Source organism: Camellia sinensis, chromosome 10, assembly GCF_055761805.1.
Source record: "Camellia sinensis isolate YWXY chromosome 10, ASM5576180v1, whole genome shotgun sequence".
Classification (NCBI taxonomy): Eukaryota; Viridiplantae; Streptophyta; class Magnoliopsida; order Ericales; family Theaceae; genus Camellia; species Camellia sinensis.
In genome coordinates, this window is record NC_138970.1 from 22,675,889 (window position 1) to 22,733,858 (window position 57,970).

General features: G+C 32.6%; 3 protein-coding genes and 1 long non-coding RNA gene across 4 annotated transcripts; 3 read left to right on the forward strand and 1 right to left on the reverse strand.

Annotated features, from left to right (window-relative positions):
• Nucleotides 1-23,679: 23,679 nt before the first annotated feature.
• Nucleotides 23,680-26,897, reverse strand: LOC114304601 (hydroxyproline O-arabinosyltransferase PLENTY-like). Its single transcript, XM_082889866.1, has 4 exons — nt 26,620-26,897; nt 26,148-26,332; nt 24,949-25,000; nt 23,680-23,765 (listed from the first exon to the last, which is right to left on the reverse strand). The coding sequence occupies exons 1-4, from the start codon at nt 26,681-26,683 to the stop codon at nt 23,680-23,682; spliced, it is 387 nt and encodes a 128-aa protein (XP_082745992.1). The 5' UTR covers nt 26,684-26,897.
• Nucleotides 26,898-31,599: 4,702 nt separating this feature from the next.
• Nucleotides 31,600-32,154, forward strand: LOC145800212 (disease resistance protein UNI-like). Its single transcript, XM_082889867.1, has one exon. The coding sequence runs from the start codon at nt 31,600-31,602 to the stop codon at nt 32,152-32,154; it is 555 nt and encodes a 184-aa protein (XP_082745993.1).
• Nucleotides 32,155-32,172: 18 nt separating this feature from the next.
• On the forward strand, nt 32,173-33,354 carry LOC145800213 (disease resistance protein At4g27190-like). The gene has a single exon (XM_082889868.1). It carries the CDS (start codon nt 32,173-32,175, stop codon nt 33,352-33,354), a length of 1,182 nt encoding a protein of 393 aa, XP_082745994.1.
• A 20,239-nt stretch (nt 33,355-53,593) lies between these two features.
• Nucleotides 53,594-57,485, forward strand: LOC114317097 (uncharacterized). The gene is made up of 2 exons (XR_014341823.1): nt 53,594-53,702; nt 57,390-57,485. It is a non-coding gene; the product is annotated as an uncharacterized LOC114317097 (long non-coding RNA).
• The last annotated feature ends 485 nt before the right edge of the window (nt 57,486-57,970 follow it).

A 57,970-nucleotide genomic window follows, 5' to 3' on the forward strand; every position in this document is an offset into this window, starting at 1 on the left:
GGGACGACGAAGCTCCCGGATTGGCCCTCAAGGCCTGAACAGACTGTGCTGGCTGAAAGCTCTGCGTCTGCTTAGAACCAGACACGCCCGATGTGGCACCCAACTGCGGGCAGTACCTCTTCAGGTGCCCCGCCTGACCATATTGATAGAAAGACAATGGCTGACCTCTGCCCTGTCCCTAGCTTTGAGGTCGAGCCGATGATGAAGCTTCTCTCTGCTCTCCACCTCTCTGCGGGTAAGCTGGAGACTTGTGGCCCAGCTGACCACATTTGTAACAGGTGATGTCTCCCTGGTTGCCTCTCTTAGAGCCTGCACTCGGCACTGGAAAGGTCGATCTAGCAAAAGCTCCCTGGGACTGCTGAGGGTTAGAACCCCTCTGCCTTCTGCCGTCCCCCTGGCCATCCTGACTCCTCTTAGAGCCTCTCTGCCTCTCATCCTCCTCCTACATCATAATCTCCATATGGGCCGCGGCATCCACAAGGCGCCCAAAGTCTCGGGTCATAGAACCCTCAACTCTCATCTTGAGCCGTGCCTCATTTTCTTCTCAAACTTGAGACAACAGCGTTTCTCAGATGCCACAAGCTCAGGTGCAAACCTAGACAAACTGGTAAAAGCGGTCTCAAACTCGGCCACAGACAAACTCAGCTGCTTAAGCTGGCAAAACTGGTCCCTCAGCTTCTCCCTGGCAGTTGGAGATAAGAACTTCTCCTGGAAAGCATCCACAAAGGCCTCCCAAGTGCCACCAATACGACCCCTCATGAATTTCCACCACTGACCCGCATCTCCCTTAAGTTGGAAAGATGCCAAGGTCACCTTCAAAGCCCCGTCTTCGATGCCTAGCATCTCAAACGTCTTTGTCATCTGTTCCAACCGCTCATCCGCCTTAAGTGGCTCCTTCGGATCCCCAACAAACTCATCTGGATTAGACCGGAAGAACTACCTCTTCAGAAAGGAAGGCCCTGCATCAACAACCTGGGCCTGAACTGGATTCTCAGCTCTGAGAATACCCAAGGACTCCCTCAAAGCATCAGCTATCCCACAGGCTAAGGCGCCCTAGCCTGCTGACCTATTGGCTCGGCCACATTGGCCTGGCCAACAACCTCCTACTACACCAGAATATCATCTGGTAAAGGCATCTCCTGCCTACCACGTCTACCTCCGCGTCCTCTTCCTCATCCTGACATCCTAATAAAGGTAATGAAGAACATTAGCACATTCACAAATGTGCCGAAGCTATAACACTCACGTCCTAATACATGGACAACCGTAATTCAATCCACGTAAGCACATAATCACATAAGCACTTACGAATTTCATTTCAGGATAATGACAGTCTCGAGGCGTTACTAGAGTTCCGGTTAGAAACAGTATTGATCAAGTGCTTTTCCAATAAGACTCACAGAAACCCAAGGATCTAATCAACAACCTAGAAACTAAATCTCATACCCAAGTAGTCACGTAAACATGTTATCACGTAAACACATAACTTCACACACATAAGTCTCTAACCAGCGAGACGAACCCATTGTGGTACTAACCACTTCCCGCGTAGCCAAAGTATTCGAACCCGGTACGCTCTGATACCAAGTTATAACGCCCTCAAAATAAACCCATAATATCATACATTCACGATATAGAAAGGAGATGTCATATTACAATCATCAGAGTGTTCTTACAAAAGGTATTACATGTTGACAACAAAAGTAATTGCCTTATAGGCTTATAACTTTCCAAGTCAACACTTGGTTATAAAAGAGAGTGCTAACTCTATACAAGAGAAGCCCTTGGCTTGATATACAAGTAATACAACAAAACAACAAAAAGTTTAACAGCCTCAAGCCTCCCAAGCTACGTCCTTGGAGGTGGCATAACACCTGTACCTGAAAATGATGTCCCATATAGGGTGAGCCAACGCCCAGTAGAGATATGCTAAACATAATATGAGCAATAACTAAAACATTAGCATTCGATAAATGTTTGACTCATATACACCAACTTATAACACGTTTCAATTCCATGACTTAGATGTCCATGAGTTATTCCATTTTCTATTTCTCAACTAGTTTTCAATTCATGGACATGGCTCAGAACCTGGCCAACAATTTAATGAGATTATAACTCATATTAAACACTTCCACAATTCACAATAGATACACATATTTGCTGTATCAAAACCACATTATAACACTTCCACATTTCATAAATGATACACAGTTTCGCTGTATCAACAACACATTAAAACACTTCCATACTTCATAAATGATATACAGATTCGCTGTATTAACACTTCAATAGATACATAGATTTGCTGTATCAATGGAGTCCATCCCCTATCTCCTCCCAAACAAAATCCGGTTTAGGAGTCCATCCCCTATCTTCCCCTAAATCGTGGAGTACATCCCCTATCTCCTCCCACACAACACAATGCATATAAACGTTTATCATATATATGTTCAATCAATACACAAATTCGCTGTATTATTCCAAATGTCATATTCGATGACATTTTCAATTGATTAGTTTTAGTTCGCCTAATCATCATGCATTGTCTACAACAATCAAGACTATCCTCCACCGATAGCCCAAAGCAATTATTTCTAAACAGATAATAAATGCATCAATAGATAATTTATCAATATTTTCAAAAGTGAGCGATTAATAAATCCAACTCCACTATTCCATCTCATAATGAGCCAATTTCATTATATTCAACTCAATTTCACATTTCCATAATAAATGTCATTAATTACAATAATGACCCAAATATACCCAAACATGGCATTTTCCCCCTCTTTCTCAATATTGACCCCAAAGGGTCCAAATATTACCAACGACATCAATAACCTCCATTTTAGACCCAAAACACATACGTATGAGATAAATGAGCAAAACCCCTCTTTCAATGTTACACTTTTAAAACCCTAACTTCCCAAATCCAAAACCATTTATACAAAAACCTCAATATTCATGTCAAAGCTCATAAAGATGAGTAGGAATCCCTACCTCAAGAGATGAGACACAAAGTAGATGATGAAGATTTTCGAAATGCTCCAAAACCCAAGATTTTCAGTTTGATAGGAAGCCCACACCAAGCTCTACACTTTTAACAAAGGCACCATGGGAGTAGATCACTCTAGCTAAATCAATCCCTAGAAAGAAGTTGAAATATAGAGAGAGAGGCTCTCAAAATGGGTTTTTGGAAAAGTGAGAGAGAGAGAGAGAGAGAGAGAGAGAGAGAGAGAAAGTGTGAAAAGTGATTTAAAATCACCCAGCTGCCAACTGATATACATATGGCCCGCTTGAGCAGAGAACAGGACGCTCGAGCGTCAAGCACAAAAACTGGACCCGCTCGAGCGCCAAAAATGCCCGCTCGAGCGCCAAGACACAAAAACAAAATACACCCGCTTGAGTGTAGATTACCATCACCCAGTACTTTCACAGACAAAGGACACTCCGCTCGAGCGCCAATAGACCCGCTCGAGCGTGAGGAAATCCGCTCAAGCATGAAAAACGCATCTGCAGAAGTTTTGCAGAGGCACAAAATGCTAAGAGTGTATAAACTCCGCTTGAGCGTGAAATGGTCCACTCGAGCGGACAACAAAAAAATCAAAATCCGCTCGAGCGCAAAGGGACCCGCTCGAGCGTAACACCAAAAATCTAGGCAACAAGGAATGGGACTAAAGCTCAACCAACCTGTTCGAAACACGCTCAACACAACCCAAAACTCGAATATACGGAATTAAAGGACGACAACAAGACATATACAACAACCAACTCCATGGAACCTATGTCCGGAATACAATAAATAAAGAAAGGGAAAACCGGAATCGCTATAATCATCTTTTCTTTAATGAACTAAAATAAAAACCCATAAGATCATTTTAAAAGAACAAGAGACAAACCCACTTTGAAAATCGCTCAATTTCTTGAATCAACAATCAATTTTCAAAGCTACTGAAATATGATTTTGAAAATCATATAGATCTTCCAAACATAAATGTACTTTGTTAAGGATTTTCCCACTAAGCTTTATGCTCACCCTACGGGATTTTTGTGCAGAAGAAGATGTGGTGATGCTGCCTAACTAAAGGCAAGGAAATGTGTGTTGAGAGTATGAGACTCTCATTTTGCTGTGACTCCGTGTGTAAGCCAAAGGTTATATGTGTGTGGGTTTGAATAACAATTTTGTGTAACCAAGCTCAAGCCTTGGAAACTTCTAAACCCTTGGGAGTAATTATTTATTTATTTTATTATTGTTGGATTAATGTATTGTTGCATGAAAAACTATTGTATCATGTAATGTAAGTTTGGAGATTTATATTCGATTTTCCTTGAAAGAGTCATGATTGTTGTATTATCATTTGAGCTAGAAATTTGGGGCGTTGCAACTTTTTATGTCTTAATTGAAAATTTCAAACCATAATATATATTATTAAAAATAATAATTTAAATTTACATGATTCTTTTGTGAAGAATTACATGAGATGAGCATTGCAAAGAATAATAATTTTGAGTTACAACACAGATCAAATGCTGCAGTATCTCTAATATTTTAATCCCTGTTGTTGGCCTCATCTCTAATATTTTAGTGTCATGGTTATAAACTAATCAATAATCATTACCAAGCATAGATCTAGAGACTAGAAGGGGCAAGAGGGGCGATGGCCCCCTTATGTTTTAAAAAATTATTATAATAGTATTAGTTAATGATCATCTTCAAATTGTATAGACTTGCCTCTCCTATTTTGTCCAAAGTTTAACAACCTATCAATTTCTAAATTCTGCTATATTGATTTAAATTTACTTTGAACCAATGATAACTCTGAAACCCAAAATTCCCTGTTTTAGTAGATTAGCATTGGTAGGCATAGAATGGGCAGTACCCCACTAGATGCCTGTGCTTCCGACGCAGCAAATGTGGTTGCAAGGTCACAAAGTCTGGAGGTTGTTTTCATTGACTAGCATGTAGGTAGTCTAAGTTAATTCCTTATTCGATAGGATAGGACGATTTTCTTTGTTTATTGAATTACTTGGGCAATTTTTTCATTAGTTCTCTTCCCCCTGGTTAGTGATGCTGGCGAGCTCTGGCCCTTACCGGAGGCGCGGTACGAAATATTGGTCTGCAGTGCAAAACTAAGTTTTCAATTCGCTCTCCTTATGTGGGAGCCCTCTGACAAATCTATCTCTTTTCTTTTGATGAATGAAAATTCTAATTAGATGACTCACTGATGGATGAAAAGTCTATTAGACAAACTGTTTTGTGATTCATCAATTTTTATTTTCACATAGTACAATTTTCATGTTACTGTATATAGCGTTCATTCCATTGATGAGGTACATCCAAAGTAATCTGATCTTTAATGGAATACAATGGTTTATTATTCTGATTTTCAGTTTAGTGCAAGTTTTTCTTGTTCAACTCTATTTCGATTCAACTACCACAAATAATTCTCCAACCAATATGGATGTACTCAAGGATTTTCTCTTCTTGTTTTCAACATGGTATCAAAATCTCTATTATGATTCAACCCACCTAGTTTGTCACCGCTATTACCACTATCACCTCTCTACCACTAACCACCCTATAACGACCACCATCACTACCACTAACACTAACACTGTCACCACCTGCACCGCCACCATCACAATCCACATCATCGCTACGACGACTATTAGTATATCATTATTTTTAGAGTTCTAACCAAATATATAGGACAATGTTTTATGCGAAACACATTTTTTGAAAAATCTCATGGATTTTTTTTTTTTTTTTGCAAAAACAAATAGAGCATAAACCATATCTCTAACCCAGAGCTTCTCTCTCTAACCCTTTTTGCTTCTAGGGTTTTCGTTTCTGAGTGCCGTTGGGGGTGGGGGAGGGGGGCTCCGGCCATCGGCCGCATCTCTCCTCCTCTCTACCCCTTTCTTCTTCAGTTCCCTCGGCCTTTTCTGGTCAATAAGCCTTGGAAGCTTTGCTTTCCATCTTCTCCCTCCTTGTGAGGTGTTTTTTCCCCTTTCGGTGGATTTAGTCTGGTTTTCTTCACTCCTCCTTCCCTCTGCCTTACCCCAGCTGAAGCCTTCACCAGATCTGTCGTCTCCATCCTCTTAGCTTCACGCCGGCGTCGCCACCACCACATCGACACCATATCTACCTCCTCTTGCCGGATCTGCTGCCTCCACCATCTGGCCTCCTGGGTTCTCCTCCTCCAACCCGTTTGGTGTAGATTTGCTACAGATCTGCTACCGATTCGATTGGCGGTTGAGTTTATGGTTTTCTTTTTGTTATTGTTTTTATTTTAGTTTGGTTTTGTATTAGGAATCCATCTGTGCGTAGTGTTGCTTACCCACTTTGTGGATGTATTCTATGATCTATTCTCGGCATGCTCTACGGCCGTCTGTTGGCCTCTCCTTGCAGTACGAGCACAAGCACTTGTTGTGTAGCTGGGCATTTTTCATAGATTTACTCCTGTATTTTCTTTGATTTTTCATCTTACCTTTGATGATGTAAGTTGATTTTGGATGGATTCCTATCCTTGTAGGTGCTGTTGAGTTATTTTAATGGATATTGCTATTTTGATAATATATATACATATTTGAAATTAAAATAGATGGTAATTGTATATAGCCTTGTTTTTAATGAAATGAAATAAATTTTGAAATGAATTTATGCTAAATTAAAAGTATAACCTAATACGGACAAACAAATAGATGAAATTATATGTTTGTACTTTGTTCTTGTTTTAGCACTTTTATCCTTTCTGATTTTCTTAATAAATTTCTTCTTTTGATGTCAACCTTTTTTTGGCATCTCTGGATTTGTTAACTCACTCAAACAACATAAGTTGTTGGGACATCTATGTTTTCTGTCCAAAAGAAAATAAAGTAAACAAGAAAGAAACAGAGTATATGAGAACATGTGTTTAGCCCTTTTTAGCATTTTTCTCCTCTAGTTTCTTTATAAACTATTTAGATTTGGCTTTTTGCTTCACAAGTGATTTTCAAGGCATGATTTTTTCAAATTCTATGAAGATCAAGAAGTTGGAGAAACCAAGGTTACGGGGTGGTCTCATATATCTATAGAAACTATTTACTTGTTATGATTACGTATTATTGGACTATGATCTAAATTTGAATAAGCTATTAGCTCTTAGTGTGTTTTCTTCTTTGTTGGGTTGATGATGCTAGCAAAACCTTATGGGTGGGTACAACTGGACTTACATTATTATTAGCTATGTACCAAAAACAAAAGAAATATGTATATGTGGTTGATCAGTTTTTGTTTGACAGTTTGTAACTCGAAGCTTCAAAAGAGGTTTGATTTTTTCTGAAATTTTAAATTTTTTTATTGAAAATAAAAATTAGTTTGACAAAAAAAAAAATATCAAAATATATTTTTAAATTTATAAAAATTATTTGTCATTCAAAGAAATAAAACTATATAAAAGAAATAAGTGCTTTTGATTTTGATTTTTTTATTTTTTTCAACAAACTAATTTTTAATTTTTTAAATTTTTTTTCTAGAAACAGATTTTAAAATCAAACCAAACAGATATTAACACGGAAAAGTAAGCTAAAACTGCATAACTTTAAAATGTTTAAAAGGGAGGAGTTATTGTGGAGATATTTTTTTAATATTATTTTTAATTATTTTGCAATTTTAAAAAAGAGACCGAAATAAAAAAAAAATTGAAATAAAAAGATTGTAGCAATGTTAAATATATATGTATATATATATTGTAAAACTTGTCCTTTATTATTATGGTTTTAAGTCTCAAATTATCTCGATCGCCCTTTGATTGATGAAAATGTCTATGTTTAGTCTTGTTGCCCAAATCAAAACAACAATACTATAAACCTACCCTTATCAAATCAGAATTTACGTAGAAAAAAAAAAAATCAATGACTTAAATTCATTTTATATGTGGATCTCACATTTCACCAATTTAATTTTCATTATACAAACACATTCGAAATAAATTTAGGATTCATAAGAATAAGTTCTAACATTTTTCAAATTCAAATCTTAATTTAAAAATATCCATATAAATTGTCACATTATACTAAAAACACTAATTAATAAATTTTGGATAAACTACAAATAGGTCCTAATAGTTGGACTTAATTTTCATCAAGTCCTATTGAAAATAAATTTTGGTAAAATTGTCGCTAAAAATAATTTTTTATGACAATTTTTTATATATGTCGCTAAAAATTAACTATTAGTGACTTTTTTTTGTCATGATTTTTATAAATTGTCGCTAAAACTTACAATTAGTGACTTTTTTTATAGCAATTTTTTCCCTATAAAATCTATTAGACAATAAATTCACTTATTAAGACCTACACGTAACTATCCCATAAATTTTCACCCAAAACAAAGTGGGTCACTCACACCTCATAATGGAGTTTACCAATGGCCCATGTGATGAATATAAAATAATAATTCTATTTGCAGCTAAATAATAATTCATTAGTTTAATTAAAATTTTAAAATTTAAATTCTTATTATATTTTAATGTAAATTTATTAATAAGGATAATACATATCAAATTTTAAAATAAAATATATATTTTTTTCTTATAGAACACCCATATTTTTCATATTCAACTCTCTTAATCTTTTTCTTTAAGTTTTATTTATTTATTTTTTTTTTCATCTTCTTTCTCACTCCAAAACTCTAATTCACTCTACCAAAATTCACCATCTAAGATCAATTGAGTGGTTTTCCTGAACTTGCGCAGTGAAAAAGCTTTGAGGCCAATTAAAATAACCTTTAAAAGCCAAAGACAGTCTGAGGAATGCAATTACATGGTGATAAAAACTTGAAGACTCAGGAGTTGTTTGGGATAACCTAAATAAGTGTATTTTTTATCTTTTTACAAAAAGATGTGTAGAAAAGTAGAGAGGTGATGCGATGAAAAAAAGATAAAAAGATAAAAAGATGAATTATTTCCAACTTTCCAAACTTGGCCTGAGTATTGTTTACTATTTGATCATTTTTTTTTTTTGTGCCTCTGTTTCTCTTTTTTTATTTTTGCATATTCCTCGGAAGTCCTTTTCTATATTTCATTTTTTCCTCTAAGCTCAAGAAATCCCTAACACCAAAGTAAGTTGAAACACCAATGGCTACAAGTCAGAACGCAAATGAAAATGGAATAAATTACCTCCCCCAGATAATTGAAAATGATCAATTGAAAAAAGCATCAAAAGGATTTTTGAAAAGATTTTTTAAAGTGGTATAATTTAAAATTTTTGATTTATTTATTATCTGAGTGTATCTTGAAGGGTAATTCGAGAAAAAACATAAGGTGTATTGAAAATAAATTATAATCTAAATAATTTAATAAAATATACTGAAAAATTTAATGTACTTAATAATTTTTTGGATACAAATAGAATCTCCCAAACAAAATGGGCTGCTCACATTGATTGGTTTCGACAAAATGTGCTTGAAAATATTATATAAATTAATATTTAAAAAAATTTACTATATAATATACAACAATAAAACTTTGAATTATTGAACAAGATATACATTAACTATAGATTAACAGTATGACAAGGATTGCATAATAAAACATATTTATAAGATTAATTAATGTAATGGGTCACTCACACGTCATCGAGTTTAATAATTGATCAATGTACATATTGCAAAGCGGTCTATTCACATGGGTTGGGATCAGCAAACATCATGTTGGAAAAATGGTTTATATAGACTTATTTTGAGCCGTTTTTTAGTCCAAAATTGAGTGGGCCTCAAACGCCTTTTGGGGTGGATCCGAAGAGGTGACGTGTTCCTTGCCGCATGGTAAGCTACACGGTGAAGACGGTTCGTCAAAACTATTTATGAGTGAATGAGAACTTGATGTCATTTTCGAGTTCATGGAATAGATGGTTAAACAAGTAAATGTGGGTTTCTTTAAAATAGGTTGTCCCACATTGAAACTTTAAGAGAGCTTTTATGTGTATATAAGCTCTAGCCTACAACATTTGAGTTGGACCCCAAGGGGCACCCCATGTTAGGATCAAACACACCCAGAAAATAATCTCACACACACAGAGCACACAATATTTACGTGGTTCGGCCCAATGCCTACATCCACGGACAGAAATGAGAATTTTCACTAAAATGGAACAAAATACAAAACAGAGGAGGAGGAGTATCTCACTCTCTCTACTCAACTCAGAGCTCTCATACACTTCTCACAACTCTCTCTCTTTTCTGATACAAAACACTCTCTCCTTACCGTCTCTATTTATACACAAAGAGAGTGAGGGAGAGAAGACAAACTCACCACCATTTTCCACCTTCTTTAATGGTGAGAGTCAACAATGGCTACAACGGGAAGAGAAGAAGAAGTGCCCAGCTTAAACCTTCACTTCACCTATGGTAGAAGTCCTTGCACGCCATCCTTCCTTAACTCTCTCCTTTGCTTGTATGGAGTTGGAACAATAATTGGCCTGCAGCATGAGGATCACCCCTTTCATATGGGGTGACCTCCAACAATCACCCCCTCAGCCCATATAAGGTGATCCGCAACAAAATCTGCTGCCAAGGTATCCGGCACCCCCTAATTAGATGCCCTGCATTGCCGTACAACTCCTTGCATAATGAACACGGGAGCAACTAGAAAACTTCAGAGTTTAACACATCAACATCCTTAATTTTCCTTGCTCAGAGCTTATTTCTGAACAACCAGCCTTTTCTTTCTGCACTTCAAAACAACTTCCCAGCGATCTCATACGCCCATTGTCTGTGCTGCAATCCCTGATGTTCAGTTCTCTCTCACTTGTACGTCCGTACTGATGTTTGACAATTAGCCCTTCTGCCAAGACAGCTTCCATCGAGCTGTACAAGCTACCACTATGAAACTTCGTGCATAGTACTCGCACCCCCTTATTGGGGTGTCGTGCAAAGCTCACTTTGCGACTCGAGATTGCATCCCTCCCTTCCATGCATCTTTTGAGAGATTGCAAAATGTCTCTAACACGGGAGCAAAAGAAACACTCTTCTTCACTGGCACAATCTCTATCGACTTGGTTTCTTTGCTATGAACTTCCTTCAAGATTGGCTTCACTGGCTCAGATTTGTGCACCTTCGAACTGCCTCCTTGCGTTCCCGTGCACCTTTTTTGCCATTCCTGATGAAAGCCTTACTTAGTCATACGCTTTGGTTGCGTATATTCTCCCTTTGTATCCTTCGACTGGCATTGGAAAACACTCATCTTTGTCAAAACTTCTCCTTCCAGTCTGCATAGTTTGTTACACAACTTGCCTTGCAACATTTCTCTATCACCTCTGTGTACATGAAGAACCCCGCCACTAGATGAGAAACAATTTCCTTTTAGATCTAGCATACTCAGGGAGATTAGATTCTTTCATACTCCCGGCACATGTCGGACCTCAGATAAAACCACTTTTCTTCCATCCTTAGTAAGGAACCGCACTGTCCCTATGTCGACAACTCTGTTCACTATGTTGTTGGCCATCCGGATAATGCTACCGCTGACTCTTCGGTAAGTGGAGAAAAGCTTCATATCTGCACATATGTGGAACGTACACCCTGAATCCAAAATCTAGCTGGGTGTCTCCAACTCTAATGAGACTGTAAGTATCACATCTTCATCGTCAGAGTAATTCACTGCAACTGCTGTAGTTGAGGGACCTTCTCTTTGGCTTGTTTGTCTACCTTTTTCTTTGGGCAATCTCTTATTACGTGATCCTCTTGATCACAGTAAAAGCACCTCCTCGTGTTGCCCTGTCTGGACTGTGAACGCTCTCTGCTTTTACTTCTTTCTCTACCTCTGCCCCTTTCTCTATCTTTGCCTCTACTTTCTGTGACAAGGGCCTGGGACTGTTCTCCTCCCATCTCTCTCTTTCTTGCCTCCTTGTTGAATAAGGCGTCTGTGACCATCCTCATGGTTAGCTTCCCTTCGGGTAAGGAACCACCAACGTCTCCCAGCTGTCTAGTAAGGAACTAAGTAATAATAATGCTTGCATCTCATCCTCCAACTTCATTTTGACTGATACAAGCTCGTTCACAAGGCTGTGGAATTCACTGGTGTGTTCTGCAACAGACACACCACTCTTCAGTTTCAGGTTTATAAGCCTTCTCATTATCAAGGCTTTGTTCCGTGCGGTCTTGGACTGATACATGCCCTCCAATTTCATCCATAAGGCATAGGCGTCCGTCTCTTGGGCAATATGGTGGAACACACTATGGTCAATCCATTGTTTGATTTGACCGACAGTCTTCCGATTGGTTTTTATCCAGTCCTCATCCTTGTCTTTAGGGGTGTGCATAATACTGCCGAAACCGCCGAAACCGCACCGAACCGCACCGCCAAGGCAAATTCGTTTTTATTTACCAATTGAACCGCCGGTTTTTGGTAAGAAAAATGACAAATTCTAGTGACACTTTTATCAATCCGCCGGTTTCTATTTTTCTTCCAAACCGCACCGACCCGCACCGCTATTAAATCATGTTTTATAAGATTCTAAAAATTCTTTTTTACTTAAGTTTGCTTGTTGTTCTATACCTCAGAATATAGTATTACATTACTGCTCGAGGGGAATTCAAGATGTTAGTAATCCAAAATAAAGTTGGATTCCAATTCACTTTTCAATCTTTTTTTTTTTATGGCCATGTTGCAAACTTGCATCAGCTCACTTTTCAATCTAAATACTTTTCAACAGTAAACATTTTCAATATATTGTAAACCCTGAATGATATTAATTTTATGTATTGTATTTGATCATTGTAGCTTCCACAGATGCTTGTAATGAACTGATGGCATAGTCGTTGATATTATCATGTTATTGGTACACTTGCTGCATCAGAAGAAAGCTTCGCAAGATGCTTAACATCACGGTATCTCTCGTCTTTCTTTTACTCTTTGATTTAAGTTTTGTAATTTGAATTATATTTTTTATAAACCGCCAATCTGTCCGAACCGCAAAGGCAAATCCGCCATTATTTGCCAACCGAACCGCCGATTTTTGATAAGGAAAATGGCAAATTCTAGTGACACTTTTATCAATCCGCCACCTGCCATACGGTTTCTATTTTTCACTCAAACCGCACTGACCCGCACCGCGCACACCCCTACTTGTCTCCATCTGGTTTAACCACCTTTAGTACTATAGGGTCAAACAAGTCTCTATAATACAAGATGTCCTCCATCCGCGGCTTCCATATCGCATAATTGGAAGCGTTCAACAGAATCATCGGCCCTGAAACTGATGTGGATTCCTCCATTATACAGAAAGTGATCTCTGTCTGAAAACAGGCTTCACTGTGGAGTTCGGATTGGTCAAATTAACCGGAAAAACACTTCGGATTGCCAAAATAAAAACTGCAAAATTTTGAAAGATGATTTGCAAAATCTGACCATACGGATGTGTCCAAAATATTCCAAATAGTTGGAAAGCACTATTAGATCATCCAAATCGGACCTCAAATGGCTTGGTCAACTGCTTGGTCAACAGCTCTGTCTTGGGCGGCTCGGCTCAAGTGGATTTAAAAAAAAAAATTGGTCAACAGCTCTGTCTTGGGCGGCTCGGCTCAAGTGGATTTAAAAAAAAAAAATTGTCCACAAGGAGTTTTGAACTCCTGACTTCCAGTAGCAACCCTTGGGTTTTAGACACTATGCCAGCACAACACTTGTGTCTTATAGGTTCACCAATATGTTTTTATTAGATAAACAGAAGGGTCATCTTCTTCCTTGGGTTCGCGCATGAAGCGAGTGCGGCAGTTGTCTACGCGTGAGAACGGCGTCAAGTGCGCGCGTGGCACGTGCAGCCTACTCCGACCTCCATTTTTTACGTGGTTTTTTCCTATGTGCTCGTCTCGTCGAGGGCTTCAAGCTGGTATGATCAAGAGTGGATTCGACAACTTCAATTTCTAGGCATTTTTGAAAAATACACTCTGTTTTTTTCAAAAAAGACTCAACTAGCTTTGATACCACTTTGTTAGGATCAAACACACTCAGAAAATAATCTCACACACAGAGCACACAATATTTACATGGTTCGGCGCAATGCCTACATCCACGGACATAAATGAGAATTTTCACTAAAATGGAGTAAAATACAAAACAGAGGAGGAAGAGTATCTCACTCTCTCTACTCAACTCAGAGCTCTCAGTGACTTCCAACAACTCTCTCTTTTCTGATACAAATCACCCCTTCCCTTCCGTCTCTATTTATACACAAAGAGAGTGAGGGAGAGAAGACAAACTCACCACAATTTTCTACCTTCTTTAATGGTGAGAGTCAATAATGCCCAACTTAGACCTTCACTTTACCTGTGGTGGAAGTCCTTGCATGCCATCCTTCCTTGACTCTCTCCTTTGCTTGCATGGAGTTGGAACAATAATTGGCCTGCAGCATGAGGATCACCCCTTTCATATGAGGTGACCTCCAACACCCTAAGTTTGTAGAAGGGAGGAGTTATAGACAAAGTGAACCTTAACCTAAACCACCACACACGAGCGCCGCCGCCATCCGTCCATCCGTCCGGTTGTGGGTCAGGTCGGTTCTAATATTAATTTTTGGACAAAATTTTTTCCAAATTTAAATTAAAATTTTTGTTTTCCTAAAGTTGTACCTCTTCCAAAACTATTCCAACAGTTTTAAAAAACTGTTTCAACAGTTTAAAACTTTGTTCCAGCAACGGATATATTTTCAAACTGTTTGAAACACTGTTCCAAGAAACAACGGACAGATTCAGTTATATAACTGCTCTGAATCTGTTTGAATTTCAAAACAGTATCTGTTGACACTAGTTTGCACCTGTTCAGTGACAAATAGCACCTGTTCGGGCTGTGAATTTTGCCTATAAATACAGATCATTCCAGCAGTGTTGAGAGAGGAAAAAATAGTCTGAAAATTCAATTTTTGCTGTCCTAAATTCTGCACTTTTGCATACATTCTTCATATTAGTTTTTAGGAATTTTTATAGGGAGTATAGAACACAAGGTTCTAGTTCACCGGACAAATTTGTTTGGAGTGCTACTACAAATTTGTGAAGCTCATTGTATCCTGGGAGATAGACGCCACTTAACCGTAAGCACCGTAGCGGGGCGAATTTGTCTTAAGGACAGAGTGCACACACTCGACTTGGTTTTTATTTTTCATTTGGTTCGACAAAATAAATTCTGTAAATTTTTATTTTATTTTGTTTGATTTAGTTTCAATTTATTTTATTTACACAGAAGATTGTTCCAACAAATTATTCCATAGAAGGGATTTTATTCCAAATTTTAATTAGGAGCATTAATGTATTTAATTTTGTATATACATCTCACAATATATTAATCAAATTTTAATTATACTTCTTCATTCATAATAATTTTTTTTTTTTAATAAAAAGGATGGTAGATAAAATGTGTTGAACCTTTTTATATTACAAACCGGGTGATTATTCAGTACTCCCGGAGTATGGACACGTGGTGCTCCATAAGGCTTTGATTGGTGGAGAGACACATGGACCCACGATTTATGTTGGAAATAGGGGGACAACATAGGGCTAACTAATTGATGATTGGTTTGGAATATGAACACATAGTGTCCTGGGAGTATTGAATAATTTTCCTTACAAACCAGAGCACTGTTCAATGATTTGTACTTTTCGGATTATTATAAATTTTGTTATTTTGAAAAAATTATGGGCAAATAGAACTCCATTCTATAATAATGGATCCATTGCTTAAAAAGCTTTTACTCTTTTCATTTTCATTTCAATTCTTTTATGTACTTCTCTGTTCAACTTGGTTAACCAAAAAATATTTTACACAAATTTTATGAAAAAAGTAAACGTTTTAAAAAAGTAGTAAATGTGTGATATAATAAGATAAATGTAAGTCACACAAAAATGAATATGAGTCATACACTTCATTTTTTGATAACTTTTTGAATAATTTTTGAATACTTCATTTTTATTACTGTCACAAAAAATGAACAAATATTTTTATTATTGAAGTTTTTATTTCAAAATAAAATTAAGTTGTACTTTCATATGTAATTGTAATTTGTGTCGTAAGTCACGAGTCATTTTATTTCATTATAACTGATGCATTGTAATAAAAAGAGCATAACGGCGGAATTTTAATTGATTGATAATTTGTTGGTTATACAAAAATAAAGTGGAAACATTTTAATCTTATTGATAAAAACGAAAGTGGATCTTTTTGTAAAAAAAAAAAATTATTTTGACAAAGAAATTTGATCAGTCTTATTTTATAAATATGAGTTGGCAGACCAAAGCACACTCAATTAATGAAAACTTTGTCATAGTTGTCTGGTAAATATCCCTATGGTGGAACCCAACTCTAATATAGAAATCACTAATTATCATACTCCAATATTGAAATCATATACTATCATATTATACAAATCATATATCAAGATTTATACAAATCACCTGTCTTTAGTGTTGGACTATTCAATAACTTTAATTTGCACAAATATAGGCTACTTGAAAAATTATTAAATAGCTGTGGATATATTATTATGTAATGATTTCGAAAAAAAAATGGTTATCTGTAATTTTTCATTTATTTGACAATTGTGAATCAGAATTATTTGACCTCATAAATTTCTTATTACATTATTAATTACGAACATTACGCAAATAATTATATCACATAGGCTTCGTTTGGCATGAGGTTTTTTTTGGTTATTTTGATAACAAAAAGACAAAATAAGCTAAGAATCTAATAAAATAAAATATCACATCCAAATCATAATTATTTTATTTTTTTCTCACAAAAATAAAAAAAAAATTAAAAATTCATCCCAAATAAAATTTTTTAACCCTATATTAAAATAATTAAAAAATCAAAAAATTAGCCCACATATTAAACAAAGGCTTAATACGTCTAGAATTTTTAAATCAGGACCGACTTATAGTTTAATAATGACCCATGCGTATTGTTAAATAAGGACCGACTAATGACCCATGCATTGAAAGCAACGCGGACCATTCACATGGGTTCTTGTTGACCAACTAAAGTAGAAAAAAAGTATACAAATTAATAAGCTTTATAAAATTGGCTTAGAATAATGAAACTTTAAAATATTCTTTTTATGGGAAACTTTAAAATATTTAAGAAGACAAATATTAAAAATTCTAAAGCTTAGACCTACAAAAGAGTTGAGTTTATATACTTGAGTGTGTTATAAATTAATAATCTACGCTTATTATGCTATATTATTGTAAGTGTCAAATTAGGGAAGTATTTTTAAAATTTCAAACTTCCTACTCTAAAATATTATAAATTTTAAATTTTAAAATAAAGATTTTCTAATGTAAATCATACGCAAATGGTACTCAATTCTATAAGTCATAATGGATCCATTGCTTAAAAGCTTTTATTCTTTGTATCTTCATTTCAATTCCTTAATGCACTCACTCCAAGATATAAAATTTTTAGTGATCAATTATTTTGGTCCCTAAAATCATTACTTGATCTCTAAATATTTTTATTGACAAAAATAAATTTGTCATCAAAAACGTCGCACAAATTTTATTTTGATCTCTGTTCAACTTGGTTTACCAAAAAATATTTGACACAAAATTTATGAAAAAAATGTAAACTGTTTTAAAAAGTTGTTTAGAAGTTATTCAAAAAGAAAATGTGTGGTATAATTAGTGTAATGTGAATCACACCAAAATAGATATGAGCTACACTTCGATAAATTTTTGAATAATTTTTCAAAATTCCATAATATTGCTATTGATACTTCATTTTTATTATTGTCGAAAGAAAAATAAATAAATATTCTTATTTTATTTTTACTATTGGCGTTTTTATTTTAAAATAAAATTAAGTTGTACTTTCATAGGTAATTGTAATTTGTGTTGTAAGTGACTATTCATTTTATTTTGGATAAATTACACTTTGCACTCATGTACTTTATATCAAATCTCATTTTGATTCATATACATGAAATTATGATAGTTAAATCCCTATACTTCTTGTCAAACTCCACTTTGATCTCTATATGTAAAATCGTGACAGTCAACGCCTTATGCTTTTGATCACATCTCATTTTAGTCCTTACACAAGTGTTAATGTTTTCATTTTTCTACTCCATTGTTTAAATCTTTAACAGAATCCAATCACGTGATTACAAGATGATTGCAATAGAGGAAAATCATCCTCATTTTCTACCAATATACTTTGTTCCAAAATTTACATTAAATTGTAATTGTATTAAGTTAAAATAAATTGTAAACAATTCAAAAGATGAATTAAAATTTTGTATAAATTGGAATCACGAAATTCTACTTTTTATAGTAACACAGTCTTCTGTCTATTCTTTTTCTTTTTTTTTTTTTGTTCTCTTCGATTTCTCTGCTGCCTTTTTTATTTCGAAAGTTCTATTTTCTTACCTCTTCATTTCAATTTCCAGCATACGAACAAAGTGTGTATTTGCAAAAAATATGGATAATTTTTCTCTTATCCTCATTTCACATGACAAGATTTTGTTAAAGATTTAAACAATGAAGTAGTACAAGCGGGTCATTGACACTTGTGTGAGGCCCAAAGTGAGATTTGATCAAAAGTGTAGAGGATTGACCGTTACGATTTCATATGAAATGACTAAAATAGGATTTGACCAAAAGTATAAGGGCTTAACTGTTATAATTTCATATGTAAATACTAAAATATGAGTTTTACAAAGTATAAAGGTGCAAAGTATAATTTATCTTTTTATTTCATTATACTTGAGATATATTGTAATTGAAAACAAAAAGAGCATAAAGGACGTAATTTTAATTGATTGAGAATTTGTTGGTTATACAAAAATAAAGTAGAAACATTTCAATCTTATTGATGAAATAGAAATTGATTTTTTATTTTATTTATAATTTTGAAAAAGAAATTGATTTGTCACATTTTTTAAATATGATTTCCAAATCACACGCAACCAATGAAAATTTTGTCATTTTTTGGTCCGAAAGCGAGCACTACTATATCATATGGTTGGTAAAATCCCATTGTCGGACCCAACTCGAATAAAATAATCTACGTTTATATCATATATCAAATCATACAAATCATATATAAAGAAAGAATAATGCTATATATATATATATATATATTAATTAGTGTACTAACATATAATGTGATATAATTTTATAATTTTTAACTGTAATTTGCATGATGGGTAGAGTCAGTAATAATATCATAACACTAATTGATACATTAGTTAGTGTATGTAACACTGCTTGAAAATTATTAAATAGCTGTGGATACATTATTGACATTATTTATGTAGTGATTTTGAAATATAAAAAATAAAAAAAATAAAAAAAAAACCCCTAAGTTGGTTATCTTTGATTTTTTGGTGAGTCAGTATTGGTTCACCTCTAAATTCTTTTACTACATTATTAATTACGAGCATTACATAAACAAGCATAACATTTGATCCTTTGGAATTGGAATTCGTAAATAATGACTGACTTAGTTTAATAATGACTCAAGCATTGAAAGCAACGTAGTTACGCCGACCATTCACATGGTTTGTTGGCCAAATCAAGTGGAAAAGTTTATATAAATTAATAAATTTTATAAAATTTTGTTGATAATTAATGTAATATATAATAAAATTTCAGTTTAATAATCACCCATGCGTGGAAAGAAATGCGGTTACGCAGGAAAAATTATTGTTTGGTTTTGAGGCGCTTGGCCGTTTTCCACATTAATTATAATTTATTATATTTTTTTATATTTTTCAATTATCTAACATAAATTCGTAAATCTCATCATCTTCATTATTCACAATAACATTAAAATATCACATAGCAATACTTCAAAACTAACAAATACATTTTCGTTACGTAGACCATTCATATGGTTAGTTCACCAAATCAAGTCAAAAAGTTTTATATAAACTAAAAAAAAATTTAAAATTTTGTTGATAATTAATGTAATATATAATAATAAAATTTGAGTTATGCTAGGAACCCCAAATGAATTACTAAATATTCTACTAAACCTTCTACATGGGTGTGAGACCCACACAAATCACATGTGTGTGGGTCCCACACCTATGTGAGACATTTGATAAAATATTTGATAATTCATTTCGAACCTATAGCATTTTTCATAAAATTTTACTTTAGTAATGACCCATGCATTGTAAGCAATACGGTTACGGACCATTCACATGGTTAGTTGGCCATATCAAGTATTTCCTCCATTTCAAAATAATAATTCATTTTAGAGAATTTAATTTTTTTTAGTAATACAATTATTATATTTTAAAAATATTAATTTTTCAAAATTATCCTTTGATAGTATAATTTTTGAAAAATGTCAATTGTCATAATTATACTTTTTGTGTTGTTAATATATTTAAAAGAAGGACAAAATAAGAAGGGGGATGCACCAATAAATCCCAAATTAATAACTTATGCACTGTTTAGTCCTAAAAGTTTTCTTATAGACTGAAAGGTCCCATTACAATGTTAATAACATCAGATACAATGTTAATAACATCAGAGTCATGTTACAAACATTGGATTTCAAACATCTAATGTTCATCAAATTTCAATAATGTTTGAAAATATAGGATGAAAAACATCTAATGTTCATCAGATTTCAATAAATTTTGAAATTATAGAATGAAACATCAGATCATTTACATCATTCACATCATGTTGATGTAAAAATGGGACTAAATGGAGCATAAAAAAACTTTTAGGACTAAATGGTTCAACGTTTCAAAAACTAGGACTTATGGGTAAATTTTCCAAATAAGAAATTCATATTATTTTAGTCCTTAATTTTTGAAAATAGACTAATATTTTGGAACAATAAAAAATAGAATAAAGGACTAATATTTTTGGACAGAGAGAGTAGAAAAGTTTTAAACAAATTAATAAATTTTAAAAAATTTTGTTGATAATTAATGTAATATATAATAATAAAATTTTTAAAAATTAAACAAGAGAAATAATTAGAAATTCTAAATTTTAGGCTCATAAATTAATTCATAATGATGTAACAAAATAGTTGAGTTTATGTATTTGAGTGCGTTACAAATTTATAATTGACACATATCCTGCTATATCATTATGAGTCAAATTTGAAGAGACATTTTCCATTAAACATGCCCAATTTTAATAAAAATTGTATTAACATAGGAACCAGTGCTCCTACTGTGATGACTTAGTCACAACAATTACTGCTGCGAGCTTAGTGAAATTTTATTTCGAACCTATTTTGATTATCTAGACTGTTTAAATTGTAATATTTGTAAAATAAATTAGTCATGTAAGAAATCGAGTTAATTGGATATATAGTCCCATCCCATAACAAGTTCATATTTTGTAAAAAATTAAACGGCTATCATAATTTTGATAATGGTTTTAAAAATAATTAAAACTTGATCATAGAATTACACATATTCAATTAATTTAATTTTTCAGATGAATGATATGTTCAATAAATTCAATAATATGAATGATTCCAATCATTAAAATAGACTTCCTACAAAATTCACAGTAGCTGCTGGTCATAATAGCACCGCTCAATCCATTAACATATGTCTTTAAGCAACTTTAAAATGTTATAAAACCACAACTTTCTTAGGTCATAACGAGGGGTTCTAACCTAATTGGTTAATTTTTTTTGGCCACTAAAGCTTCTTTTAAAGGGGAGATCTTAAATTTTATTTTTACGAGTGAAATAAAAGGGTAAGATTTTCTTACGAGGTATATAGATGTAAGTTTCAACTATCCTAAAATGGTAATCTAACAACTAATTATTAGCTTTCACCGATCCAAAAAAAAAAAAAAAACTTTAACCACACACGTTAACAAGATCATCTCAAATGAAAGTAAAGTTAAAATATTCTAATTTTAATGGGAAAAAATAAAAAAACAAACACACAAACAAACAAAAGAAACTATAAGAAATTTCACTGGTTCCTTATAATCACACGTCAACAAGGCTATTTTCCTTAATAAAATGAAAATAAAGTTGAAACATTTTCGGTAGTGCTATATGCATCAATTGATATACCAACTAGTGTACCAACATACCTTATGACATTATTATTGACCCCATCCATTATATAAATCACAAATACTGAAAATCTCTAAAATTGTGACATATCATCTATTAATACACTAATTAGTATATACCAATTGGTGCGTATAATATTATTCTTCTAATTTTAATGAAAGAAAAGAAATTGGAAAAGAATTTGATTGGTCCCTAACAAGACCATCTTCCTTAATAAAATCAAAGTAAAGTTGAGACATTTAATCAATGAAGGAAAAGAATTTCATTGGACCCTTTTTCGAAAAAATATATACAAATAAATCAGAACGATAGAGGCGAAATACCTAACCACAAGCAATTGAGTATTTAATTGGCCACTTTTAATTATCTCCATGGAAAGAGTCGGCACGCAAGCTATGATAAAGAATTTTTAATTTTTTTTTATACAATTTTTATAATTTTGATTTTTTAAAATTTTTTATATTAATTTTCTAGTTTTTAAAACTAAAAATCTTACTTCATAAACGTATTTGTAGATTGTGTTTAGATTATGAATTTAAGTAAAAATTAAAAAAAACATGTCAAAAATATTTCAAATAATAAAGTACACAACACCCAGATACAATTGAACTTGAGAGGTTTAAAAATTATGTGCAAGATTGAAGCGTAAATAACTCTTTGAAATGGGATTTGTGGCCAAATCACTACAGGAAATGCCACTTTTGGCGACCAAAATATTGGTCGCCAAAAGCCCCATTTTTGGTCGCCGAAACAATTAGCGACTAAAATATTTTGTCGCCAAACTAGTCGCCTATACCCTGTCGGCGATAGTATTGGCGACTAAACTATTTTTTGTTGCTAAAAGTGAACGTTTTGGCTACTAAACTCTGGTTAGTCGGCAAAGGCTATCTTTTGGCGACTAAAATATTAGTCGCCAAAAGTGAACATTCGGCTACCAAACTCTGAGTAGTCGGGAAAGGGTATATTTTGGCGACTAAATATTTAGTCGCCAAAAGTGTTCAAATAAAATAAATTAAATTTTCAGCAACTAAAACTTTTTTGTCGGGAATAAGTTTTAGTCACAACATTACTACATTTAGGGACTAAAGAATTTAGTCGCCAAAAATATTATTTTTCATTTTATTAAACTTTTGGCTACTAACCATTTGGTAGCCGAAAGTCTTCATTTATTTTTACCTACTAAATTTTTAGTCACCAAAAATCTTTGGATTCTTTATGGCTACCAAATATTTAGTCACTAAAAATATTGATTTCCTTTTTGGCTACCAATTGGTTAGTCACTAACAAATTCACTTCTTTTTTTTTTTTTCGCTACTAAACATTTAATTGCCAAAAACTTTATTTAGTGTTTTTTTTATTATAATTAATTTCTTCACAGCCTGTATTTATTTCGTGCAACCTGCACCCTGTATTTAAACAAAATAATACATATATCTATTTATATTTCGTTTCAACAATACAAAAATTTGATCTTTTAACATCAAATTCCATACAAATCTAAATTATCCAACCCAAAATAATAATTCCATACAAACACATGATGGGAAAATTCTACATCAAATGTCATTTACAGAATATTTTGAAAGTGTAAACATGATGGGAAAATTAAATTTATTTACTAAAACACTTGCTTAATTTAACAATGAAGCCATTGATGTAAACGCTTCTCATCCTTCAAGCTTGCTTCATATAGTTTGGTACCTTTCTTTCTGAAGACACCAGCTGCAAAATAAAGCAAATGTAGTAATGCAATCAGAAAATCAAGAAATGGAATGGAAAGATGCAAGAACATTTTCCAATACACCCATTGCCCACGTCTTATCAAACATTGTAATAATCGCACCTTCAAATATAGTAGGAAGCTAAAAATCAAATATAGTAGGAGGCTAAAAATCATTAAGTGATCTATAAGTAAATCCACAACTACCAATCATTAATCTAAGATGCAACAAAATTTGGTATTTTCTCAAGCATAACTTAGCAATCAAAATCATTAACGCATAACTAAAAAATATATATCATTTGACCATATTACTACAAATATTCGATTAACGTAATTTTTTTTAATAGTAGTCAATGAGCCTTGCATAATAAATAATTTAAATTATTAAAATTGTCTAAAATGGACTCAGTCAAGCTCTCACAGCAGCTTGTTGAATTCGATGTGCTCAAGTTTAGACCAAGTAGTAGAAATGGGTCTTCAATATGCAGAATGCCCAAAATTGACTTCTTTTCATATGATTAAACTAACCGACACATTCAAATAAGTACAAGAATCTGAGTGAGTTAGAGCATAAAATTGTCTTCAATCCACCTAGTTCCAACTAAATATGAATAAAATATATGGGGATTCATCAACGAATGAGAATTTAACCACAACATATCTCATCAATAAATGCATACAAACAAACACAATGGTGAGATTATATCCAAATTTTTGATGACCATGTTCCATGGGGCTTGGCTAATTATGCAGTGGTTTGATTTGCTATTAATGTCTATCTCTCAATAAAATCACAATACTCTGTAACAGAGTTACAATGGTGTACATATATTGGTGACCATGTTCAATTGTGAAAGCAGATTGAAACAGATTCAAACACTCCATGTTCCAATTGTTTCTGATAAATTTGTCACTTGAGCATAGAATCAAACACTTGGTGGGCAAAAAATTTAACAATCCACATATCAAACAAACAATCACCTAAACCAATGATCCAAATTCAGAGTTTATGATCTAAATTTTCTAAATAATAATAGACCATAGATAATGAACCCAACAAAATACTAAAACCCAGATGAATGAAGCAAATGGCATTACTAATCCGTAAAAAAATAAATGAAAACCTGGAAGAGTGGGCATGGTGCAAGAAGCGACGGGCTTGGGCAACTTCTCGACCTCAACAAGGTACGTACGGCAGTTTCCGGCAATAAAGAGGCGGGTGTGGTAACAGAATCTGGGAATTATCCAAAAAAACTACAAATCAAACTCCTACGAAAAAAAAAAAAAAAGACAATCTGTAAAAATAATTTTCTTGTAGAATATTTACTCTTAGAATGATTTTGGGGGGAATTGTTGTTGGCCAACATTTGTTGTAACTAGGTTCATATATTTTTTCAATTTTTTATTACATATTTACTGTCGAGCACAAATATTATTGAAAACTGGTAACCATTACTCATTGGGTTGTTAATGTTAATATATGTAATAAAAAGTGCACATGAAATTAAAAGTGCATTCAAATTTATAACTTAGCATTATTTGGTTTGAGTCATGGTGAAATACTGAACACAGTTAACATAACACCAGCAACAAGAAAAATTGAAAATCAGATAATATGAAATTATTCTATAATACCCAAGAATAACACACACATGAAAAGATTAAGCACAGATCTGGGCTTAAAAACATTCATAATGCTATTTGTAAATATATATATATATAAAGTAATTCAAATGTGGTGCTGGATGATCTCACATTATGGATGAACCCAGTGTACAAAACTCCCACTAAAGTAGGGTCTGGATATACAACCTTACCCCCCATTATGGATCTGCAAATCAAATATTGTTTGCTGGATGGACAAAATTTATAAAATTGTATGTCCTATTCAGTTTGGTTGGACACCCATTTGAGTGAAAGAAGTAGAGGTCTTTTATAGCTAATCATTTCAAGAAGTGTGAGATCTCTCAAATTTCAATCTAGAATTCAATTGGTATATCCCTTAAAATCTTTAAATTACAGAGTTATTAAAAGTGCTTTTGAGTTTCAATAAAAACTATATCCCAAAGAAATATTTTTAGTTATGAGGTTGTGGATGAGAAAAAGAGAACACAGGAAAAGGCCCAATCTAAATTAGTTTGAGATTGTAGGTACCACAACCTAGTATTTCCGTTAACCAAAAACACAATATAAGACCACTAGAAAGCAATAACATCATCTCCATATAAACAAAAACTCACTGGAAGCATTTAAAATCGGGCTCATTTCATTTTGAACTTATAAAATTCAAACCACATCTAAAAAAAGTAATAACAGTTACTAAAAAAACTACAGAATGTATAATAGCAAGTCCTAAGTACTGACAAAAAAAAGACTCTTACCCAGTCCAGCCCGTCTGGAAAAGGGTCAACCACAAAAGTTGGAATCTCCTCCATCAAATTGTCTGGATTTCCTGAATGCAAAACCCTAGTGAATCCTCCCATATCAGAACCTGGCATGGCTTTAACCTTCTTATACCAATAATACATGATCTGGCACTGCCACTTGCTGTAAGGTGCATCTGTGGCTGAGAATGAAAAAATTATAAGGAAATATTAACCCAAAGAAAAGGGACTGGTTTCTAAAATTGAACCAATAGGTAATTCTCCAGTAATTATCAAAAAGGTAGAGTAGCTTATATTCTAATGTTGCTTTAACTAGTAATTTGGTCTGATTCTAATAATTTTCTTCACATAAGAAGCACCTAAGGAATTTTAAATGCTCCTCATGTAAGAATGAAAGCAAAATCTGCTGATTCTTGTTGTGATTGAATCATTAAAAAGTAATATAGTAGTGATAATTGTCAAGGCTGACCTTTCTTCTTCTCCTTTTTTGCCCCTCCAATAATGCTCCATTTGTTTGGGAATGTTTTCTGCATTATGTAAAATCTCAAGCTGAACTTATTTATGACTGATGCAGATACATTCTGATTGTTGTAACTGATCAAGTATTTGTAAATCCTTTGCCAAACTTGGCATATGGAGACCAACCAGTTGCATTCCCATTTTCTACATAAAACCAAGTAACACCAACAACAACAGAGATAACCACCAAGCCTCACAGCAGCTAATCAATCAAACCACAACCTCAAATCAGAGCATACCAGCATGCCACAACCTCAAAACAAAGTAGGAACAAATCGTATTCAACAATTTATCCAATTGGAAATCACAAAAAAATTGAGGGAAATCGTATACAAATCTTTATTCACAAAGAGTGTACATATATATATATATAGAAAAGAAGATACCTGGTGCGAAATGGATGGAGAAGAGCGCTTTCGGTGGTGCCACATCAGTGAAGCAAAACGAACGAAGAGAGAGGGCTTCCGGTGGTGCGATTCGAACAGAGAGAGGGTTTCCAGCATTGCTCGGGTGCATGTGAGAGAGCGAGGAAGAGATCGGTGAGAGGGTTTCATGAGCTCAGACTAGAGAGTGAGCGAGAGACAGACTGGGTGAGATTAGGGTTTTTTTTTTTTTTGAGGGGGGGGAATGGGAAAAAAATAAAGGGGGGAGCGGGAATGGAAAAAAATAAAAGGGCGGGACTGAAAAATAAAAATAAAAATAAAAAAATAATTAAATAAATTTATTTTTTGTTAAAATATATATTTTTTTGTGGTTAATGATTTTTTTTAAAATTTTTTTTTAGTTATTAAGATTGAAAATTTATTTGTTTCATTTTTATTTTAGTGAAAAAAAATATTATTATTTTTTATTTTGTAGAAATAGGGGTAATATATATTTTAATGAGAAATATTTTCCACTAACATAAAAATTAATTTTCTATAGTCAATAAAAAATAAAAAATAGACACAGAGAGAAAGAAAGAGAGAAGAGTGATAAGTGAGAGAGAGAGAGAAGAGTGAGAGAAACAAACAGACACAGAGAGAGAAAGAAAGAGAGAAGAGTGATAAGTGAGAGAGAGATAAAGAGAGAAAGAGATATATATAGAGAGAGAGACAGAGAGACAGAGAGAGAAAGAGATAGAGAGAGACATATAGAAAAATAGAGAGAAACAAGAGATGAGAGAGATATATAGAAAGAGAGCGAAAAGAGATGAACGAGAGAGAGAATAGAAAAATAGAGAGATAGAGAGAAGAGAAATGAGTGAGAGAGACAGAGAGAGAGAAAAGAGAGATGAACGAGAGAGACAGAGAGAGAAAAGAGATGAGCGAGATAGAGAGAAGGGAGATTAAAAATTAGTGGCATTTGCAGTAGTGGTAAATGTGGTAGAGAAGATGGGTGGTGAGAGAGAGATATGAGTGAGAGACGAATAGAGAAAAGAGATAGAGAGACAGAGAAAGAGACAGAGTGATGAGCGACAAAGAGACAGAGTGATGAGCGAGCAAGTGTGCCGTCGCAAATAGTTCCGTCTCATATACCCACTTTTCTTGTAGTGAGGAATGAGAAGGAGTTGTGTGTGTGAGAGTGAGATGAGAAACGGAGAAGGGTTAGGGCAAAATTTTGGGGGGAATCCCAATTTGAGAGGGAATTTCAAATTAAGATAAAAATTTTGTGAAAATATTTGCTGCTAATTTTTTTAGAGATGTGAAAAATAGATCAGGCTTGTTAAATTAATATTTTTTAATTTTATTTATTGTTTATACTTTTACTTTATTGGAGTTTTATGACTCAGTTTGTGAAAAAAAATTACAAAATTTAGAAATATTTAGAAAGTATAAATTTAAAAATAAGTCTTACAAATCAGATTTATTTACTCATAAGTCAATTGTGAATTTTTTTTACACACTTAGCCCTCGTTTTGATAATTAAATTTTTTAAAAACTTTTTAAATATATGTTTTGTGTCTGTAAAATGATTATTTCATTAGTACTGGTAATAATATTGAAAAATTTATTAAAATGATAAATAATTGGGATATTTTGTCTTTTATTTGTGAATTTTGATTTATTCTTAATTTATTAGTGTTATTGAAATATGATGATGTAAAAACTATAAATAGTTTAATTGTACTTTTTAAAAATAATAAATTTATTATTAAAAATTAAATTCATCAGACTGACCTGTAAATATGCCTTTAAATTTTTGCAATGTAAAACTATCGACAAACAGCCAATAACAAGTTGCCCATTTTAGCATACCTTTCGCGTGAGGGCCCAATTATTACAATTATTAAAAATAATAGTCTATTTTTAGAATTTAATTTTTTTTATAATACAATTATTACATTTTAAAAATATTAATTTTTCAAAATTACCTTTTGATAGTATATTTTTTTAGAAATATCAATTGTCATAATTGTTCTGTTTGTATTATTAATGGATTTAAAAAAAGGACAAAATAAGAAATTCATATTATTTTAATAATTATTTTTTTAAAAAAATTAATATTTTTAGATAATAAAAAATAAAATAAGATATTAATAATTTTGGATGGTGGGTGTACAACCTAAAAATAAAAATAAAAATAAAAATAAAATAAAATAAAATAAAATAAAATAAAAATAAAATAAAATAACTATTTTGTTTAGTCAAATTTTCAAGTGGAGACTAATGATATTGTTATTAATAAAATAAAATAACTATTTTGTTAATTTTTTTATTTTCATTCGGCTACCAAAAAATGTAGTAGCCAAAAGTAGGTCTTTGGCGACTAAAAGGAATTTTGTCGCCGAAACTTAACATTTGGCGACCAAAATTTTGGTCGGCAAAGATTAAAAATTAATTTTTTTATTTTCATTCGGCTACCAAAAAATTTGGTAGCCAAAAGTAGGCCTTTGGCGACTAAAAAGAATTTTGTTGCCGAAACTTAACATTTGGCGACCAAAAGTTTGGTCGGGAAAGATTAAAAATTAATTTTTTTATTTTCATTCGGCTACCAAACAATTTAGTAGCCGAAAGGTACCTCTACGGCTACTAAAATTTTTATTTAGTCGCCAATTGTCATATGTTTAGCTACTAAAAATTGTTTTAGTCGCCAATTGTAATATCTTTAGCTACTAAATTTTTTTTAGTAGCCAATAATCAACATTCCCCTACTAAAAAAAATTAGTAGCTAAAAAGTTGACTTTTGCCGACTAATATTATTTTTGGTAGCCAATTCCGTGACTTTTAGCGACTAAATTAGTTTTGGTAGCTAAAAATGGTCGGCAAAAATGCTTTTTCTTGTAGTGAATGTTTCTAATTATTTATTTTTTATTTTATAGCATCACTCAAAATTATTTAATACTTCTCTAACAAGATTGTGAAGTCTTTACTCACTTTTGTATTCAAATTTTAGGAGTTCATTAATAAATGGAATGAAACTTTACTTTAAAAGGATTGGATTTCTTTCATATTTATATATTAACATGACAAAAATTAAAAGCCCCATGGGATCCATTACAAATTTTATTTCAATGATTCAAACCATTCATTTTGTAAGACTCTTAACGTATATCATACATAAAAAAAATTATTTCGATTCGATGATAATAACATTTTAGTTTTATTATTTTTGTTTCTAAAAAATGAATAGTCTATTTTAAAAAATATATTTATCATTTATTTTTTTGAAGATAAATACAATTAAATGAAAAGGTTATGATTATTAAATCTGACTAATTTTTTGCATGGATGAAATAAATTGAGAACTTTACAAAATGAACTGTTTGGATATCAAAACTAGGAATGCGCATGGTTCGTATTGGTTCAGTTTAGGATTAAACCAAGACAACCATTACTTATGATTTCATAAATTTTAAAATTAAACGAAACTATGAAAATTTTGGCACCAAATCAGACCGAATATATTTGAATTAAATATTTTAGATATTTAATATATTCAATAGTTTAAGAACAAAATAAATTTTAGTTTATATATATGCATCTTATAACAAAAAAAAATAGTATAATTTCATACGTTCTACGATATAACTAAAATAAAAACATAATAATAATCGCAACCAAATAACACATCAAGTATAACTAAAATAAGATCTTTACTTAAAAAAAATAAAAAATAGTATAACTTAAAATACATACCATAACAGGTGTGCATAATCGAATTTCCCAAAGTCAAACAAACCCCCTATTATCAGGTTCATTGTTTGGCTTTTGATACAGTGCTTCTATTTGATTTCTTCTGCTCTTTTCCTTCCTGAAAAGCTTTACTCTTCACTGCCGCCGAGTTATCTGTAAGAGACGCTGCAAAATCTCAAAAAAGGTTTTTCTTTCTTCATTTCCTTCTTCAATCATACACTATTACTCTTTTTTTATCATTGCTTCTTATCCCCAAAAAAAAGAAAAAAAACACCGTACTTTCTGCCTTCAATTTTGTTGTGTTCAAGTGTTGCATACCAAAAAAAAAAAAAAAAAAAAAAAAAAAAAAAACTGTGTATCCCTTTTTGATTTTAGAGAGTTTTATTATCTTCTTTACTACAACTCTATCAGAACTCTTGTTGAACAATTATCAGAATAAATATTCTGTCGTGTGTTCCGTTTTCATTTTACAAAGCTCCCTTTCTCGGTTTCTGTTTTTGTTATAGTACAAAAGCTCCCCTTTCTTGTCCAATTATATCACAATATAATTCCCTATATTCAACCCTTCTTCTCAGAGAGAAAAAAATAAATAAAAAAAAAATCTGTGTTCCCTTTTGATTTTGCCCAGTATCATATAAGTGTTCCTTTCCAGTCTTCACATCCTCTGCAAAATAGCATTACTCTCTTCGTTTTATTTTGATTTGCAAAGCTCAGTTTCCTCATTTCCATTTCGATTGTTGTAGAAAATCCCTTTGTTGTGTTCTACTCTTTTACATTTTAAGTTTCACTATCCTCGGAAGAAAAACGGGAGAGAAATGGTTGTGAACTATGTTCTTCCTGTTGTAATGAAGATTGGAGAATATCTGGTTGCCCCAGTTGGCCGCCAGTTTTGTTATTTGATTTTCTATGACAGAAACATTAAGAATCTGGAGAAGCAGGTCCAAAAGCTGGAAGATAAAAGATTTGGAGTACAAAAATCAGTTGAAGAAGCAGAGGCAAAGAGAGAAACTATTGCACCAGGTGTCGAACGGTGGTTGAAAACAGTGAACGACCTCAACGAAGAGGCTAAGAAATTCCTCGAGGTTGAAGTGAAAGCAAACAAAGGGTGTCTGAATGGGTGGTGTCCAAATTTGAAGTCACGCTATTCCTTGAGCAGAAAAGCTACAAAGAAAACTCAAAGTGTGGAAGAGCTACGTGGAGAAGGAGTTTTCTCTACAATGTCCTATCCTACAGTTGTACCTTCTGGGGGGACAACATTTGCATTCACTGGAGGTTTTAAGGGGTTTGAATCTAGAAGATCAATTATGAATGGAGTTATGGAGGCACTGACCGATGATAGTATCTATGTGATTGGGATATGTGGGATGTGAGGGGTTGGTAAAACAACTATGGTGAAAGAAGTTGCCAAGAAAGCGGAAGAAAAGAAGATGTTTGATAAAATTGTGATGGTAGTAGTGTCCCAAAACCCAAATTTGATTAATATTCAAGGTGAGATAGCCAAAATATTGGGTTTTGAATTATCTGGGGGAAACAATTTATTTGCCAGAGCAGGGGAACTAGGATCAAGAATATTGAAGGCAGGAAGAATCCTTGTAATATTGGATGATGTTTGGAAGAGACCGGAATTGAATGACATAGGAATTCCATTTGGAGATAATCACAAGGGTTGCAAAATTGTGATGACTTCAAGAAGTGAAGATGTATGCAACGGCATGGACACACAGAAGAATTTCAAAGTTGGTGTCTTACATGAAGAAGAAGCATGGAGTCTCTTGAAGGAGATGGCTGGAATTTCTGACAAAGGTACAAGTCACCCAACTAATTTACAGTTGACGCAGATGGCAGTTGCGAAGGAATGTGGAGGTCTGCCCATTGCTATTGTTACAGTTGGGAGGGCACTCAAAGGTAAAGGCAAGCCTTCATGGGGTTCTGCTCTTGAACAATTACAGAAGTCTATAGTTAATAACATCAAGGGAGTGTATGAAAAGGTGTTTAAGTCTTTGGAGTTGAGTTACAATTTCTTAGAAAGTAAGGAAGCCAAGAAATGCTTTTTGCTATGTTCTTTATATCCAGAAGATTTTGCTATTCCAATTGAAGATCTCGTTAGATATGCAATTGGGATAGAGTTGTTTGAGCGCATTGATAGTGTGCACCAAGCAAGGGACAGCGTATATTCCATAGTTGAAGACTTGAAAACTTGCTATTTATTGATGGAAAGTGAAAATGTAGAGTGTATCAAAATGCATGATGTCATACGTGATGTGGCTATATCAATTGCATCTAGGGAGGAGCATTCGATTGTCGTGAGATGTGATGAAGTATTGAAAGAATGGCCCAAGAAAGGCCGACTCGAAAAAAATGCTATAATTTCATTAAAAGTTGATGGTACGCATGGGCTTCCTGGTAATTTAGAATTTCCAAATCTCCATCTTCTAAAGCTAGATTGCAATGCTGGATTTCCATATGAAGTCAAAGTACAAGAGAGCCAAGATAGTTTTTACCAAGGAATGAAAGAACTTAAAGTGCTAGCTTTATCCGATATGTATGGCTCATTGCCGACATCACTTTGATGCTTGACCAACCTCCGAACCTTGTCAATTTTTCGTTGCCAACTTATCCATCATGATATCTCTGTTATCGGAGCATTAGAGAATCTGGAAATTTTGAGGTTTGGCGGCTCTTATATCAAGGAATTGCCGAAAGAAATAATAGGTCACCTTGCTCACTTGAAGGTACTTGATTTGTTGGGATGTGTAGTGGAAAGCATTTACCCAGGGGTTTTGTCAAGCTTATCAAAGCTAGAAGAGCTGTATGTTGGGTCTATTTTCGAAAGTTTGTTTAGAAAAAAACAAAAAAGGTGCTAAAGCAATTATCGATGAGCTGGCGTCCTTGCCCAATTTGGTGGCTTTGGATATTGCTCTAGTACGCATTTCCTTCTGGCCGAGAGGTTTGGTCATTGAGAAGTTAAAAAAGTTCAATATACGTGTTGACATTCCCTTTGGCTATTACATCTCTTTCGGTTGTTCTTCATTATCAAATCTGTTGCAGCTTGGAGTTGAAAACATGAGTGACATTATTGAAACGAGGCTTAATTTTCTGTTGAAAAGCACTGAAGTTCTGACTTTAAACTCAAGTGTAAAAGGTTTGAAAATTCTCTGTGATTTGGTCGGCGAAGATGGTTTTGAATGCTTAATGAAGTTGAGGCTACGATACTTGTATGATTTGGAATACCTCATCAAAACAGCAGATGGGGTTCCACAGAGTGCTTTCCCTATGTTAGAGTTTCTGCATCTTCATAGGCTACATAATTTCAAAGGGATTACTAGTCATGAATGCCGACTACTGAACAAGGCTTTCAGTGCATTGAAAGTGTTGAAAATAGAAATCTTGCCTGAACTGACAAATTTGTGGAAGGGTCCCACCCAACTTGTATGGCTCGGCAGCCTGACGTCTGTAGTAGTGAGTTTTTGTGATAAACTGGAAAGTATGTTCTCACTTTCCATGGCTAGAGATCTGGTGCAACTGCAGTACCTTACGATAATGAAGTGTCCTATGATGGAAGAAATTGTTTCGAGTGAAGGAGGAGAGCATGAAATAGCAGCAATAGCAACAGATAAAATCGAGTTTCCTAAACTAGAGAAATTGGATCTTGAATCGCTGCCAAGTTTGACTGCTATCTGCAAAGCTATGAATGCAATTCAGCTGCCACGACTGAGTTCCTTGAGACTGGGGAATATGCCAAAATTGAAGCGTCTCTGTCCTGCTTCAGATACATGGAGTAATTGTGATCCCATCATTCAACCCCTCTTCAACGATAAGGTATGCTTTTCTTATTTAAGAGCTTAATTAATTGCTAATTTGTGAACCACTTTTCATTTTATTTACTATTAAATCTCTATTTGAGTTTTAAATTTTTTCATAATTGGGTAATAAGATTGTCTGTGTCACTTTTATGCCATATTCAATATAAATTGTGTGTTTACATACATATTTGTATTTATATATCTTTATTCGTACCAAATAAAAATAAATAAAATTTACCAACAGAATTATTATGTATAAAATTCATATAAAATGATGTGATAATTGTATTTTTACAATCTTGAACCAAACCGCAATGGTGGGCTTTGCATTGAAGTGAGAGGATCATATAAGGCCATGTTGTTCTATATGGAAAATTCTATTTTAAAAAACAACGTATTAGCTTGATCAAACACCAAGTGCCACTGGATCGGATTACATTTGTATAAAAAATAATTAACAAATAGTATAACTTTAAGGAAAATGAGTGAGAGCACTAATTAGTGCTGCCACTAATGATGTGGCAGTGGGCTCTACCATGAATAATTTGATGTTTTGACCTTGGTGTTTTATTTTTTTTCTTTTTTTATTGAGTACCATGTCATTAGTGTTATTTTAGAGTTCTAAAATTAGTGGTCTCTATCATTGTTGGAATTGGGCATGTACTTAAATTGGGAATTTAAAGTTTTTCTGTTTTTATGCCCAACTTATCCTTCTTCAATCCATTGGGTGCATGTTGGGCATCGTTCTTGTGTGTTACTTGGTGCACAATGAATAATTATGAAGTGATAAGTGAACTTGTGTAAAATGATCAAATTGTCCTTAACTAGTAATGTACAAAATCTGCTTAGTAAATGTCTGCTATTGAAACACTTCACTTTTAAACATTTCTCTTTAGCTGAAACTGCTGTATGTAGTAAGCAGATTGATGTTGCATTTATTTTTCAGGACTATGCACACTAATTGTTGGACTTCATTTGCTCCGTACCTGGCCAATGTGTATGTTGCCCTAAAATTTGTTGCCACCCTATTAATTCTTATAGGGCAGTTGAGCAAATATTCTGGAAGCTTGCTTTGAATGCAACTCATGCCAAGCACTGCCAGTTGGTTGTTGAGCAGATCCTGCAGGCTCAGTTAGTCCATCAAACCTCAACTAATGAATTCTCCTACACTTCTAGTTGCTTGTGGAAAAATTGACGAGGTCAATGAGTGTTGCAACCAAGTTTTCCAGAATGCTATATCAGATGCTGCAAGAGAAATTGCTTTGAAGGATTATGGTAATTCAAGTTTGCATGGGCCTCATGTCTTGTCTGAACAGTTCACCATGATTGATGATTGTAAAAGTATTGTCTTTCAGTGGCTGACTGCTAATGTTGATCCTTCTTCTATGAATAGTGTGCTTAGAGGACTTTCTAGTTGCAGTGAAAGCAAAGGTATGCATTTGCAGATGAAAAGAAGAAAAGAAAAGAGAATTTCATTAAGAGTTCTGTTTCGTATTGGTTGGGAAGGCTAGTTTAGTTGTAATGATATATAAGTAATTGCAACTTTTTGTGAAGAGAGAAACGATACAAGAAAATAAAAGGCATTGTTTTCATTCTGCCTTTGTTGTAATGATATATAAGCATTGGTTCTACCCGCATGATCTCTAAAATCTAAAATCATTCATTAATTGCTGCTTTATTATTAATATCTGTTCTAAGTTTATTCGGGAATACCAACACCAACGGATAACTCATTTATCTTCTTTTCGTTTTAAATCATTTACCACCTTGCCTAGTCTGCCCACTGGTTCTCCCCGACATGCGAAATGTTACCAAAGAATGTGGAAATGTGATAAGTAACCAGACAGCTTGTAGCAATGCCATGGAGAGTTATGTGCCTTGCTTGCAGGAGCAAAGCCTGATTACCAACTTGCAAGCCTTGAATTATGCAGCATTTTAAATTTGCAGTAAGCTAATCCCACAATGTTTGTAATCTTTGTCAAATAAGCCCCAAGGATTTCTCTCTTCGAGGTCTGTTACTGGTCACCCTTTCAATTTAGTGAATCTTTTCCTGTTTTAGGTTAGTGGTTCTTTGGGTTTGATTTGCTATTTTGGTGGAATCTATTAATGGGAGCACCAGTTGCATCACCAGGTAATAATTAAATGTTTAAGTAGTTTTTCTCCAAATTGACAATTCTGAATTTTATTTTCCTTGTAGTTAACTTATCTACTTCCTGAATCTTCTGTGACTAGAAATTTTCCCTTTGATTGCGTGTTTCTTCCTGTTAATTTTCCGGTTCTATAGTTATGTATGATGAACAAGACTAAGATTGTAAGAAGTATTCCAAGGTTGTGATATATAGTAGACTCTCATATTTATTATAATTAATTTGAAAAAGAAGGCTTTTAGTATTCTTGTCGGATTTATAGTAGAAGCTATGAAATCCGTGGTGTGCTAATTGCAGCTGCCACACTTCCAGCACTACCCAAAGCATCGTCTATGCAAAGTGGTAAGAGAATTGTTATTTGTAAGTTCATATTGGCCAAACAGGTGTTATTGATCTTATTATCTTTTTCAGGAAATACCCTTCTAAAGATGCTTGGCATACGAAAGGTTAATTATATCTAGTGTATGGTAAGCGGTGTTAATTAGTTTGGCAATGGGAGGATGGATCTTCACCTTCTTGCTTTATGGTGTCGTGCCACCTCCTACTTTTACTAGAAGAAACTCAAGCTAATTTCTGATTGAATGAAAAAATTAGATGGATGATTTAACTTATTGGAGATACAAAATTTGAATAAAACTGTTGCCAGGATGAGCCACTTCATTAGATACTTGAGAGCTAACTTCTCTTCTTCCCTCATCTCTGCACTTGTTTGCCCCGACCTTGGATTTCATATATGGATATTTGGCATTTTGGAACGAACACTGATATCCCTTTTTTAGCTATGCTTAAAAATGTTTCAAGATCACTTTGTGGCAGGGCCATTGCAGTTTTTACATTAACTTTTCGAATTGGCAAATATGGGAGGATATTACTTTTTGGATAGGGTTAGCCTACCTCTCACTGTTGCATCTTGCTAGTAACTTGTTTTTCTCCATGGAAAGCTTAGTTTTATTTATTTATTTATTTTATTTTTAATGGAAGATCCAAAAAATGAGCAGGACTTAGTTGAGTCAGAACTGAACTTATTTTTTCCAATCAATTTTTTTGGTCCACTATATATTTAAACGAAAGGTTGTTTAGGATTTGAGATTTTCACACATTGTGGTATTGACGTCGGCGAGTTGATGTTTTCTTTGCTCATTGCTTCCTCACTGGTTCTCGGATTGCTTATTTAACTCTGTTGGCTATTCTTTGCTTCTTTTGTCACGGTAAAGAGTTGATGTTTTTTCTACTCATTGCCTCCTCGCTGGTCCTCAGATTGCTTATTTAATTCTGTTTGCTATTCTTTACTTCCTTTTTATACAATCCTACAGAAGATGATCTTTCCACCAAACAACTGAAGTATGGTTAAGGCTTTTGGTCGCCCTACTGGTTTGTATTTTATCCTTATTGCTCAATTATGAAGCACGTGTATGGATATAAGTACTGATACTAGTATAATACGGGTACGTTGATACGGTAAAATAAAAATAATAAAAAACTAGAATACAGGTACAGCTTGATATGTTTATAAAAAAAAAATATTTATTTTTAATTTGTAGCAATTCAAAAATTGATTGAAGGGTTAATTTGTTAAGATCCAACCTACAATTAACATTTGATGCCAAAAGTAAAAGTATAAATCAAAATTAAATGTCATTATATTAAATAACTTACAAATTATAGCTTAATTTTAAAATCATGCTAAGCATAAAATTAAAAATAAAAAAGAAGTCTACTGTAACGAATTTTGTCTCTGTAGTAGAAGAAAATATTATTTAGACTGAGATGCGATACGACTTAGATACATTGTAGATACATATGAGTACACCAAAAATAAAAATAAAAAAAAATTTAAATACATGTGTCAAGTAATATATGCAATGCAATGGATATGTATGTATTAGAGAGTTGATTGAGACCCCCACTCTCCTCCCACCCCCACCACCGCCACACACACGTGGGATTAGTGATTGAAGAAGAAAAATAATAAGTAAATAAATAAATAATAAATAAAAAATAAAAAATTGGCCAATCAACACCCACCGGGGGCGCTGGGGTCTCCCCAGTGGGGGTCCCAAGCTTTTCTCTAAGTTGAAAGATACTTCATCGTTCACTAAAGAGCATAATCCATATACAATTATTCTTGTTTTGTACTGTTATTGTAGCTTCGTATGCAATATTCTTGGCAGGTATAATTTGTTTTTAGATAAGCTAGATCAAAGCCGTTGTGATGAAGACTTTCATTTAAACGATACACCAAAAGTGAAGGTTGAATCTTCTGATGCCGTGCTGTAAGAGGTACTTTAAATTGGAGTATGAAGATTCCCTAATCAAATGTATGCCTTCACATATATATATATATATATACTAGCGTATGTCCGTGCCTGAAGACACAGCGTAAATAATGTTAGGATTAGAATATAATTGTAATCCCAATACTATTTAAATTTCTTTTTTAATTTGATAAAATCACAAATTTATTATAAAATTTTGGAGTTCTCACAAAACTCTTCACGAAAACTCGATTTTGCTTATATAATAAATAGCTAGATAGAAAGATGTGCCTAGCATACATACAATTTTTACGGACATACATTCAATATTACTTTTGCTTATATAATTATATGGAAATTGTATGTATGCCCGTAATGCCCTAGTGTATTACCGGCATACAAGCATTATATAGAAATATGTGTAAAATATATTGAACAAAAAGAAGAAAAAAAAAACAAATATAGAGAAAAATAAAAACGGGACAGAATAAAAAAAATAAAAAGAAAAGAGAGAGGAATGTGGGATCATGAGATAATGGAAAGATGAGTGAGAAAAAGAAAAAGTAAGAGAGAGAAGCGGAAAAATAAAAAATATACATGTAGGATATTTTTTGAAAAATATATCGCAGCCGTTGTTTTATAATTTGAATAGATCTGAACTGCCCAAATGTTCTAGTAGGACAAATGTGTATAAGACAAATTCAAAAACCATCCTATTTTATTATATAGATATATTAGTGTATGCCCGTGCCTGAAGACACGGTGTAAATAATATTAAGATTATAATATAATTATAATCCCAACACTATTTAAATTTATTTTTTAATTTGATAAAATCACAAATTTATTATAAAATTTTGGAGTTCTCACAAAATTTCTCACAAAAACTCAGTTTTGCTTATATAATATATAGTTAGATAGATAGATGTGCCTAGCATACATACAATTTCCACTGACATACATACAATACTGCTTTTGCTTATATAATTATATGAAAATTGTATGTATGCTCGTAATGTCCTAGTGTATTACGGGCATGCATACATGCAAAATATATTGAACAAAAAGAAGAAAATAATAAAAATAAACAAATAGAGAGAAAAATAAAAACGGGAGAAAATAAAAAAATAAAAAAATAAAAAAAAATAAAAAAAAGAGAGAGAGAGGAAGGCGGGATCATGGGATCATGGCAGGATGGGTGTGAGAAAAGGAAAAAGTAAGAGAGAAAGAAGTAGGAAAGTATAAAATGTATATGTAGAACATTTTTTAGAAAATATATCTCAGCCATTGTTATATAATTTGAACAGATCTGAGCCATCCAAATGTCCTAATAGGACAAAAATATGTTGAAGATTCAAAAATTGTCCTGCTTTATTAAAATATGTTGAAGATTCATATGAGGTCTAAACTTATGAAGTCTATCAGGTATTCAATATATTTAAAAATAATAATTAATTGTCAAAATTCATTTAATTTGTGGACCATAAAATTTATTAATTTAATCTATATTACACATAGTAATATCTGACTCCTAATTATGGGATCACAGGCTTTTCCATATAATATGAATAAAAATAAGTGAACAAAAATGAGAAAATAAAAAAAAACAAATAGTGAGAAAAATAAAAATGGGAGAAAATAAAAAAATAAAAAGAAAAAAGAGATGAAGGCGGGATCATAGAAAAATGTGTGAGAAAAAAAAAAGTAAGAGAGAGAAGCGGGAAAATAGAAAATGTACATATAAGATATTTTTTGAAAAATATATCTCAACCGTTGTTTTACAATTTGAATAGATTTGAGCCATCCAAATGTCCTAGTAGGACAAATGTGTGTAGGAAAAATTCAAAAACATCTTACTTTATTATATAGATATATATATATATATATATATGGGAAATGATTTGTAGCCCTAAAAACCTCACCCCCAATCCCCCTAATTTCCATTTTTGGCAACTTTTTCCTTTTTTTTTTTTTTTTTACTTAATATGGAAATTAGGGGGATTAGGGGGATGTTTTTTAGGGGGATGTAGCATGACCCTATATATATATATATATATATATTCAGATGATGCTTTCAGTATTTCTAATTATGGTGATTGTGTTGGGTGTGATGCTATAGTAAATTTCAGCTAAGTTCTAAAAATACCTCAAAATACAACCAATAGTGAAATTGCATTTGTGTGGAAATTAATGCTTCACAAAACAAGGTAAACGTTTCTTTCCTGTTTTGAGTAGTTAAATTTGCAATGATTACATGGATGCCTGAATGTTCTATTTGTAAGCATATCATTTTGTGGGCTGATTTATCTTGAGACTCACAGCATCATTGGAATAAGAGAACATAAAGTAAAGAATTTTGTGCCGAGAAAGGAATTGATGCATTCCGTACAATCAATGTTCGTCCCCTTTTGTGATTTAAAGAAATTTTAAAAGATTGAAAATGAAGGAATTGATTCATTTGGTAATCTCATTTGTTCGGTAATCTCCATTTTTTTTAAATATTAAGTTTTTTGTTTTTTATTTTTTATTTTTTTTGTTTTTTGGTGATCTCTTTGGAAGATGTCTTTTGGAAGATTCTACTTTCAATAAAAATTAAAATTAAAAATTATTGATAACGATAATGTATGTCACACAATTTTGAAATCATTAAAGAAAAATGATAAATTTAATAACAAATTACATTAGTGATCCTGGCATTTTGCCTCTTGTGTCATTTTGGTCCCTATATTTCAATTGACTTAATTTTGATCCTTAATTTTAAATTTTGTATCAATTTGGTCCAATTGACAATGTTGTTATTGTTTTTGACAGAAGATAATCACTTAATTGATTGAGATTGACGTACTGAGTTGAGTAAGTTTATAATTCTATTCTCAAAACTATGACACATGCCACTTATATGAATATATTTGATAAAATAAAAAATAAAACTAAGAGTTGTAATCAATTGGACAAAAATGAAACAAAGTCATAAAATTAGGATCAAAATCGAGCCAATCAAAATTGTAAGAACCAAAATAATACAACAACAAAACTATAGAAACTATTGTCATAATTTACCCTAAATTTAATATATAATACGTCTTGAAAGTTAACATAAATTAGAGGAGACATGTGAAATGTGTTTATAATCAAATGTCATATATAGATATACATACATATAAGAAATAAATAATAAGAAGAAAAAAATTGGTAGAATTGGGATTGTTGTAGAATCGGGATCATAGTGCGATTCTACACAATTTTATGATAAGGATTGTGCTTACTTATCTTACTAAATTTAAGATCCTAGTGCAATTCAAATCATTTAGCCCAATTGAAATTGTTGAATCGTAAGATCTTATGGATTAAGATTCTAACAACCATGATGAGAATCCTTATATCTCATTATCTAGTAACTAATTTGACTCCCCATCATCTTGATCACCCTACAGCATGCCAAAAAATATTTAGTGTGTATTTTTATATATGGTAAATTAAAGAATCAAATGAAATGGGTTGAACTTTTTAGCTCAAGGATCTAAAAATTTAGGATAAATAATGTAAATGGTCCCTATAGTTTACACGACGTGTCAATTTATTTTTTGTTATTTTAATTTGCTAGATTTTGCCTATTAATTTAACGGATTGTGTTATATTAGTCCAATAAATAACGAACATTAGGTTTGGTGGATGGAAACTCAAACGATGTGCTAATTTGGTCTCTGTCAAAATCGAGCAAATTAAAATAATAAATACCAAATTGATGCATCGTGTAAACTATAAGGACCAAATTAACATATCATTTGAGCACGTGACAACTTTTCCGTCTACGAACCTAACAATTGTTATTTATTGGACCAATATAACACAATCGATTAAATTAAGGGACAAAATCCAGCAAATTAAAACAACAAGGACTAAATTGATACATTGTGTAAATTAAAGGGACCATCTGCATAATTTACCCAAAAATCTATTGTAATAGATTTGTAAAAACTATTTTACATTTAATTATTCAAATATGAAGTATATTAATTTGAAAACTAAATAGATGATGTTAAATGGAATAAGTTTGTTGTGCTTAATTATGTTTGTAACCATGTAAATGGACTGGCAGGTTAAATTGAGTACCATTGAAAAATTGGCCATCTCTTGAATGGAGAATCTGATAGAGATTTGGCGTGGGAACCTTCAAGCTAAACTAAGAGAGATGACAGTTAAATGGTGTCCTAAGCTCTCAAATATTCTTTTCCCATCCAATTCAATTAAGGGCATGCAAAATCTTGAAGTACTTGAAGTGGAGGTCTGTCGATCTATTGGAGTAACCTTTGACCTTGAAGGAGTTTGTTAGGTTTTATTTCTTGGCAATCCCGTTTGACAAAACTCCTTTGAGTTGTAATTTTATTTCGCATTTTTATTTCAGTGAGGCTATGAGTTGTTAGATGCGAATCCAACCCGAATCAAGCATTTCAGAGAAGTTTGTGATGATAAAGCTTTCAAGATTGCCACTTCGCTGATTATGACGGGGATCGAGCTGGGATTGGAAGCTCTCAGCATCTCTGCAGTCGCCTGCAAAAGTACTGGATAGTGTGATTTGCCGCTCGAGCGGCAAAACCGACGCTCGAGCGTAGAGCCTGTATGAAATCACAGAATTTGAAGTCTCCGCTCGAGCGGGGAAAAGGGCGCTCGAGCGGACCGCGCGATCCCAGATTTCCAGATTTGATTAAAGAGTTGGTTTTCTTCTGAAATTAGGATTGCTTTGGTTTTCTATAAATAATTGGTTTTCTCCCAACACTAGGGGGACTTCTCCAGATCTTATTTTTGGATCTTAAGGTTTATATCTGGAGAGATTTTGCTAGTTTTTCTTTGATGTTTTGATAGAGTCTTCAACTCATGTTCTAAATAGAGTACATCAAAGGTTGTGTTTTGTTCTACAAAAGAGAGTGTTGTTCTTCAGTTGTGTATTCTGAAGAATTCGAGCCTGAAGTTGTGGTGGAATCCAGAGTGGCTCATCAGAAAGACAATTCTGTGGTGAAGATGGGGTTGGAAGAGGCACATAAAGGTTGGTTCAATTAGGCGTTGTGGATTCGCTAGGTAATGGAGAGTATACCTGTGTAATTCCTTTAAATCTTCTTAGTGGATTGTTCTTGTGGCTGTTGCCCGTGGTTTTTTGATCACAATTGGAGGTGTCCAATTGTGGTTTTTTTCACGTTAAAATTGTTGTGTCTCTTTGTCTTGATTGTTTGATTGGGATTGTTTTATTCTGCTTAAATTTGATACATAATCACAAATCAACATCTAGGGGATTTCTAGATTTTTCAGAGTTGTTTGGGAAGATGGCATAGAAGATATGGCACTCCCTTCATTAAAAAAAGGTGGAACTAAGCCATCTACGAAAGTTGACACATGTTTGGAAAGACAATTCACCAGGAATTCAAGACTTTCAGAATCTAAGATCCTTAATAGTAAATGATTGTGATAGTTTGAGAAATCTATTCTCACACTCTCTAGCCAAACTTCTTGTGAAACTACGAGAAATAGAGGTAACTGAATGTAGTATGATGGAATCAATCATTGGAAATGAACCAAATGCAGATGATGCAGTGATAACAAATATGATCATGTTCCCTCAACTGAGTAGTCTTAAACTCAGTGATTTGCCAAACCATAGGAGTTTTTGCTTTGAGGCTGAATTATATGTTTGAGGGATCGTTGTTGAAAACACTACATATAATCAACTGTCCCCAAATGAAAATACTCCCGTCAGCATTTCAGCGCAAGCTAGAGCAACAAAGGCAGACTTTCCAACCTCATCTCAACTCCATCTCTTGGATGGAAAGGTACATTAATGAACTTTAAAATATAGCATTCACTGTTAATCAATTATCAATTCCGACAAAGAAAAGTGGATGGCAAACGTGTGTTTTTGAAAATTGACCAACAATTTTTTTGGGGGGGTGACAAACATGATAAATTGAACATGTTACAATTATCAGATTGAAATAATATTTTTTGCTTGGGAGATTTACACAAAATGCCCTACAAAATAAACGATTTAGATATTTCGATAATCTAAATAATTTATTTTGTAAGATTTGTGCATAAATTATCAATAAGAAAATCATATTGACATGATAATCATAATAATATAATTTTATCATATTTATGTTCAAAATAATGGAAGATCGTCCAATTTTTTGAATCCATTTTTTGAAGACAAAGTTGATAAAATCATATTGTTTTAATTATCAAATTAATATGATTAGTTTATTATTATTATATTTTATGATCTATACACAGACTTTTATAATAATTAAAAAAAAAAAACTATTTAGGCAGCATTTGACATAAACTAAATATTATATATGTGAGGACATGATTTGGTGTTTAATAGTATGGTGGTTTCTCCTATCACAAAATAAAAATAAATTATTCAAAGATGTGAGCAAAATTTGAAGCCAAGATCTTAGGTTTCTGTCACGACCCAAACCCGGCCCTATGGGTTTAGCACCGTAACCGGCCAGTAATCCGAGATTACCGAAGGCCTGCTTAACAGTAGTACAGTAAAACAGAGTTCAGGGCCCGGCGGAAGCCAATACAGTAAATGAATAATGTCTATTGAGCTGTGACAGTCTGTATGCCAAAAAAATTTTTCTCATGCATTCATACAGACAAACAGTACAGCCTATACAAAATTTACAGTCACACAGTATAGGGACTTAATCCCTTGATAACAGTACAGTTAGTAGCTGACAGTCTATACAGTAATCCAAACAGTGTGGAGACAGACGGGGGAAAAACAAAACACCCCAAAGCCATAGCATGGCAACTCGGAACCTCGCAGTGAGGCACAAAGGCTGGCTTAACAAAACTGGAGTCTAACCCACGCTCCTAGCTCCGATCTGGCAGCTGAGCACCTACATATATATATAAACAGTGAGCTAAAGCCCAGTGAATAACATAATGCGTAAAGGGGTTATGAATGAAATGTCCTTACAGTAATGAAATCAGTTCATTAAACAATACTTCAGTCTTTCAGTCAGAACAGTTATTCAGTCATATGCGGTACATCCATTAGCATAGCAGTAAACAATAGGTCTTAAAGACCGAACAGTAATGATGGCCATCAATCAGTAAACAGTAGTGGTTCCACGAGGGAACCGACAGAGATCTCTGTAACAGTAACAGTAACAGTAACAGTAGATGCCAAAGATGCCACAATACAGTTTAGAATATAGGACATACATTCATTCAGTAAACAATATCAGTTCGGTAAACAGTTCAGTTCAGTATTCAGAAGATAATCATTTGAACATATCTTTACACAATTGTTACTCACAGAGTTTGGGCTACAGTATGCTAGAGCGTGCCTCCCCAGTCGCCAACCTTACACAGTTCACAGGTTGAACACACACTAAGCTACACAGTTGGGAAATATCATAACTTAATCTCTAATTTGCCTTGGTGTGTTCTACATCTATATCCTCAACAAGATGTCTAAAACTAGGTCTAAGAATGCCTAGAATGGGATGCGGATGCAAAGATGTGATCAGAAAACAGTTTTAGAATATTCAGAAAAACAGAGTCCCGCTCGAGCGCAGGTTTACCCGCTCGAGCGGACATGCAACAAAGGTACACGCTCGAGCGTCAACTTTCCCGCTCGAGCGTACTGTAAAAGTACTGGATGGGTGAAATCTCCGCTCGACGGACGCTCGACGCCCGCTCGAGCTTGAGACACATGACTCCGCTCGAGCGCCCAATCCTCCGCTCGAGCGGTCTGTAAAACAGTGCAGAGATACTGGATGCTCGGATTCCACGCTCGAGCGGAACTTACCCCGCTCGAGCGGAAGTGCAAAATCTGGAAAACCTAGATTGCACCTCCAAGCCAAAAACCAAGTTCAAAAGCATCAAAACCGATCCTCTTGGGCTGAATTTCCAGAAAACACTTGTAACCATATAGAATATCATGATTCAAAGCTCATTTTTGAGTAATCAAGGCCCAAGGGTGTTTAATTCAAACTCAATTTCAAACCAATTTCATGAACAATATGAACATGCAAACATGCATGGATTCAAATCATTTTGAAGTTCCAATTTGATGCTCTAAGGAGCCAATTGATCCAAAAACAAGTTGAAAACATGGACCATTACAAAATTATGAACATGCATGCATCATTTTACCATGAATTCAACTCAAAACTCATTAATTCAAACATGCAAGCATGAAATGAGCTCTATAACAACATGTATGAACTAAAACATGGCTTAGCTCTACAATTTAACATGGACCATCCAAGAATTAGTTCAAACTCAAAATCAAAAAGATGAAATTCATACCTAGGTTCCTTGAATGCAAGTCTAGAGGTTCAATTAGGCACTCAACCTTCAAGTTCTTCAATTAGCAAGCAAAACTCAAGATGGAAGACAAGTTCTCTCACTCTCTCCCTCTCTTGGTTGGCTAGAGCAAGAAAAGGCTGAGGAAAATGTTTGTTTCAATGAGTACAAGGCTCTAGTATGATATACTAAGGGGCCCACTAGCAATGGCAAGATGGTAGATAAGCCTAGCTCTTTAATTAGCTTATTCTAATCTAATTTAATCATACCTACTCAGTTTTCAGATAAATATACCATAAAATCACATTAATTATGAGGGTCATGGAACATCAATCAATTCCCGGTTCGGCCGCCGATAAGGCCTTCAATTAGCAGTTTAAACATAAAACGTGAACAGATCAAAGAAACAATCAAACAGATAGAATACAGATTAACATACATACTCAGTCAATTCAGTTCCAAATTTCAGTCAGTCAGTTCAGTACTTTAACCAGTCCAATTATCAGTCATAATCAGTTCAGTTTAACGGTAATCGATGTTTATCGGTAATCAATCAGTCATTAATCGGTAAACAGTATGAGGGTTGTTACAGTTTCATTAACAGCACTATTATCATTTAGACAATATACATATTATGATATTAATTTCATTATTATTTGTTTTTATGTTTACTTATATGAATTGCATGCGCACTGCGTGTGCCACCCACTAGTAAACTAAATAAGTGCACTTTATTAAGATAAGTGTGCACTTATTTGGGTCATCTCATCTCTCTACTTTTCTGTACATTTTTTTATAAAAAAAATCAAAAAATATATTTATTTAAATTATCTTAAACAACTCCTTAAATTACCAAAGTGGGACTTGTGATAAACGTAGGCCGGCGCCCTACCTAGCCCAACCACTCTTTCAAATTTTTTAACAAAGATTTATTATTATTGTTATTTTTTTGGGGGAGGAACAAACAAAGATTTATTAGGTAAATAAATTTGTAAACATCAATTCTTGCAGTTCTCTATTCTAGTTTATTAATGAACAATAATTGGACAAATAGATAGTACGTGGGCAAAATGACAGATTTGTGAATAAATAAGTAAATATTATATGATATTTCAAATTGTTGTTATCACTATGGATAAAATAAAAAAAAAATAAAAAAATAAAAAAATAAAAAAAATTTGAGACAATTGCCTCCCAAGATTTTAATTTTAAACTTAAATGATTGACCCGAGTGTTCTTTATTAAACTAATATGTTGATAATATGAGATGATAAATTGTGTTAATTCCCACCCTGATTTGATCATAACTCCCACTTGATTTGAACAGTTTGAGATGTCCAATTAGTCAATCAATACCCATCTTGTCCAATTTTCATGCCATGCACTCCGTAATTTGTGTTAATTTTGTCTGATGTATAAAGTGTGCCCTATGGTATTTCTATCAGAGGTTGTTTGTCGTATTGTTAAAATTATGACAAGTTGAGAAGATTATCTTTATAAAAAATCAAATTGATTTGAATATTATAGTTACATTATTATATTGTATTTGTCTTTAAAATAATATACAGTATATAAACAAATGTGATCTAACCATGTAATTATAGTTGTCCAAACAATTTGATATTTTACAATGATGATTTTCTCAATAGGCTTCGATAGGAATGGCTTAGATCATTGAAGTTGGCCTCATGATGGGCCTAGAAGGCTAACAGCACTGTGGGTGATTTTCTGACCACACTGCTCGCTTAGTAATCAGTTGGAGAGCACCGGCAAAATAGATGGCACCTGACTAACCTGCAACAGAAAGAGAAGATTCTGGCGGTGGTTCGTCCACCCGAGGACACTCCGACGACCAAGCCAGTATATCTCTCAAAGATAAATCAAGTGCTAAACTCACAAGCTTGAGTATCAAAAGCATACCTTAGACCCATGGGGGTGCCTCTATTTTATAGCCAACATAAACTTAGTCCCAATAGAAGCCTAACTTCTATGGACTCAGGATTAGTGCTAATCTTGGACTCCCAGTAAGATTAGGATAAACTCTCTAAGAGTCTTATCTTAATATAAACTGAAGTCTTCTCCCAATTTAGGACTCTTATCCATATCTAGGTTGAGTTCCCTCTTTATTCTAGGACTCTTGTCCTTTATCCGCTTATCTCGGATTCCGATAGCTTCGGAGATAACCTCGGCCTTGCCGAGATCACCTCGGCGTCATGACCAGGACACGTGGCACCTTGGCTGACACGTCGACATCACCTTGCCACGTGTTGATACTCAGAAAATATATCTCCACACGTTCAATTAGTTTTGCCAACCGAATAAAAATGTTACCCTAATTTGATATACTATCAAAGATTTTTAAGTCTATTTAATCTTACTGATTTATTCCTACTCAAATTCTCCATTCAAAACGCATAATTTTTTTTTTTGATTTTCTACAGTCCATAATTTTATATTATTACTCGTGATATTGTGACAATATGACTTTTTGGATCTTCTTGAACCTTCTTCGGGAAAAAAATGAAACAAACTATAGTCTTAACTATGATATTAAAAAAAATAAAAAAGATTTATAAATAAATTTTTTATATACACAACTTATCAAAAAATTAGGTGGGAGTAGCAAAATTTAGGGAAACCTGTGTAATTTTTCTTTTCTTTTTTTTATAATACTTTCAGAATGAGATGGTAACTGTCTAACAGATGTTGGGGGGAGAGAGTTGGATGTGTAAAATTTAAATAGAAAAGGCAATTTCTCTATTTAATTTTTGTCTTGAACCACTGCTTTACTACAGTTTTTCCTGATGATAGACTACCGTACTATAAAATTTATTTTCAGATTCCATACAAGCTCTTGTACCATATTGAGTCTGACCATTCTACTTTAAAGTTGTGTTTGATTCATGAATTTAGATTGAAATTTGAAAATAGAAAGAAAAATGAAAAATATGTGTGAAATGTAGGTAAAATATAATTATATTTCATTCATATATTACTTATATTTTCTCTTTTTCTTTTCAAATTTCTCCTCAAATCCATCAACTGAACACGATATAAGACTATTTGGATGCTGTTGTTTTTCTTTAATTAAATTCCATGCACAAAACCAGTCTGTCCTAAGTTTAAATGCTTCACTTTCCTTGGCTATCGTTCAAATACTAAGATTGTGTTTTGAATCATGGATTTATATAAAAAATTTGAAATGGGAAAGAAAAAATATGAGGACAATGTGAATAAAGTATAAGCTAATTTTTTTCTTCATTTTTTCTTTCCCTTTTCCCTTTTAAATTCGTATCTAAATTCATAATCAAACACAATGTAGAAGATACTAATGATTTAATCTGTTAAATGTTGACTTACCAAGAAAGAATTTAACCGTTGTTGGGTATCTTACATTATGCAAGTATTTTATAGGGCACAGAATATCATTTTGTCCCCAAATTATCACTCAAAAATTAATTTAACATTTATTCTTTTAATAATATCAATTGATTTTGAATTAATTTTACCACCACCATTAATGGTTGTCTATACGATCAAATGAAAGTTGTTGATATGACACCAAAATTTCATTTTCTTTCCAAACTATTCCCAAAATTCCTGAATAAAATGAAGTTTTGGGTAAAATAATTGTGTCACTAACACTAACACAATTAAGTTTAATGGACTTGCAGTTTATTTTCAGAGACCCTTATTTTGCCGGCATTGGAAAACTTTCTATCACAGACATAAATGGATCAATAGAGATGTGGTACAACCAACTTGAAGTTGACCGCCTTGACAAAGTGATTCATGTTGGTCCAATTTTGTGGGAAATTATCAAATGTGATCTCGTCGAATTTAATACAAAGACTACGATATCTACAACGGCTGAAGGTATGGTGATGTGATTCACTGGAAACAATATTTGACCTCCAAGGGTCGGTACGTGCTGGTACTAATGGAACCACTTCAGTGTGGAACTTGAAAATCTTCCGAGTCTCGTGTGTATTGGAATTTCAGAATCCCAAATTCATATCTCCAAATTGCGTGTGGATTTTTGCCCCAAGTATCGAGGTAACCAATTATACTTCTACGCAAATATGCTTCTTTTGTTCTAGTTGTTTTCCAAATAAAATTCTCTCAAGAAAGCAACTTCACTACCCTATATACTTGCCACATTGACATTTTCCAAAATGGGAGCGGTTTAAGGAAGAAAGTTCTTTCCAACATTTTCTTCATCTATTCATCATAAAATAGTTGATCTAAAAGTCACAACCGGTGATAATCGTTAATTGTTGAATTGTTGGATGGAAAAAATAGTGCTAGAGAGAATTCAAATTTGAAATTTAGCTGTTGTCATCCATGTTTTAGTTACAGTCTATTTTGGAAAATAGGTTAAAAATTAACTTCTTAATTTTTTTAGATTTTTTTTTATTCGTATCATCTCTTTACTTTATTAAACATTTTTTCAAAAACAAATTAAAAAACTGACTTTTAAGCTACATCCAATCACACTTTTTGGCTTCATTTGCCATAAAACACGTGATGATTGAAGCTAGCACCTTGAGAAACCACTCTCATTTTGTTTTTCCTAATAACTCAAGAAAGTGATTTCACTGCACTGTACTTGCCACGTAGTTATCTGAAATAATAATAACAATAACGACAAATTATGCTAGTAGTTCCAATATTTTGATCTTTATATTATTTTTATTCCTATAATTTTAATTAATTTGATTTTAACTCTAAATTTATAAAAAAAAAAAAATTCTCAATTTAGTCTAATTGCTTATAATTGTTAGTATTTTAATAAAAAATACACATATAAGTGACCCAAGTCATGCTTTTAGAGTCACTTGTGTACTTTTTGTCCTTTTACGAAAAGATGTGCAGAAAAGTAGAGAGGTAATGTGATGAAAAAAAAAATAAAAAGATAAAAAGATGGATTATTTTTGAGTTGCCAAACTTGGTCTTACTCAACTTAGTGAGTTAATTTAAAGTAATTTAATGATCAATTTTCGTCAAAAATATTAATGCTGTTATCAATTGGATTGAATTGATAGAAAATCTAAAATTAATGAAAAATTGAGTCAATTAAATGTGTAGGGATTAAAATAATATAAACTGCACAATATAAAGACTATCAGTGCCATTTGCCCTAACAACAATAAGAAAATGCTACATATAATTATATTTTTAATTATCTCATTTTCTCATACACAAATAAATGGGTTGCATATGTATTTATGAATATGAATTCCATTTTTTTTTTTTTGTGTGTCTAGAAATGATAAAAAGAGGTAAAAAATAAAATTACATATAACATTGCTCTAATAATAATAATGTCTCCAAAAATACCAATCCTTAATAAACTATGTGAATGTTCTTAATCTTAAGATATTATTGTTGTCTCCAACAATTGGTATAATTTCTGAAATTAATAGTATATCCTCCAGATTTTGAGCATTGTCTATACACCAATTTCTTAACAACGTGATAGTCACCAACATAGTATTGGTTAGCAATAGATTAATTCATTAACTTATGCTCTGTTTGGATATTTGGAGAGGGATTTGAAAATGAAAAGTGAAAAAAAAATTAACTCATATTTCATTCATATTATTCTTATGTTTTCAATTTTTTATTTTTCTTTCCAAATCTTTACCCAAATTCATGATCCAAACACAAGGTATAGTTTTAAGTAGGAATTTGAAAAGAGAAAAAAAAAAAAAAGTAAGTGAAATGTGAAAGAAAATATAAGTTAATTTTTTTCTCTATTTCCATTTACCTTTTTCATTTTCTCTTTATCCAAATTTATGATGCAAACACAACGCAAATGTATGTACTTGGTTATCTTTGTCTCTTTGTCTCTTTTTTGTTTTGTTTTGTTTTTGTTGCTAATTGACAGAAGATTAATTAAAAATTACAAATGTATCTGTCTATACGATTATATAAACAAAAATATAACGTGGTAATTGACACTCTAACTCTCAATCTATTTTTAAAAAGTTGAGCGGTTAGATAATTTTTTTTTTCTTCTTTATATTGTGGGTCAAAAGTGATTGTTTAAATGACCTAATAGCTAAGTCATTCTCATAAATGATATTAGATAGGAGAGGTGGTGTTGACTATTAGCTCTATATATTTTTAATTTTAGTAACAATAATGCTAGAGGATCACAATTTTTGTGGCCACAATGGCTCAAAACTGCCAAAACGACGTCGTTTTAGGTGCAAAACATGCCAAAATGACATCGTTTTAACAGTTTTAAGTCATTGTAACCACAAAAATTGTTACCCTCAAACATTTTACTTTTAGTAATCATTTGATACTTTGCCACATGCAGGTTATGACGTGGAAGAGGAGTAATATTTACCATTTGCTGTGGTGCATCGCCAATCTCTTCATAGAAAAGGTATGCACTATTACTATACACACAAAATAAAAATAAAAAATAAAAAATTTAATAATAATAAAGTAAAAGTTAAAAAAATATTACACCAAATGCCTCTTCATCCTGTTGATGAACATACACATACTGTGGGTTTATCTGTTTATGCTCATATCTTTAAACTTTTAGTATATATGTATTTGTATTTGGTTTGAGGCCTTCCAAATAATATTTTTTTGGACAAATTATACTAATAGTCCTTATATTTTAGTTTTTGTGTTATTTTGTTCCTTATAATTTCAAGTCATTTGATTTTTATCCGGAATTTATGATTTTGTCATAATTTGGTCCAATTGATTATAATTGTTAACATTTTTTTTTTTAATGAAAAATGCGCACATGAAAGGCATGTGTCTTGCTTTTATGGTGAAATTGTAAACTAGATTAATTCAGTAAGTTAATCTCAACTAACTCAGTGATAATTCTATGTTCAAAAAATTCTAATGACGTACGTTATCAATTGGACCAAATTGACCCAAAATAAAAAACTAAGAATTAAAATTAAGCCAATTAAAAGTGCAATCAAAATGATACAAGGGGCAAAATGTAGAGACTATTAGTACAATTCACCTTATTTTCTTTTAAGAATCTTAACACACTGCTAAACTGTTTCACTGTGTGAAGTAAAGAGCAGTATTTTTTGTTCTTTGGTGGTTTACAGAATTCCTTTGTGTGAATTAGAGAAATAGTGGTTTTTTTTTTTTTTTTAGTTAAGAAAAAAGTTGTAGTAAATAGAGAAATTTCCTCTGCAGTCTGTTCAATTCTCCTAAAATTGTTTGAGGGATCCTGAACAAGGATAAATTAGTAGACTTAGGTTGGCCAAAGTTTAGACAGAATCCATCAATTTTTTTTTTTTTTCATATATTGCAGCTTTCATGTTACTATATACAGAATTCATTTCATTGGCCAGGTACGTTCAAAATAAACTGATCTTATATCAAATGTAAGAGTTTATTATTATTCTCTAATTTAATGTAAGTTTATCTTGTTCAAATTATGGTGATTTAATTATCAAAAATAATTCTCTAACCAATATGTTTGTAATGGTTTCTTTTTCTTGTTTTTTTCTTCCCCGACATCCTACCATCACCTCCACCTCCACCACCACTACAGCACACCATAACTATTAGTAACCGTTATTTCAGAGTTCTAACTAAATATTAGAAAATATTTTCTATGTATTATCCATGACTTTTTTTAAATATATATATATATATATATTTCACATAAAATATTTTACCAAAATAAACGGAGCATAAATTTATAAAATTAATTACATTTATAGACAGTACAAACACATTAATCTGAAATTGTGTCAAGATGAAGTCTTAATCGATGGTGTTTCATATTTATATATATACACACAAAATCAGGTGTGACCATTTGTTCAATAATTAAGACCTTACCTAATAACCTTGAAGTTATGGATTCAAGTCTTGGGACCACCACTTTGTGCATTATGCCAAAAATTAAGTGTGTACTAATTGAGCATTTTTTTTATACACATAAAATCATTGAGTTAAACTCATTATTACTAATTCAGTAAAATATTGTCTTTAAATGCAATGCCAATTGAGTCCCAAAGAAATGGGTAAAAAGTCACTGGGATGAGTTCAGTTCAATTAGATCAAATGACAGTTGAGTTTTTTCATACAAAAATTCCATCTTAGGTTCAGTGACTCATTAGGTTACATTTCTGAAGAAATGACAATCAATTGCTGTAAATCTAATTTTGAAAGTGCCATAGGTAGGTATTGTTCTCAATAGAAACTTTTGTATGAATAATTATTTGCTAAAGCCATTTTCTTTCCAAACTACCTTTAAATAGAAACATTGTACAATGAATGGGGTTCTCAACAATTGGCCTTTTGGATTGTACAGTTGAGTTAGATTTGTGGAGTCAGTCAACCACACATTCCACTATGAGGATTTGAACCTCTCATTTTATAAACACAGTGGTTAAGTCAGTCATAAAAATTCAAATTCATTCAATAATTAACAACATTATTTTATCATCTTTGCTTTCAAATGAAATGAAATTTATTTTCTTGAAGATAAAGATGATAAAATCATGTTATAATTATCAAATTAATCTAATTATATTTAGGAGTAATATTACAATGACCATGTCTTTAAGCTATATAAGGTTTAGTATCTCATTTATCATAAATATGTTGGTTGAATGAATCCCACCGCTCATGTTTGTTACCAACAATACAATGATGACACATTCCATGATAAACCAAATAAGGTATAAAGACATGATTATTGTAGCATTACTCTTAAAAATAATTGAAGAACTATTGAGAAGCCCAATAAGAGCTCTGTGCAATCCAAATGGAAAAATTGCCGACAAGCCCATTACTGGTATAAATAATTTTTCCATTTACTTTTTCAAAATTTCAAGACAAAATTTATTAGGAAAAATTACACTAACCTCCTTTGAGATTTAAAAAAAAAATAAAAAAGAAAAGTAAACTATGCAAATGGTCATTATAGTTTACACGATGTGTCAATTTGATCTATGTTTCAATTTGCTCAATTTTGCCACTTAATTTAAAAGATTGTGTCATTTTAGTTCAATAAATAATGGTTGTTAAGTTTGGTGGACGGAAAGTCTACACAATATGTCAATTTGGTCCCTGTAGTTTACACAACGTATCAAATTGATCCATATTATTTTAATTTGCTCGATTTTGACAGAGACCAAATGGACACATTATGTAAATTACAAAGACCACATTGACATATAATTTGATTTTCTGTCCACCAAACTTAACAACCATTATTTATTGGACTAAAATAACACAATCTCTTAAATTAAGGGGTAAAATCGAGCAAATTGAAACAATATGGACCAAATTAACACATTGTGTAAATTACAAGAACTATTTGTATAATTTATCCCCCAAAAAATACAATAAACTTCGCAAATTTAGCATAATTATATTAGACTCTCTTAATATTTTAATTCACAAAACACTTAGCCATTTTTCATTGATAATTTATTAATCATATGGATTAAAAATTAATGTTATATCTTTTATATTGAAATTTGTATTTTACATTATTTATCTTTGTGTTAGAGAAGTCTATGAAATTAATAAATTATGTAAAAACTATAGGAGTTGTATTTATCCTTTAAATCTTAAGGAAGGTCAGTGTAAATAGATAGATATTTAGCTCTTACGTGAAATCACATTTATTTTTTTTTTTGTGTGGCATCTCCTGTTTTTAATTTCTTAACAAAAGACGTAATATGTATTGTTGAGCATCTATATTGCATATACGTTTGACCTCCATTATTAACTTGATAATAAATACTTATCTGTAGCTAAGCCTGAAACATGTTGCACCCAATATACACAAGCACATTGAATGTAATAGCTTTTAACTGGCCTTTAATGTCTTTCATTTTCAAATTTGATTGCAGCTGCATTCATAGGTATGCTTTTCTTAATAAAGAAGTTGGAGAAATAGATTTTGGCTCTACTTATGAAAAAACCAAGGCTACAAGATGTTCTTATATATGAACAAACTATTTAGCTGTTACAATTACATTTTATCTGTTATTGGGTTTGTATAAAGCACATTGAATGTAGTTGCTTTTAATTAGTAGGCATTCATTTTCAAAATTTGATGTTTTGCTAGGTATGTTGTTCTTGATAAATAGGAGGTGTGGGTGGATCTACTCAATTTCTATGAAGATCAAAAAGCTGAAGAAGTAGATAGCGGACCTATTTATGCATAAACCGGCTACAACTTTACAAGGTATTCTCATTTATGAAAAACTGTTTAGTTGTTATGTTTTCATTTAACTTTTGTCCAAACTTGAAAGAAAAAAATAAAAATAAAAATAAAAACCACTATTGTCCCAACTTTGAATAATTTGTTTGCTATTATGGCTTGGTTTGAGAAGTGAGTTGATTTTTTAACTTTTTGACTTTTTAAAACTATTTTAACCTGGGATTAAAAAGTTTTGAGAAGGACTTTTGGCTTTTTTGTAAAAGAAATAATGTAATAATTATGAATTAAATGTGATGTTTTGTCTAATTGGGGCTAAAAAACCTATTTTGTATTTTGTAACTATTTTAACCTCAAACCCACCCAAATCCACTTCCCAAACAACCCCTATGTGGTATTGCTAGGTTTGTATTAGTGTCTTTTTGTGGTACTGTTGAGTTGATTGTGCTTTTTGTTTTGTGGTACAACTGAATTAACTTTATTATTAG

What these genes read in the sequence shown, in the direction of transcription:
- LOC145800212 (XM_082889867.1), top strand. Translation starts at nt 31,600, where the DNA reads ATGGTTGTGAACTATGTTCTTCCTGTTGTAATGAAGATTGGAGAATAT.
- LOC114304601 (XM_082889866.1), bottom strand. Translation starts at nt 26,683, where the DNA reads ATGCAGAAAACATTCCCAAACAAATGGAGCATTATTGGAGGGGCAAAA. An exon ending in TTCCAGACGGGCTGGACTGG is followed by an intron (nt 25,001 to 26,147) that starts GTAAGAGTCTTT and finishes GATAATTCCCAG; the next exon opens with ATTCTGTTACCACACCCGCC. An exon ending in GAAACTGCCGTACGTACCTT is followed by an intron (nt 23,766 to 24,948) that starts GTTGAGGTCGAG and finishes TTTATTTTGCAG; the next exon opens with CTGGTGTCTTCAGAAAGAAA.
- LOC145800213 (XM_082889868.1), top strand. Translation starts at nt 32,173, where the DNA reads ATGGTGAAAGAAGTTGCCAAGAAAGCGGAAGAAAAGAAGATGTTTGAT.